General features: G+C 37.9%; 5 protein-coding genes and 2 long non-coding RNA genes across 13 annotated transcripts in view; 2 read left to right on the forward strand and 5 right to left on the reverse strand.

Annotated features, from left to right (window-relative positions):
- Positions 1-8,784: 8,784 nt before the first annotated feature.
- LOC113678952 (uncharacterized) lies at positions 8,785-11,884 on the reverse strand. Its single transcript, XM_027195873.2, has 2 exons — positions 10,727-11,884; positions 8,785-9,773 (listed from the first exon to the last, which is right to left on the reverse strand). The coding sequence occupies exons 1-2, from the start codon at positions 11,396-11,398 to the stop codon at positions 9,573-9,575; spliced, it is 873 nt and encodes a 290-aa protein (XP_027051674.2). The 5' UTR covers positions 11,399-11,884; the 3' UTR covers positions 8,785-9,572.
- LOC113678954 (uncharacterized) lies at positions 11,438-30,543 on the reverse strand. The gene is made up of 6 exons (XM_089201692.1): positions 28,080-30,543; positions 27,891-27,962; positions 26,015-26,107; positions 25,190-25,327; positions 24,107-24,212; positions 11,438-11,997 (listed from the first exon to the last, which is right to left on the reverse strand). The coding sequence occupies exons 1-6, from the start codon at positions 28,116-28,118 to the stop codon at positions 11,438-11,440; spliced, it is 1,008 nt and encodes a 335-aa protein (XP_089057818.1). The 5' UTR covers positions 28,119-30,543.
- Positions 13,898-16,991, forward strand: LOC149048198 (uncharacterized). The gene is made up of 2 exons (XR_016185257.1): positions 13,898-14,418; positions 14,644-16,991. It is a non-coding gene; the product is annotated as an uncharacterized LOC149048198 (long non-coding RNA).
- On the reverse strand, positions 21,724-23,304 carry LOC149048199 (uncharacterized). Its single transcript, XR_016185253.1, has 2 exons — positions 22,785-23,304; positions 21,724-22,559 (listed from the first exon to the last, which is right to left on the reverse strand). It is a non-coding gene; the product is annotated as an uncharacterized LOC149048199 (long non-coding RNA).
- A 2,599-nt stretch (positions 30,544-33,142) lies between the features above and the next one.
- Positions 33,143-34,624, forward strand: LOC149048200 (uncharacterized). Its single transcript, XM_089201688.1, has 2 exons — positions 33,143-33,241; positions 33,594-34,624. The coding sequence occupies exons 1-2, from the start codon at positions 33,143-33,145 to the stop codon at positions 34,620-34,622; spliced, it is 1,128 nt and encodes a 375-aa protein (XP_089057814.1). The 3' UTR covers positions 34,623-34,624.
- A 19,235-nt stretch (positions 34,625-53,859) lies between these two features.
- LOC113666520 (uncharacterized) lies at positions 53,860-62,887 on the reverse strand. 3 transcript variants are annotated; one of them, XM_089201666.1, is made up of 6 exons: positions 62,646-62,887; positions 62,280-62,401; positions 60,466-60,502; positions 56,852-57,035; positions 54,714-56,566; positions 53,860-54,472 (listed from the first exon to the last, which is right to left on the reverse strand). In XM_089201666.1, the coding sequence occupies exons 2-6, from the start codon at positions 62,330-62,332 to the stop codon at positions 54,266-54,268; spliced, it is 2,334 nt and encodes a 777-aa protein (XP_089057792.1). In that variant the 5' UTR covers positions 62,333-62,401; positions 62,646-62,887; the 3' UTR covers positions 53,860-54,265. The 3 variants fall into 3 exon arrangements, with proteins under 3 accessions (XP_089057792.1, XP_089057791.1, XP_089057793.1); XM_089201665.1 differs by having other exon boundaries at positions 60,466-60,540; XM_089201667.1 differs by lacking the exons at positions 60,466-60,502; positions 62,280-62,401; positions 62,646-62,887 and adding an exon at positions 58,055-58,959.
- Positions 62,888-66,906: 4,019 nt separating this feature from the next.
- The window catches only part of LOC149048201 (uncharacterized), a 14,477-nt gene continuing 9,774 nt past the window's right edge, over positions 66,907-71,609 (reverse strand). For 4 of the 5 annotated variants that reach the window (XM_089201669.1, XM_089201668.1, XM_089201672.1 and 1 more), the window contains 3 exons: positions 71,242-71,356; positions 68,905-70,568; positions 66,907-68,315 (listed from right to left, as the gene is read on the reverse strand). In XM_089201669.1, coding sequence (XP_089057795.1) covers positions 68,109-68,315; positions 68,905-70,568; positions 71,242-71,356 — 1,986 coding nt within the window. In that variant the 3' untranslated portion in view covers positions 66,907-68,108. The remainder of the gene's footprint in view (positions 68,316-68,904; positions 70,569-71,241; positions 71,357-71,609) is intronic. The other variant, XM_089201671.1, reaches the window with a different exon arrangement.

Here is a 71,609-nt window from a genome sequence, read left to right on the forward strand (position 1 = left end):
AAGAGTCCCTCAATATTCACGGGGGGGGGGGGGGGAATGAGAGATAAAACTGCCAATCGTCACAAATAAATCTACATAGTTGTAAGGCGAAGTATTTTCTGCGCAAAATATACTTTGCATCATATCGCCACGTTTAAGCATTCGGAAATTTAGTAATTGCTAACGCAGCGAAGGAGCCTGAGGCGCCTAAGCGAAGTCAGCAGATTCTACTTGGCGAAGCAGAGGGGAGGAGGGGAGGGGCATTTTGTTACGCATGTTTTGTAAAGTTTGATACGAGAGACCGCTGGTATGCACCTGCGTCGGTTTACCGCTCAAGAATCGCAAAAGAAAAGAAGCAGGAAAATACGTCGGAAAAAACAATGGTTCGAGTATTTGAGACAACCTTTCGTCTCATTTTTTCTTCTGTAACTTAGATGGAAGCGGCAAAGTCTTGAACTTATTGTGTGATGTGTAGAAGGAAGTTATTTTCAAAATGCAAAAGATTGTACAAACGACTTTGGGTCTTGCCTTGTGATTGTTTGGGCGATCGATGCAGATGATGTTATTTTTGAAGGATGCAAGTGGCCTTTCGAAGAGCACAAACGAATTGGATAGTACACTTTTATCGCGTCGTTGCTATCTCAAGTTATCGGTGATCATTTGAAGTACTCACCTTCCTGTAAGCGTTTTTTAGAGCTTCAACTGTACCGTTAGTGCAGTGTACTTCCAATTTTGGCAAAGATTTAAAGTTTACAGAAGTTTATGTTTTGTTTCCAAAGTCTTTTTTTAAATGAATCACAACCGGCAGGGCCGATTACCAAAATGAAAAAAGGTCAATGTCGAGTAAAGAAAAGTAAGACAACGTTAGTGCTAGAGAGATGGTAGCTCCATCTGTTTAGAAATGGAGGAATAATTATGGATTTCATCAGAATAAGGTAAAGTCTTTTCAATCATTAGATTTACGCCGACTGATCTGTGATTTGTACATGTACAGGTACATTACATTCACGGGAAACTCGCCTAGGATACTTGAGATGAATCATTGTCTGTTTTTAGCCGATGCTTTCAATCATACAAGTTTCAGTACCAGTGGTTTGATAAAACAGAACAAAATGAAAGTTAAATGCAATGTATCTTATCAGAGACGGGCCCGATATTGCTTCCTCGTTTTCCTCTAAAGATTACTCTTTTCTCTGCGGCAGTTTAGTTTCTCTGGCTGGAACGTCCACGACAAGAGTCACAATGTTTTGACCAGTCTGCACTGATGCTTTGTCAGCTCTCTTTTGGGGTATATGAAGTGGATCATGCCTCCTTGTAACAGACTGTAGGTGTGTTTTATAAGCTTGGAATTCCCTTGGTTCTGGATAGTCAGGTTCTTCTGCATCTAAGTGCGAAGGTTCTAGCCTGTCCAGTCCGACAAAAATACCTGTTGGTGATGCCCGAGAGAAAGACGGTTTTGCTGAGTGACTGCTGACGGAACTTCCTCTTGCATTGTTTTTTCTGGACAAGGGTCAAAAAGCAAATGGTGGCAGTTACAAAACTGGAATTGTTTGCGTAGTTGATACGATAAGCGTTTTATTCTCTCCTTGGTAGACAGGGACAAATGTTTCCACTTTAAAATCGTATGAGCTTGATAAAGCTTGCAATAACTCTCCCTACATCAGCTTCTGAAATTGATCAAAGCGGACGATGTAGTACTCAGAGTGTTTATCTCGGGGTTTCTCCTTCTGAAAATTGTCGATTTACATTGTGTACCTTGCGGAGAGAACTTTTGATTAGTCTGGTCGTACGATGTGAAAGCGAAAGCTTTTAATCCTGTGACTCCCATAAGAGACCAAGATAGAATTTCTCCTTACAATATGGATACAATTTCAACCAGATTAGTGATGAGAATAAAGAAAAATATCAATCTGGGGATTATCAGTTGAGCTAGGAACAAATTTTCTAAACTAACATCACAAGAATTGTATTGCAGACAGTAAGTAGAATTACTATTGAGATCTTTGTAGTAAAAGGGTTAATCACAGCCCCATAACTTGGGCTATGCAAGTCCGCTGTTGCTACAAGGTTCTTTATACCATTGAGACACTCAGGCAATAATTTTCTGGACCTTGACTCGTGAGATATTTATGACCCTTGGTTTACCCTAAGCACGAAACAGAAAACCCTTTTAGGTGAAGCACCCCATTCCACGAGGAAAGCAGATTTTTTTTCCAGTCCCATTCTCGTGACAAAATGAGTACCATCTTTCTTCATCAGACAATCTCAGGAGTTCTGTTCCTCCTCTCTGACAATGGAGTTCAGAAATTCATATGTAAAAGTTTACTAATCTGTGTACTCAGTTTTTTTGCAACCCACGAAAAACTCGTTTGCATAAGAACCTTGGGAAAACGCATCCAAGAAAGACCAAGAGTAATGCACGAGCAGATGGTACAAAAAGAAAAAACTTTGCAGGTGGGTAAATTAAGATCTATTGGATATCTTTTTAATTACCAGAACATATACAGATATATGACAATGTTATCAATGAATACTGACTCTCAATTCTCCTAATGACTCTTGACTAATGATTCACTTGCACCACCCTGTATCAGTTGATGATAGTCGACCGATAGTCGACCGATAGTCGACCGATATATCGACCGATAGTCGACCAATGCATCACCCGATATGTACACATTTATCGGTCGACTATGGTTCGACTATCGGTCGACAATCGACCGACTTGACCGTCGATAGTCGACCGATAGTCGACCGATATATCGGTCCACTGTCGGCCGATCTATCGACTGTCGACCGATAGTCGACCAATAGTCGGTCGATAGTCGACCTATAGTCGGTCGACAGTCGACCAATATATCGGCCGATGTATCGGCCGATATGTCGACCGAGGCCACCTATAGTACACATGATCCGACAAAAACAGTGTTCCGCGGTAGCGGTACCGGCTTTCAAACCACCAAAAATTGCAGGTAGCTTAAATAAGAATCAACGACCAGGATCTTAATATTAATATGAGGGAGGGAACAAATCCAAGACTGGGACGAACCATTCTGAATCTTGTTATTGGTACTATTTTGAAATCAATCCAACAAAAAGACACGTAGAGTATTGCTTTGGGTCCAAATATGCTTACACAAAATTCCTGAATAAGTTCTTTCCCCTAGGTTTTCTATTGTTTTCACTCGTCGTATTTTGCGGATTGAGACTCTGGGATTGCATGTTACAGCCTGATATAACTGCTCTGTAGCTGGATAGTTATCGCCTACATTTATGTACAAGGAGAAATTAGTTTACTCGGTGACAATCAAATGTTCTATGCTTATGAGAAAAATTTATGCATTTCTTCATAAAGCCAACGTGTACACTGCTCCTAACTGAGTATGAATGGACTCTTGGATAATTCGAAGAGTCGAGGACAACATCATTTGATGTTGACACTGCAAGATTTGTTTATATACTTTTCTAACAAAATACTTAACACAGCTGTATTTGCGAATAAATGTTGTTGAATTTCGAAGTTTTTTCTTAAGTCTTGCTTTATCTTCATCCATACATACAAGTTATTTTAAAATTCCTTTTTTTGTGTGTGGAACAGTCTTGTTACAGTAGTTATAATCATTCAACAAAATCAGTGGTTCTGCAGTCAGTACCATTTGATGAATTTCTGGTGACCTGCTCCTTTGCTGATCCAGCCCTTTGTCTAAGAGTTACTGATACTTCAAAAAGTTCAATAACGGCATCAGTTATGACTTTTGCCTGAAAGAAAAAATAACACATGCTTAGAATAATTAATAATTGCAAGTGCTTAATGAGCAATATTTAAGATTAAATGTTATGAAACTTTTTATTTGCATGAATGAATTGGAAACTAAAATTTTGCAGCCGAGAAATCTTGCAAGCCTTCAAATCAAAGCGCACCATTGTAAAGTAGATTTAAAGTATTTTTCCTCTTCAACAAGATACAATTTGTATAGTTCCCTGACAAAAATTTTCCTCCTCAATGATTTCTTTTCAACAGGAAATGCTACTCTCAGAGAGGCACAAAAACATATGCAATAAATTAACTGAAACAGGAAGTTTTGGGCAACTCAATATTTGAAACTTTTTTTTGCTAACTCAGAAATTCCTTTGAATTACTAAAAAAATTGAATTCAAATGTCACACATAAAAGAGAATGTAGGAAAAAGAGATCAGTTCATTTTTAGATGACTCAGAATTAATTTGTATCTCCATTTGTATTGTCGTGATTTGATATGAAATACATTCCCCTGTGTATCTCTTTGAACAGTAAAAGACTTGGATGCATTTTCCATATAAAGGGTGATGACATATGTATAAGTGAAATCAACTTTTAGTTACTGGTTATAAGGTAAGTATACTGTCAAGCCCATTGTGCTTGCTGCTGGAGCTTGATCCAGATGCCCATTCCACTTTCATGAGCATACATAACCAGGGGCACTGCATGCATCCTTACCCTAGTTGAATCCTGGGCCATAATAGTTGTCCCAGTGCAGCAATTTGACAGCTAAGTTAATTCTTTGGCAGTTTTCTAATACCTCCATATGTTCCTCAGCAAAGAGAGGCAATGGAAGAGTGAGACATCATATCCCATTGGTAACAAAACACGGTGAACAAGACATGTCTCAAACCAAGACCATGCATCATGTCCCCTACAATTTGCCCTTGCATTTCCTGTAATTCAGTTAACAAAGTAAATAATTTCTTTAATTAATCTTCTATCCTGATACCTTCTAAACTAAAAGTCAGTGTCACCCTCTCTTTGTGCTGCCCCTTTTTCTCTGCCTGAGCCTAGTATAAATAACAATAATAATAATGTGATTAGCTAGCATTCCAGGACTGAGAGGATCATTATAATACCAGAAGGGTAAGTGACAAGATATTGCTGTGCATTGGGGTAAGGCAATAGAGAAGGTGCCAGGTACCAGGTAGGAATGAATGGCAGTTTATGAAAAGCTTTTGTGATCAAATATAGGCAGTATCAATTTGTCACATTGGTAGACTTGCCTGTGGTAAGTACACTGAGAAGTTTTTATTACTCACTGGTAGGCTAAAATAATGCAATTCAGGCAGTTTTATGGTGGCATGTTCAAGGAATAACACGGCCTATAATTGTCATGTTTTAGAAATATAACACAACTCATAATTGCCATTGTGGCAAAAAATAAATTTGACCTTTGATTCAAGTTCATGAATTAACATGTCTCATGAACAGGTACACTGCACCTTTAATTTCCTTAAAGCCTCAGCACACATATCCCCACCCTCTGGGCTAGCGATATCTGTTATCCCTACAAGCTTTGCTTTGTATCGCAGAGGTCATGGGTTCAAATCCCGTACAGGCCTGAATTTTTTTCAGGCCTTATTTTCACTACTGCCTAGGTAGTGCACATTACTGCGAGGATCACTTTCATTCACGTCTTCATCCGCAGTTCAAATATATGACTTTCATATATTCTTAACCGTTTATTACAATGATCATCGTTTATTGAGAGGTGAGGTTGTAATGCGCAACATATACACGTCATATTATGTCACAATTCACTCCCTTAGCAAACGGAGTCTTTTAAACACTCATTTAGTTCCTTCACACGCCAGCTGAATAAATCGTTTGAATTTGACGCCAAATTTTCTATCAACGGATACTACATTCAAATCACCTCCTGCAGCCATTGAGTGGAACTCGAAGGCTCTCCAGTATATTTGCTTGACAAGTGGAGTTTCTACCACTACAAAAAGAGCAAGGTTAAGCCATCCAAAACGATCCAATGGCGGAAATATAAACCCTTTGTGTTCTTCCAAGCTGTTCCGAGCTGCTTTCGATATATGGTAGTCATTAAGTTCAGCTTTTCATTTAAACAGTTCGGTGTGTTAATTTCGCAGCTGAAAACCATTTAGTTCGAAAACATTCAATGCATGACTAAAACATCCTATCAAAATGAAACGCAGCAAAGTGCTAAGGTGATCTGTTGGATGAATGTGAAGTCATTTGTGACGGCCGGCCGCTACCTGTTCATTCTAGACTATCCAAGTCACTCATTATTCAACGGAGAGAATGGGAGATAAAACTGCCAATTGTCACAAATAAATCTACATTACGTTGCAAGGCCAAGTATTTTCTACGCAAAATATACTTTGAATTATATCGCCAGGTTCAGGCATTCGGAACTTTAGTAGTCTATTAACCCAGTGTAAGCTCTTGTCACGCAATACCATTTGTCTCAAGGGGTAGGAAGTGTAATTAAGGCGACTTTAGGTTGAGAGTTCTGAATGTACACAGGAAGTTGATATCCCTTTTGTTTTTTTTGTTATGTTTTTCGGATCAATCAACGACATCTTGTCGGAGCGAACGTATTTACGAACAAAGGTTATTCGTAGCGCTTCTATGAAAGTTCACGGCTCTTAACTGAGGCTTTCATAGGGATGTTGGCTTTCACCGCGAACAGTTACAATTATGAATATTTTACGGCTAACAGTTCATTTTTTTCCGTTTGAGTTTACGAGGAAAATTTTTAAAGTTCACTGTTTTTACGTCTAACCGTTAAATTTTGTCAAGTTTACTTCTAAAGACTTAACAAACTAATGCCGTTTTACGGCTAATGGTTGACCCCATTGAGAGCCTCTTACCTCAAGATTGTAGTCATGTTAGTCTTAGACAGATAGAAGGGGCGTGGGATCGCAGATTATTTTTTCTAGGGCTACCCTCAGTATTCCAAATATACATGGTCTCGTCTAAACACGTGACAAAAAGCTAGGGGCTACTTCGCTGAGGATTTGATGAAAAGTTGGGCCAGAACTGACATGCATCTTCCATGGTGTTTCACCAAAATATAATTTACGACAACTACAAGGTTAAATTAGGTGTTAACAGCAGATTCGACCTTGGGAACAGCATCTTCCCCAATATGCTATGTCTTAAGTAACTTCGACTCTATATTTAAACAGAATTTTCTCTTGGCATGTTGGTCAGTCACAAGGCAAATGAAACAAATAATGTTTTATTACTTAATTTTATTATTGAGTCACACAGCTTATACAAACATATTATCAGTGAGTGGTTGGAGACAAGGTGAAACATTTGGTCGTGTAGTCTGATCGTCCGGGTGAGAGTAGTCCTGAAAATGGTGTAAGTTTTTCAAACTGTGGTGCTGCGTCGCTGAGGGATATCACAAGATAATTTGGTTTGATCAACTACGTTGATAATGTAAATTGGCCACCGTAAAGTGTTCCTAAAGCTCACTTTTCGAGCGTCAGTCCTTCGTCCGATAAAATCAAATATTCTGATATTGCCTCCACCAACGCAACACCTCAGTTCTTTTTTTCAGAAACTTACCCCTTCTAGTCCTGAAAAGGACTGTTGTCGGTACAAGTGACTGCTGTTTCGACAACCTGGGCGCAAGTCATCAAAGGAGTTTTCTACTAAGGTTGCTGTATTCACTGTCACAACGAGCAATCCTTTTCAGTACTACTCACACCCAGACGATCAGACGGCACGATCAACAAACACATCTCTAAAATATTTATAACAGATAAAGCCTGTCTCAGCTGATAAATTAATTTCTAATTTTAAACTAATTATATAAAATGAGAGTAGGACCACCTTCTATCATGTGAACTGCTATGTTATGCAAGGATTTTCAGCCCTGAGAAAAGCCGTAACAACACACGTGAAAAAATACCATATTGTTTCTGTGTTTGATATAGCCAATCAGCTGCTGACAATTCACTCGCCTTTTGCACCACTCGGTCAGGTTGATGAATGAACGGTGAAGCCTTCGCCATTCTCAATCCAAGGTCGTTTGTCGGAATGATTTTTTCGGATTATGGCTGCTAAAACACTGAAAAGTCCGTATTGCTTACAGACAGTGACGTTCAAACTTTTCTAGAAGACAATGTCCGGAAAGAAAAACCGATGGTTACGTATTCAGTGGCTTTAATAATGGCATTTCTCACTGCTGCCAACGAAAATCGACAACTGAAAGATTTGTAACAGGCCGATTTTGGCCGTGTACCTGAAAGATTTCTTCTGTCGGTAAGGACTAAGTCGAAAACTGAGAATTTTGTAAGTTGAAAATTACGCCCATGGTTTGGTTTTTCAACGCATTTTTTCATCTTGAGCCTTAACGCCAATGCACTTCATAATTTTTATTCGGCGATTGTCGATCCCTTTATTTTCATTTATCAATAAAGTCGACTTTTGTTGTCAGTAAAGGGCTGTTGTGTTTGTATGATAAACAAAATAATACATGGTTGCTTGGAGATGTGAAATTCCTCTTCTTGTGTTCAACTCGACATCTCACTCGGTCGCTGCCCTCACTCGTGAGCTATCGAGTCGAACACCCGAAGAGAAATTCCATATCTATGCGCGCCCATGTATTATTCTCTATGTATCACTTATGAGAAAAAGATAAGAACCCTCAGGAAGGAAGCCTTACGACAGCGCAGAGCTGAAAGAAAGATAATCGAAATTCGTAATTTACAATGTTGAAAAACTACGTAATCATATCCGTACTCATCACTTGAGGAAGACTGGCAGCATGCAGTCGAAATTCCGCGATCCACACCAGAAGTTACTACTTTGTGACACAAACCGTAAAAACTCGTTATCATTAGATAAACATATATAGGCATGCTATGCATGCAAGAGCATACCAAAGAGCGCAACAAAAACGACGCTGTTTGGTGCGAAATAAGTACCCTTATGCGGCGATCTGATTGGTGCGAAATACATACGCTAAATTATCTGATTGGTGCGAGCAACATACCACTCTCTGTACGCTAACATAGATGTTAATTTTTTTGAATAAAAAAAATAAAAAACCGCTATCATTAAATAAAAACCCGTTTTAAATGTTATTTTAATGTTATTTTAAATGTTAGTTTAAAGTTGAAAACAGGTCCATACGTATAAAAGGAGGTAAAAATGAACATCTTAGCCTAACTGATAGATTCTTTTACGCGGGTTCTTACTGCAAACCAACGTTTAGGAAACATAATTCAAAGTGAACCATATCTGCTAAATGACGGCAGTCACTACACTCTTACGCAACTCTATGATGTCTTAAAACATTAACCTCCGTGATAACAAAACGATATCCTCTCTTTTCTTGATTATTTGATGGCTTTTCTTTTTACTATTTCTACATCCAAAACTTTGATCCAAGAGTTGGCAAAGCGCAAACGTATTTTCGCATGGAATACGCATAAAGTTTGCGATCCAAATTCAAACAACAGAGAACCCGTTTGCACCATAAACCGCTTTACAATTTACATTTGTACGCTTTTATATGCTTCCTCAAAGCAGCATCTATTAAGTAATGACATGTTGACAATAAGGTTTCTTTTCTATATCTATCAAAGAACATTTATAATTGTTATCATATTTGCTCAATATCGTTACCAAATAATTCCACATAGACATAGCCCGAAAATAGTCTTCCTGCAAAATTATGAACCATTCTAGATAAGACTAAATAAACGCAAGTCTCACGGCAACAAGATACGAGAGAACTTGCAAAGCCAGGCATATTTCGGACAGATCGAATAAAAAGGCTATGACCTAACTGTCGGTTTCAACGCAACCTCTCCAGTTCACTTATGATCTCTGTCATGTCTGGTCTTTCCCTGGGATTTGTCTTCAGACATCGACGCACGAGTTCTCGCAGGCCATGGTCTCTTACCATATTTACTTGCGCTAGGCGCTTTTGTGGGTCTGGAAACTGCTTAAAGGAGCACATTTCACACAGGAGAACACCGAAACTGTAGACATCAATCTTAAAAAAAAAACAGCAACAAAAAAATTAAACCAAAATTAATTATCATTCGGGTCTCGGGAATAATTTAAATATTATTGAATCTGGAATACTTTCCCTCCCCTTGAGACGAATACCAGGCACGATCAAGAGAGTTCGTGGAAGCGACTTGCTGTCGTTCACGGTACAATGCTGTGCGTTTGTGTTTTATAATCGCCCTTCAAAGTTGTTCAAATTATTGATCTTTGTTCTAGATGCTCGGCTAGGTCTTTGATTAGTGTAACGAGATTTTTAGTACCTATTTCTTGTACTTAGCGAAGTTCTTACGACTGAACTGATGTAAAGGGTTTGACTATAATTGGCTATCTTTAAGGCCTTGTTATTATCGCTTGTCAAAGGGAACTGCATGCTTATTCTGCCGAGTAATAGTATTATACTCGGCAGTATTATAGAGTGATTAACTATGCAAAAATAGACAGATGGACGAAATTAAAAAAGGTCTGCGAATATTTCTTCCCTTGGTTTTAACAAAAAGGTAACTTGTTTTTTTCTAAATAATTGAAATTAACCTTTTTGTCACGTTTACAAAATGTAAATGCGAGCTAAAAGAGCTAATTATCATTCCATCTGTATGATAAACAATCCATCATATCATTCCATTTAAATTACCACTCCAATGTACTTTAACTACTTCATTTGAGAGCCTGAGACAACAAGACATCTTTTCCTTTCCAATTAAACAGGAAATATTTGTTGGTAAGCTGTTCAAGGAAATGTGTTCCCGCGTTAACGACTCTACGAATTATTTTATTCAAGTGTCTCATCAACTTTCTCTTTTATCACTCTTTTACCGCTTTAAATAGTATGGAAAACTATTGCTATGTAACTCAGTAACTTATCCATACGACAAGGGCAGTGGTGGTTGCATGTAAGTTACGCAGTAAGGCAAATAGGTGCATTATATATCTCCTAACCTTCGCCGTCTGATTCGAAGATTTATTTACTTCGGGAGCGCTGTAGGCAAAACAGCCAGGACCAATTGACATCTTCTGTTCCTTGGATTTGGCGGCGCCGTAATCAGAAACTTTCCCTCGCCATCGATTTCCTTGTCGCCATAGCAACACATTGCCACTGCTGATGTCACGGTGGATAATCGGAGAAGGTTTCTTTTGGTGAAGGTAATTTAAAGCTTGAGCCACATCCAGAGCAATAACAGATATTTCGGCCCTGGAAAGAGGTCGCTGCTCTAACAGTTGCCTCAAACTTGTTTCCATGAGCTCCGTGACATAGAGGGGAATTCCCTCGTCATTAGTTGCTCCGATAAACTGCAGTAAGCAAGGATGGCGGCATCTTGAGGCGATGTCAATCTCTCGCCAGAACAAACTCTGGTTATGAGGAGAAACGATGGTTTCGTGCATTTGTTTGACAGCGACGGAGCACCCACAATACCTGCCTTCAAACACCTCTGCCCAGCCTCCAGCTCCAAGAGTGATATCCGATATTTGAATCTCATCTCGAGGGATAATCCAGTCGCAGAACTGTGACTCCAATTTATCCTCCAGAATCGCAACTTGTTGCCTTAAATTAGCACTTTCCACTTCTCTCTCTGCAAGTTGTCGTTGAGCATTCCTCCATCGGTCCTCCATCTCCGTGACCTGTCTCTGCAAATTTTCCCTTTCCCGTAACTACTGCTGTAACTCGCCAAGATGTGTTCGTAAATTTTCTTCTCGTTCTTCTTTCTCTCTGCACTCCAGCTCCTTTTCACTCAACTTTCTTTGAAAGTTTGATACTCGTTGGGTTCTTTCAATAAGCTGATCACGAAACCATGTTTCTCTCGTTTCAGTTTTCTTTATTTTTCTTTTCCACCTTTGCTCCCGTTCTTCTTTCTCAGTCAACTGTTTCTGCAAGTTTTCTATTTGCTGGTCTTTATCTTTGAGCCGTATATTAAACGTAGTTTCTTCCTCTTTCAGTCGTCGTTCCATCTCTTTAAGCTGAGTCTGGAAAATTTCCTCTCGTTCTTCTTCCTGTCTCAACTGTTGTCCCATCTCCCTCGGTTTTTCTTGAATGTCTTCTATATACTGATCTCTTCCTTGCAGCTGTTTATGCAAGTACCTTTCTTTGGACTCTTTCTGTCTAGGCTCCTTTTCTTGGTTCGTTTTCTCTTTTCTTCTTTTGGATGTGTTCGGCTGATTTTCTACTAGTCCTATTTCCGCCGACTGCACAACTGAATAGATTCCTTGATGCTCTAAAAGAGAGTCGGTTTTATTCAAAATTTATAGCAAGTTTTAAACACTATAGGCGATGATTAAAGGATTCAAGTCAGTAATAACAGAAGAGGTTCTTCAAAAAAATAATTTATTATCATTTATTATCTATTACCATGGGAGGAGGGGAGGATTTGGGGGGGGGGACACTTAGCATTGACTGCCTATTAACTGCTGGCAATGAAGGAGGATCATAAGAATATTACAGAGCCAGTTATGGGGTACATTTTATCGTGACACAATAAAACTCTTTTTCCCCCCTCCCCCATCCCCCCCACCGGCGATAGATAATGACTAATACCTTGGTGGCCTGGCTATTTTGGTATTCCATGATCTCAAGCAAGTTCAACCTCTCCATACCGTTAATACTGGGAGGGATCGTATTAGCAAAAAATCATGGAGGATTGATAAGTTGAATCATCTGATGGTTCCTTGGTCCATTACGTAATTATGGAAGTGCCTCCCACGTTTGATAACAATACTCTCAGCAATTTTATAAGACTTTTAGTGTTTCGAGGGTGGCCTTTTCTTCAAACTGATCAGATTTCTTTAGTGAATGACTTTGGTAAATTTCTGTAAACAACATCTGTCATAAGTTCCCTTCACTTGCATTTTTTGATTGAGTAGATTACTGGGTTGAAACCCCCTTGATATTTTGTTTTCTTATAGTTTTGAAAAATAAACTTGAAATTAACTCCTCGTTTGTCTGATTGATTAGACGTGGCATTTATTCGAGGGCGGTGTTCATTGGTGAATTTGCTTCCAATCTTGGGAAAGTTTAAATCAAGTAAATAAGGTACGTAAAAAATAGTTGGAAATTAAGTTACTTGAAGTGCACATTAAATAGGTCTTTGCATTTAATCCAGGAAAGATTCTCGTGGGAAAAAGAAAACATAGGCATGTGTAACATGCAAGAATTATTTTTTTCAGTTGAGTAGGTCGAAATGGTACACTTTGTGTTTCTAATATTTTCATAACTTTCAGAAGAACGAAAATATCGCATTACTTCGCTTTAAGAGAAAGATAAAAAACATGATTTATGCAAATTCACAAAGGTATTTTGTGGTCTATTGTCTCTACTCTCTAACTAGTTCTGAGCAAAAATAAAATGCATCAGTGCCACGCTTACTATAACCGCCTTCACAGCCGTCGCTCGGTCTTGTCATTCAACGCCCTCTATTCCCCATTGAAGGGAGAGCCACTGCGTGACGAGACCAAATAACGGTGGCGAAAGAGACTTCGCTCACGAGTTAAATCAAAAATTTAAATGCGAACCTTTCATATCCCGATTAATCTCGACCTTAATCGACGAGGCTCTCGCGAAGGCCACAAACCATTACACTTAACAAATGAGCCCAAAATTTCTGGTTTATGTCATTTTTTGTGCACAGCTCCCTGATCCATGACATCATTTATAACAAAGCAATACCAAACGCTGTGATTAGTGCAGGATATTCAAATGCTGTCATATGATTATGCGAGGAACATACCCTAATGAAGCAATCTGATTGGTGCGAGATAATACCCTAATGCGGCAATCTGAGTGGTGCGAGATACAAATCCTAACGCGGCGATCTGATTGGTGCGAGCAACATAACACTTTATACGCAAACATAGAATTACTCTTTTTTTTAATTAAAAAAAAAGACAAAAAATAAACAGTAGCACGCAGCCAAAAAAAAATGTTGGCTCACTAAACGTACTGCGTATTTACATAAGAAAGGGCTCAGCGGAAGAAGATCCTCGGCTGCATGCAAATGACCTCTATCTAAGTAAAAGTGCGTGCCAACCAGTTACTACTAACCGCGATTAGAGATTCAAAAGACTGACCGAACTAATCTCGTACCCAGATTCTACCGTTTAACCGTAACTGAAATGTGGCAACATGATCTCGAGACCGAAATTACGATTATCGTTATTTCTAAATTGGCACCAAATTTATGGATATAGTAATTTCGTGGCACTCTTTACCAATGCTCTTTACACGTGTTAAATAAAGAGAAGGACTCGGTTCCACTGTCTTACAACATTCAAGATGGCGGAGGAAAGGGGTAAATGTGCGTTCAGTTGTGATCAGCATGATCTCGACACCAAAATAACGATTACCGTTATTTCTAAATTGGCCCTGAAATAACGAATATCATAATTTCAGTGCATGTCTGAGACCTTCGGGCTCGAAGCTTGGGAACTAGTATTCAGGGAAAGATAAAATGGCGGCTTACGGCGGCGAAGGAAATCTCAGTAGTTTAATATTTTAGCGTGAAAAGGCTTGGGTGTTGTGATCTGGTTCTCAAGTAAAAAAACAATCACGGTCTGCAATGGCCCTACCACCTTTTGAACAACAAGAAAACATTGAAACGGTGGTAAAAAGCAGCAAGTTTCGAAGTCTAAACGAAAGATGGGTAAGCTGAGTTTCAGTCAAATATCATGACATTTGGGATGTAATTTCGATACCGAATAAATAGTTCTACATGGTTATACACGCATAGGATTCTGTTGTGTTCACGTGAAGGCCATTTCAGCCATTCCTGCCACTTGTAAGTGGTAGGAAATAAAAGATATGTATAGTTGTTTCGTATTGAAGCCCTGTGAAATCACAAATTTGATTTATTTCTTCTTTGTTTTAGGTGGTCATTATCCATTACTTTTGGAAGTCGATGCTGATGAGAGAGGAAAAATGTTTATGATTATTTCTTCTCTCGAACATTTTACTATTTAGGTACCAAATAATCTTGATACTGAAGACCATTGCATCCTATTATGAAAAATGTACCCCTGATTGCTTTGTCAACATGTATGATGTAATATACCTTGAGATTTGTGGGATTTTCACATGTAAACTAGAAATACCTGTAGAGGGTAATGATGTACTTAATGCAAAGTGTTTTGGTACAAAGTCTGCTTTGCTGCAATCTACCTGAAGGTGCTTTTTATATGCTAGTAACACTTGCACAGCCTAGTCAAAATGTTCTTTAGTAGTAGTCAAGCTGGCTGTTGTAATTATAGGCAGCAGAGGCCAAACCTTATCCTGAAAAGCAGTCTGAAAGGTGTGAAGTCAGTGGAAGATACTTCATTGTAGGTGGCCAAATTGCAGGCTGTCAGCCCATTTTGAGTGAGTAGTTAAACTCAAGATCGGCTATTTTAACTAATTTTATTGAGAGCCAAATCCTGCAAGGCTTATATTCTGTATTAATTTGAAGTGTTACTTTTATGTTTCTTATTTTGCAGTAAATGGGCTTGTTGTGGCCATTTTTCTCTCAAACATTTTTTTCAGCTTAGTCAAAACGTTTTTTAGAAGTAGGCAAGCTGGCTATAGTAACAGAAGGTAGAGACCAAACCTTGTCCAGACTAGACGCCTAACAAATGTTCTGTGTGGGAAGCCAAATCCCTGGTTACCGGCACATTTTGACTAGGCTATTTGTTATTTAGCTACTCTTATTATTAAAGATTACTGCATTCCTTTTTAATAATTTGCTGCCAATTGTATGCTGTATACAGCTTATGATTTGTGTGATTTTCAAGAGTAAATTAGAAATACCTGAAGATGGTAATGATGTACTAGATAACGTACTTGATGCAAAGCAATTTTGGCACAAAGTGTATGCCTTGTCCTCAGGTGATTTTAACATGCTAATAAGATTCGTTATTCAAATAATATACATCAGCTGGAATGGGAATATTGAAAGAAAAATAATAATATTTAACCATAACAAGTTTTGGTTTTATGTCCAAATTAAGCACTTAGTTGAAGATCACTGCACTGATCAGGCCCCGAAGGCCAAAAAAGTGCTGTCTGCTGTTAGTTTAATTTTTGTCATTTCTATTGATTTATTTTATTTATCAATGTTTCTTTGAGTTATAATTCATTGACCTCTTTCAATAGTGCAGGTTCGCTCGTGTAACCTAATCCCACATGTATGTATGTACAATCTCAGTTGAAATTTTGAGTGGCAGGCAAGCTGGCAATAGTAATAGGCAGCAGAGGCCAAATCTTGTCCTGAATAGAAGTCTGACATGTGTGAAATTGGCAGCTATTTCATTGTAGGTGACCAAATTGTTGGCTGCAGCACATTTTGACCTGGCTGATTGTGTGTGTGTTATGTATGTGTTCTTCTTTTTAGGTGTTAAACAGGTCAAAGTACTGAAAAAAACCTCTGTGATAACTTAGTAGTCTAAGATGTAAAAATTTTTAATAATAAGGTAAAGCTTGATCATTCTTAAGAGTTTGCATCTGTTCTAAAAGTTTTGGGGAGAGTTAGGGGAGCATTATTTATACAAATGTATTTAAAAAGTAACAAAAAAATAAAAAGAACTAGGGCAAAATCCCAATTTGCTTTAAAAGTTTATTTTATTAAGAGCATAATTCTGGATATAGCTTGGGATTTGTGTGATTTTCACAAATTGTTAGGTTGTTATGTAAACTTAATTTACAGGAACCTTGTTAGTTTTCAGCTTCAAGAACAAGTACATAATTGCAGGAAAATCTTGAAGCTTAAAAAATTGACTAATGAAACTGGAACAGATGTCATGAGATTTGTACAATAGGTTGGCCTGGGAGGGACCAAGAATTAAAGAATTCATTGATTCTCTTACACCTTTTGTCTGCATAGTGTGCTTCTGTAGAGCTTAGTTATTGCTGTAGAAAACGTTTTTGGAGGGCCCTTGAGATCACTCACTTTTGAGCTAGTTGCCCCTAGGGAAGAGGATATCTGTACTTATTATCTCCCTTGGGGGGGGGGGGTGAAGGGTTAAAGACTGATTCTTCTCCAGTAGCCACAAGTACCCCTGCATATGGAAATTTTGAACACTATTAAAGGGCTAGTACCCTCATTTCATACTTGAATTTCTAATTTAGTGTAAGTTATGACAAATAATGAATGTAAATTCATCTTGGTTGTACAGGTTATATCCAGCAGTCCTTAAAAAAAAATAAAAAGGTATTTTTCTGAATTAAAAAAAAAGTGTTCTTGCTTCAAAGTAAGTGCATGATATGTCATTCAATTAATGCTCTAGCAGAGTTTTTGTTTGAAATGCCAAAATCAACTTCATGAGTAAGGACAAAAAAAAAAGGCAATAAGCAAATGTTCCTCAGTATCCTTTATGTCAATTTGGGCTGAAAAACGTCAGGTTTTTTTCCTTTTGCAAAAATTAGCTTATTTCACGACCAAAAACGATGCAAACAAGCTGAAACGTTATGTTTTCAGCAAAACAGCGATAGAATCTGCGAAAAAACAATGGAGACAAGCTAACACACAGTGTTCTCAGTAAAATTTGGGCAAACAAAACCTTAAAAACCAAAAAAAAAAACAATTGCGCTGACTTACCCATTATTTGCCAAGATAACTGCCAAAACACTGAAAACTAGCTTGAAACTACATGTTTTTCACAAGATCGCGACGAAATCTGTCTAAAAACTCCAAAATACGGCAGAAATGTACGATTTTTGCAAAATTTTTCGCTAAAGTTGACAAAAACACTAAATTCGACTGAAAAACACGTTTATTTTTTTTGCAAAAATAAGCTTATTTCAGTTTTAAAAACGCTGCAAAAAATGTTCTCAGCAAAATAGTTTAAGAGTCTGTGGGAAAACACAAAAACCAAGCTTAAACCAAGTGTAAATTGATAAAAAGGCCCGAATTGCGCATTTTGGCAGTTATTTTGGCAAAAAATGGTATATTTTGATTTCAAGCAAACTTTCAAGTAGTTGTTAAAGTTTAGAGCCAAACACAATACCAAAAAAAAATTGGATGTTTTCAGAAAAAATTGTGACCCTCAGCCTAATCATAATCCCACCCTACCCAAGCCCTAACTCTAGCTGCGAGCTATCCTAACCCTAACCCTAACCCCGGGTTAGGGTTAGGGCTCGGGTTAAGAACGGAACTTTTCACTCCAGTCAAAATGATGCAACTGGTTAACATGGTCCAACCAGCCAAAACAAGATAAAATGGTTTAAACGGTGAAAAGATTTTAATTACGCGACATGGTCCAATCGGAAGAAACGATCTCACTTAGTAAAATGGTGCGACTGGTTAACATGATCCAACTTGATAAAATGATGCCAATATCTAAAATGGACAAACTGGTTTAAATAATCCAACCAGTTGAAATGGTCTAACTGGATAATGCATGTGTAACCAGTGAAATTGGTTCAAATAATTCAGGTAAGGATGGTAACATTAGTTAAAAAGATCCAGCATATTACAGTGGTTCAACTGGTAAAAATAATCATCCAACTACTAAAAGTTATTAAACCCCAATCAAAATCAATCCAACCGCTTCAAATAATCTAACTGGTCAAAATTCTTCAGGTGGTTATTTAAGTGAAAAAGGTGACAAAATATTCTTAAAAATATTTTTGAAGAGGCTTACACCCTTACCCTAAACACTAACCCTACCCCCAAACCCTAACCCCAAACCTTCACCCTAGCCCTAACCTCAACCGCAGACCCTCTAACCCAAACACTAAGCCTAAACCCTAACCCTAACCCTAGCCCCACACCATAACCCTAAAACCTAACCCTAAACCCTAACCTATAGCCCTAACCCTAACCCTAACCCCAACCTTCTCTATCTATCCTGTAAGTGTACCAGTCGGCCTATCGTTTGTTTTTCAGTAAACTTTCAAGTAGTTACTGAAATTTACAAACACAATACCAAAAACCCTGCAATTGAATGCTTGTAGAAAAATATTAACGCCAACCCTAAGCATAGCCTCATCCTAGCCTTAACCCTAATTCTAACACTAAACCCCGCTAACTCTAAGCATAATTTTACCCTAGCCCTAACCCTGATTGTAACACTAAACCCCTCTGACCCGAAGCAACCCAAACTCTAACCCTAACCAGGTAATGGGCTCCTGCCCTAACCCTATCCTCAACCCTGACTTAAACCCTTTACCATAGCTTAGGATTGGTTTGGGGTTTGGGTTAGGTTTAGGATAGCACAGAGTTAGAGTGAGCACAGGACGAAATAGCATGATTCCGTAATTCGGAAAAATGAAACTCTATGTTTCCACATCATTCACTTCTTCCTTGGACCTGTTATGTTTCCGTTATGATTCCTGAACGGAAATATGACGACACGTTTCCGTTGCATTTCTGTCAACGGAATATTATCATCGCCTGTTTCCGTTACGTTTCCTTGTACGGATTCAAACTTTTACCGTCAAGTAAAACATATATTTATAAAGTGCTGTACAGTTCTTACACCACGTTACCATGAAGACGTGATCGTTCGAGGACAACAAAGGCAAATTGACGTGCATTAGGTGTGTACGTTCGTAGGAATCATAAGAAGTCCTAGAAGCTTCGATGTTTTACACTGAGCTATGTGCATGTTAATTTTGGAACTGTTTCGAAACCTTACAAAATTGAATCTTTTAAACTTACGCTGTGCTTAGATTTTTAAGCAGCTGGATCATTTGAGCCAGTTTAGTCACTCAAACCAGCAATACAATACTAGGCTAACTGGATAGTTTTAGGGTTAGGGTTAGGATTTTCAAGTAGGCACACGCAGTTGTGTGGATATTGTGGTACATGGAGTTTAGTAGAGTGTAGATTTTAGCAGTATTTGCCAGTGTTGACATATTTATAAAATTATGGTTCCAAAGTGCGTGTCACTGTTGAGAACCCAAGAAAATCATGAGAAAGTCGCCGATGGATTAGCCATAAAAATAAGCCCAACTCTGAGTCAATGCCAAACCACAAGAAAGTTGTGAAATTCGCGCCAATGTAAAAAAAAAAAAAAAAACAACTGAGGTTCGAAGTATGGGTCGCTAACATCCTATGAAAATCATGGGAAAGTCGAGGAGATTGGTCATGGTACCAACCAATGCCACTTTCCCATGCAAATCAAGAAACCTGTGGTAACTAGCCAACATATGCTAGAATGACAATCTTTAATAAAATTCATATCTAATAAGGATGTGTGAAATGGTCAATATCGCTCTTGGCCGAGATACTGGTTTGCCGTGTTTCGGCAGTTATTTTGGCGAATATGGTTAAAATCAAATCTGTGTAAAAACAGTAAAATCAACGAGTTATTGAGGTTCGTCAACATAGCGAGGGTCCTCTTAGTCTAGAGAAAAACTTCTGCCCACGGCTAAAGGCGTTAAATTAATAAATTGATATATCTGGGCGGCATATCAAACAGCAACACTAAACTTCTCCTTTCTCACAGCTTTTTCCCCTTTAACATCTTTGTTCATTCCATTTTTTTTAAAGTAAAAACTCGTTTTGGAGGCATAAAGGTCCCTAAAGCAACGTTTCAAGATTTTATGGCGATCTTGTGAAAAACATGTAGTTCCAGCTAGTTTAGAGGGTTTTGGCAGCTATTTACACAAAAAGTGGGTAAAATCAGCCCAATTTGTCGTGTTTCTGACGGTTTTTACGCGTTTTTCCCCCAAATTTTACTGAGAACAATGCGTTTTAGCTGGAATAAGTGTTTTCACATGGATTGTATCCCTATTTTGTTAAAGACATCGTGCTTTTGAATGTAAAATAGGCTGATTTTTGCAAAAAAAAAAAAGTGTTTTTCAGGTCAAATTGAGCGCTTTTGTCAACTTTTGCGTAAAATTTGGCAAAAACTCGTGCGTTCTGCCGGATTTTGGTGTTTTTAGATAGATTTCATTGCAATTTTACGAAATACATGTAGTTTCAGCTAGTTTGCAGCGTTTTGGGCTTGAGACCGGCAAGAGTGATGGTAGACACTCTTAGCAGAGATAATTGTGCTAGCAGATATTAAAATTTCACCTGTAAAGACAATAAATTAATTGAACACAAGAAAAAGGAAACTTGATAAAAAAATTAGAATAATGGCGGGGAGAAAAGAGGGCTGCACTAAAGATTATGTACTTGTGTTCTTGAAGCTGAAAATTAACAAGGTTCCTAACAATTTTTGAAAATCACACAAATCCCAAGCTATATCCAGGGTTTTCTCTTAATAAAATTAACTCTTAAATCAAATTGGGATTTTACCTTGGTCCTTTTTTTTTACTTTTTATGTACATTATTTATGTATAAATAATGCTCCCCTGACCCTCCCCCAAATTTCCAGAACAAATGGAAACTCTTAAGAATGATCAAGCTTTACCTTATTATTTAAAATTTTTACATCTTGAATTATCAAGTTATCACAGAGGATTTCTTGGTACTTTAACCTGTTTAACACCCTAAAAGAAGTGCACATATATACTACACACAATCAGCCCAGTCAAAATGTGCCACAGCTGACAATTTGGCTGCCTGCCACAATATAGCTGCCGCTAACTTCACACTTTTCACACTTCCATTCAAGACAAGGTTCAGCCTCTGCTGCCTATTACTATCACCAGCTTGCCTTCCATACATACATACATAAGTGGGAGATTAGGTTACATGAGCGAACTGCACTGTTGAAAGAGATCAATGAATTACAATTCAAAGAAACATTGATAAATAAAATAAATCAATAGAAATGACAAAAATCAAACTAACAGCAGACAGTACTCTTTCAGCCTTCTGGACCTGAGCAGTGCAGTGATCTTCAACTAAGTGCTTAATTTGGACATAAAACCAGAACTTGGTATAGCTAAATATTATTATTATTTTTTTAATATTCCCACTCCAGCTGATGTGTATTATTTGAATTACAAGTCTTATTAGCATGCAAAATCACCTATGGACAAGGCACACACTTTGGACATAAAACCAGAACTTGGTATAGCTAAATATTATTATTTTTCTTTTAATATTCCCACTCCAGCTGATGTGTATTATTTGAATTACAAGTCTTATTAGCATGCAAAATCACCTACAGACAAGGCACACACTTTGCACCAAAATAGCTTTGCATCAAGTACATTATCTAGTACATCATTACCATCTTCAAGTATTTCTAATTTACTTGTGAAAATCACACAAATCATAAGCTATATACAGAATACAATCAGCAGCAAATTATTAGAAAGGAATGCAGTAAATTTTAATAAGAATATTACTAAGTAGTTAAATAACAAATAGCCCAGTAAAATTGTGCCCGTTGCTGGGAATTTGGTTCTCAATAAAATTAGCTAAAATAGCCAATCTTGAGTTTTACTGCTCACTCAAAATGGGCTGGCAGCTTACAATTTGGCCGCCTACAATGAAGTACCTTCCGCTAACTTCACATTTTTCAGACTGCTTTTCAGGAAGAGGTTTGGCCAGCTTTTCTACTACTCAAAAACATTTTGACTGGGCTGTGCAAGTCTTACTAGCATATAAAAAGCACCTTCAGGTAGATTACAGCAAAGCAGACTTTGTACCAAATGCTCTGCATTAAGTACATCATTACCCTCTTCAAGTATTTCTAGTTTACTTGTGAAAATCCCACAAATCACAAGGTATATTACATTATACATTCCAGTTGACAAAGCAATCAAGGGTAATTTTTTCATAATGGATGCAATGATCTTCAGTATCAAGATTATTTGGTACCTAAATAGTAAAATGTTCGAGAGAAGAAATAATCATAAACATTTTTTCTTTCTCATCAGCGTCGACTTCCAAAAGTAATGGATAATGACCACCTAAAACAAAGAAGAAATAAATCAAATTTGTGATTTCACAGGGCTTCAATACGAAACAACTATACATATCTTTTATTTCCTACCACTTACAAGTGGCAGGAATGGCTGAAATGGCCTTCACGTGAACACAACAGAATCCTATGCGTGTGTAACCATGTAGAACTATTTATTCGGTATCGAAATTACATCCCAAATGTCATGATATTTGACTGAAACTCAGCTTACCCATCTTTCGTTTAGACTTCGAAACTTGCTGCTTTTTACCACCGTTTCAATGTTTTCTTGTTGTTCAAAAGGTGGTAGGGCCATTGCAGACCGTGATTGTTTTTTTACTTGAGAACCAGATCACAACACCCAAGCCTTTTCACGCTAAATATTAAACTACTGAGATTTCCTTCGCCGCCGTAAGCCGCCATTTTATCTTTCCCTGAATACTAGTTCCCAAGCTTCGAACCCGAAGGTCTCAGACATGCACTGAAATTATGATATTCGTTATTTCAGGGCCAATTTAGAAATAACGGTAATCGTTATTTTGGTGTCGAGATCATGCTGATCACAACTGAACGCACATTTACCCCTTTCCTCCGCCATCTTGAATGTTGTAAGACAGTGGAACCGAGTCCTTCTCTTTATTTAACACGTGTAAAGAGCATTGGTAAAGAGTGCCACGAAATTACTATATCCATAAATTTGGTGCCAATTTAGAAATAACGATAATCGTAATTTCGGTCTCGAGATCATGTTGAATGTGGGGACCTTTCAACTGCTTGGCCGTGAAAGGTCTGGATACAAGACTATGAGCGAACCAAACGGAAGTTGTCTTCAAAATGAGCTAATGCTATTAATAATAATGTTATGTATGAAAAAATTAAGCGCGTCTGATTGACGGAAAACGAGTGCATTTTTCATGTAACACGAGTACTAATTACAGGAAGAACCAAGTTATTCCTATTTTAGCTCGTGCAGTGCTGCTCACTATAGCTCACCATTTTTTAAAAAAGTTCCACATAGTAGAGACATGTGTTGTTTATCAGGCGTACTTTCCTCTACGAAAAGGTAGTTTACGACAGTAAGATAACAGGAATCTCTCGCACGTTTAGTTCGTGTTACAAGCTAAAGAGAGCAGACTGGAAAAGTAGAAAAGAGTGGACTTCTTCATTGGAAAAAAATTACCCTGAACTGCTAGTGATTATGATACGGATGACGTCACTCAGATGCAAAATGAGGCAGGACTCTACTCAAGTCGAGTAGAGTACTTGCCTAAGAATCACCTCATTCTTCAAAAGAGAAGGTAATGATTAGTAGGATCGTTGAAAGAGTGAAATTCCCTTAACTTATCAGTCATTTTCAGTCAATAACAAACTTACTTTCTTATGAACACACTATTATAACATCATACAATATAGCATATATCATGGTAGCTTTAAAATAAAATATAAAGATGGGACCAGTACATACGAGTTATTTCTAAACGCTTATTTTTGTGGAACAGCCTTCTTACAGTTGTTATAATCATTCAACAAAATCAATGATTCTGCATTCAATACCATTTGATGAATTTCTGGGGACCTGCTCCTTTGCTAATCCAGCCCTTTGTCTAAGATTAACTGATTCCACAATAAGTTCAATAATGGCATCAACTATGACCTTTGCCTGAAAGAAATAATAACACATGCTTAGAATAATTAATACTTGTGAGTACTTATGGGCAATATTTGAGATTAAATGTTATGAAAATGTTTATTCGCATATATGAATTGGAGACTAAGAATTTGCAGAGAAGTCTTACAAGCCTTCAAATCAAAGTGCACTATTGTAAAGTAGATTTAAAGTATTTTTCCTCTTCAACAAGATACAATTTTCATTGTTCCCTGACAAAAATTTTTCTCCTCAATTATTTCTTTTCAACAGGAAATGCTACTCTCAGAAAGACACAAAAACACATGCAATAAATTAACTGAAACTGGAAATTTTTGGGTAGCTCAATTTTTGAAACTTTTTTTTGCTGACTTAGAAATTCCCTTCAATTATTAAAAAATTGAATCCAAATGTCATACAGAAAAGAGAATGTAGGAAAAGGACATCAGTTTTATTTTTAGATGACTCAGAATTAATTTGTATCTCCATTTGTATTGTCATAATTTGATATGAAATACATTCCCTTGTTTATCTCTTTGAACAGTAGACAGTAGACTTGTATACCTTTTCCTTATAAAGTGTGATGACATATGTATAACTGAAACCAACTATTAGTTACTGGTTATAAGATTAGTCTGCTGTCAAGCCCATAGCCCTTGCTTCTGGAGCTTGATCCAGATGCTCATTCCACTTTCGTGAGCATATGACATAACCAGGGGCACTGTATGCATCCTTACCTTGGTTAAATGTTAATTCAGCCAGGGTGAGGATTAATGGTAAGTTAATTCTTTAGCAGTTGTGATATACCTCCATATGTTCCTCAGCAGAGAGAGACATTGCAAGTGTGAGACATCAGATCCCAATAGTAACACAACACAGTGAAGAAGACATGTCTCAAACTAAGACCATGCATCACATCTCCTACAACTAGCCAATGCATTTTTTGTATTTCATTTAACATTAAGCAAACAATTTTTTTTAGTCCCTCTTACATTTTCTGACTTCAGGGCATAAAATTTATGTCCAGTGGAACAATCAGGTTGACTGAAAACATAACCAAATATTTTCCTATCATCTGGGTCAGGAATGACAAATGTTATTCTCTTGACAGGATGCATATGCTTCACTTTCTAAAACAAAAAAAAAATCAGTAAAACCTATAAAAAACTCAAAAAGCACTGAGATGGAAAGGGCACCTGGAGATTTCATTAAATCTTTCCCTTCTTTTGTTTAGCCCTTCCTTTGTTCAGTACTCTCAAGCTATTTTTGACTTGAGTGAATAAATGAAAAAATAAGTAAATAAATAGATATTTCAACGGGTAAATTGATAAAGAAAATGTACTGTAACATGTAACAAAACATTTGAACCATATACTGCCCCTTGAAAATTCTCTTTAGCGATTAGATGGGAAAAGTGAAAGCAGTATTTTGATGAGATTTAAGAGTTAACTTATTCCTTTTTTTTTTTTGATAAAAAAAAATGGATCAATATCAGTATCTAGGCAACTGCCCACCTACCCCTCCCCTAACTCAACAACAGTCAATTGATAACAAGTTCAGGTTAATGTTGGGTTAGGGGAGGGGTAGGTGGGCAGTTGCCCAGATACTGATATTAATCAAAAAAAATATATTGGATAAGATGTAGAGATAGAAATATACTGCATAGTTTTACTTGGCATTTTAATATCCCAATTTTGAAAAAAAAAACTCCCTTTACCAAAATTTAAGTTGCACAACCATGGGTGCAGCTTATATGTCACTGTGTCTATGGTGATCACAAGGTGGTTAAATAATATTTGACTTCTTTGCACACTTACTTGAGAAGTCTCATCTTCTATCCTGATACCTTCCAAATTAATAACAGTCAGTGTCACCCTCTCTTTGTGCAGCCACTTTTTCTTCGCCTGAGCCTAGTTTAAGTAACAATCATAATATTAATAATAGTAATAATAATAAAACACAGACATCATTACCAGTCAGCATTCCAGGACTAAGGGTAACCAGTCAACTCGCCGACGGACCAACTCGCCGACGCATAAAATCGAGTAGAGACGTCGGCGAGTTGGTCGTCAGTCCAATACAACTTATTAGAAGTTAAACATACAGAGAAGTCAGGGTCGGCCAGGGGGGGTAGTGGAATACCAATATACCCGAAAAAAAATCGACAAAATACCCCAAAATACCCCAAATTCCTCCAAATATACCCAAAAATAATCGAAGCTTTGAATACTTTATACCTGAAATTCAAAGAAAGTGATATACTGAATACCCATATTTAAGCTGCAATATACCGTATACCCGATTTAAAACGCCCCTGAATACCGAATACCCAAAAACCCTGGCCGACCCTGAGAAGTAAACGATATTTAGTAAAAAAACACTGGCGAACATTGGTGAACATCAAACAGAAGCTTAAACATCGGTGAACATTGGTGAACATCACCAATGACTATAACAGCTTAAGACGCGAACGAGTTATTGTGCGACAACAACACCGTAAAGACTCATCATGTCAATCGCTCAGATTTTTTTAACGAAAACTTGGCTTTCTAGACGAGATCTTTAGTAAAATGCAATTATTTTTATTTGCAACAAAGTTTATAAGGATCTTAAGGCGAATAAAGCGAAGTAAACCTCACCAACGACTCTAACAGCTTTAAGACGCGAACGAGTTATTGTGTGACAACAACACCGTTAAGACTCAGCATGTCAATCGCTCAGTTTTTTTAACGAAAACTTGGCTTTCTAGACAAGATCTTTAGTAAAAAGCAATTCTTTTTATTTGCAACCAAGTTTATAAGGATCTTAAGGCGAATAAAGCGAAGTAAACATCACCAACGACTCTAACAGCTTCAGACGCGAACGAGTTATTGTGTGACAACAACACCGTAAAGACTCATCATGTCAATCGCTCAGATTTTTTAACGAAAACTTGGCTTTCTAGACAAGATCTTTAGTAAAATGCAATTCTTTTTATTTGCAACAAAGTTTATAAGGATCTCAAGGCGAATAAAGCGAAGTAAACCTCACCAACGACTCTAACAGCTTCAGACGCGAACGAGTTATTGTGTGACAACAAAACCGTAAAGACTCATCATGTCAATCGGTCTTATTTATTTAAGTCAAGACGCTTGGTAAAAAGTCAACGCACAAATATATTTTTTTGTCTTACTACTGGTGTTAAATGCAATCGAAAGTGACGGTTTTCTGTGGAGAGCCTCGAGGCGATTAAAGGCCTTGTTTTCTGGCGCACAGCTGTTTTCAAACGAGGCGCTCATTTTTTAAAACCAACATGTTTACCTAAGAGGATTACTATGTTACCAGAGGGAAAAGCAAAAGATATTGCTGTGAATTGGGGTAAGGCGGTAGAGAAGGGGCCAAGTACCAAATTGGGCTGAATGAACGGCAGTTTATGACAAGCTTTCATGATCAATTAGGCAGTATCAATTTGCCATATTGGCAGACTTGCTTGTGGTTAGTATACTGAGAAGTTTTAGCACTTACTGGTAGGTTATAATATGCAATTCAGGCAGTATTATGGTGGCATGTTCAAGGAATAACAATAATAATAGCATATTATAAGTTGTGTTTTAGAAATATTACAACTTATAATTGCCATTATGGTAAAAAATAAAATTTGAGCTTTGATTCAAGTTCATGAATCAACATGACTCATGAACAGATACACTGCACCTTTAATTTCCCAAAAGCCTCTGCACACATATCCATACCCTCTGGGCTAGCGACATCTGTTATCCCTACAAGCTTTGAATTAAAAGTAAACAAAACATTGTTAAAACTATTTCCAGAAACTTAGGAAAAGGGGGAATTTGACCCATAAATTGGCAATATCAGTAAAAATTGCAAGAACATTGGTCAGACCTTGCACTGAAATTTGGTCCCTTCTCCACTGGTTCCCATTTCTTTAAAAATAATTCAGATTTATTACCAGAAGCATCAATACATGAAGACTTCAATTGTATTCCAATGCACAAAAGAAAAATGAGAACACTTAAGGATTAATTCCATTAAGCACAAAGTAAATTCACCTTTAATTTGTCTGCAAATTGTCTCACACCTAACCATGAACCATTATGGCCTTTAGACTTAAGACTGCCCAAACACAAAACCATACATGGGAATTAAACAATCATGATTTTACAGAAAATGGGCATATATGTAGTTTTACAAGGTACTATAATTGAGTTTCAGTTTTATTTAATCAGTAATATTGAATCCCTATCCCTTAAGCAACAGTTTTACCTTCCTGGATTGATCCCTTTAACTAAGTCAACAAGTGAAATACCCAACTATGTCTCAGGTTTCCCCTCTAGATTTCCAAGGACTTGTTTCCAGTTTCCACTATCATAGCATCAATGATAGCCATGATACTATTTCCTGTGTGTGTTAAACGTTTAATCAAAGCATGGCTTCAAAATAAGGGCACCAACTTGGAAGAGATATTTTTACTATTATTGCCCCATAAAATGAACTGGACCATTTATTTTTGTTTTGAGGGCCATCAGATTTAAAGAAAGACTTAAAAAATTATGGTAGAAGCTTAGCTGCCTCATCAATTTCAAGAAACTGGTGAAATAACGGTTTCCTTTACAATTATTTAAAGGTTGATTTTCTTTTTACAAGAATTTTCTGATCTTTGTACTTAATAGGGATCTTTCCTTATCATACAGCTTTAGTTCTAAGTATTTTTATTGTAATGCATAACATAGATATAACCCTTGCGAACTGAATTCCCAGTTTTCTGGGAATTCCTAGGAATTCCTAGGAATTTTCAAAAATTCCCAATTATGCAAATGACCCTTGCAAACTGAATTCCCAGTTTTCTGGGAATTTCTGGGAATTCCTAGGAATTATCAAAAATTCCCAACTATGCAGATTAACTCTGATTTAAAAAGCTTGGAATTACTGGGAATTTCTGGGAAAGTGGAATTCCCAGCTTCCTCAGCTTTACAAACTACCTATAATTTAAGAAGTGTGGAACTCTTGGGAATTTCTGGGAATTTAATTTGAGGCAATTTTAATACCCTGAGGTCCACATAAATTCTAAGAAATTCTCAATACCTTGTGAAGGTTTTAAGAAAAAGAGTAATGTCAGAGGCTTAAAACTTTGGCTTAATAAAAGGTATGCTATACAAAACTTACCAAGAGATATACATACATGTACATGTTTATAACTTAAAGATCATGAAATTTATTATTCAAACTAAGTTTTAGTAAATCTTTACATTAATATGGATTTTCTCATGAACCAGCTGTCAGTTATGTTAAATGGAAATTGTCAACTTCCACAATAATTAACGATAATTACATTGTTATCTTACTTCCCTAACCTACATTACTGGTTGCCTTTGTTAGAAAACCTTGGAACAGTCAAACTCAGTTGCCTCAAACGCTGTCAGAGACTTTTTGTTGACAATATTTTTAGTAGAAATTTCATGCCTTAGACAAACAAATTCAACACCTAATTAATCTTTCTTTTTTCATGATTGTTGTTGCTGCTTTTTTTTTTCAGTTTTTTGCTCTATTTTCATAACTAATTGCTGTAACTTGTTTTGCTGTTTTTATTCTTACAAAACATTTTTGTAAGAGTTCCAATACTTGTGGATGATCCACACACTTTGCAAACATTTGGCATGCAGACAAGACAGAGGTAGTCAATGTTCGCTTTGAGAAAAAACAACTTTTATATGTCTTCAATTTACTTTATTTGAAACTCTGATCTGAAAGTATTTGTCAACAAGACTTGTTAGTAGTGAGAAGTACCAACCAAGTTTTCTTTCATTACTTAATTTCTTAAATGCCCCAATCACTGGATCTCCCAAAAAATATTACATCTTTTTATTTTTGGTGCAAATTACTAGTCCTTCTTTATATAAAAATGAAAAGTGCTAGTCACACTTCAATAATAACAGCTCTTAAGTTTACTTGTTGTTCTTCTCTGTCTGTCAGCCATCAACAAAATTGTTTTATACTTCGGGCAGTGCATAACTATTTGTGGACCAGAGTTCCAACGCACCTCTGTAATCGCATATAGCTACTTCTGTCTCTTGTAAAAATGTTTCTCCTTTGTAAGACGCACTCTACTCTGTTGTCAATACTGCTTTAATTTCAGTGGAAACGACTGACTGAGGAATCGAGATGGCGTTGTTGGAACGTGTTGCTGAACGCTTGCTACGGTCAAGCTTTGTAGATTTAGGTACTGGTACTGACTGGGATCATCTATGTATCTCTTATACTTCCGAATGTGGTATCCTTCTTTAGTAAATATGAGGGTAAAAGACGATTTGTAGTCGCATTCAAAGCTGTGATTGGCTTGTGTTATTTCTCACCTTTGTCATAAACACAACTCAAGCGAGTTTCGAGTCTTTGTTTCCTCGACAACTTTCGGCCACAAATCGTGCATTTGTAATACGATCGATTCTTGTCGATTATTTATACATAGAGTGAGCTCACATCTTTATTTATATCACCAAGCTATCCATCTTCTAGAAGCAGAGAACCGGTAGGAGAAGTCAGAATAAAGTTGGGCGCTTCTCTTAACACTGCAATCGGCAAGCCAGCGGATTCACTTTGCTAGCCAATGACAAGTCCTAAAAGATCCACGTGGTCATGCCCGTGATCGGAAACAAAGAAGACTCCATTTGGCGCTCATCTTTGAATGTACTTTTCATCGGTTGATCGCTTTTCTCAACTGTTTTGCTTAATATAACATTTCTAAAGATAGCTTTTATTGTGGTTCAATGGGAAAACGAGAATAGCGTGAGTGTTCTAAAAGAAAAGAAAGTCGTTGGCGCCGTGGAGTTAAAAGAAGGGACAACAGTTGACATATTGACTGGTACAAACAAGGGCCGAGTGGCCATCTGTAAAGCTACGATTTTGAAAGTTTGTGGTGAGTAAAAATTGCGATATTCGTTACGTGATCAAAATCTTATAAAAGAATAGATGTAGCGGGTTGAATTAAGCTTACATAACGCTCGGCGCAACTGAAACTAGAATAATTCTGAGAATCGAATCGGTCACTTGCATGCCGCAGTTTCTTAAGCGTATGCTTTACAATGAAATAAACCTATCAGTAAGGTTTCAAGATTCCTCTAGTCACGTTTGGGAACATTCAAGATTCATAATAGGAACTGTTATTAAACAAACCTTATTACATAAAGAAGCCCTCCTTGGTAAAAACAAAATAATGTATTCAGCCCTTTTTTAGTAAAATCCATGAGAGAGATGTACTAACTCCAATATAAAAGTCACTCAATATAACAGAGATTTCTCAATTTGAGAATCCAATGAATGCCCTTTTCCTCATAGCAATGTTAAAAGCTTGGTCTGAGCTTTAAATATGCATATTTTAATATATTTTTTTCAAATTCAGATGTCAAGGAATCCAGATACAAAATGGTTAAGGTTCTTGTAGACAACCTCATTCAAGGCCAACTCATTGTGAGCCCAGGAAAAAAAATACAAACAGTACAAACAGCAGCTAAGTTTGCAGTTTAGGATAACTTCATTCTAATTTATTGTTACAGTTACAACAAGATTTTAATCAAAAAATCAATAAAATTATTTTATTTGTCTGTAATTAGCCCCTTCACTCCCAAGAGTGCTTGGTTTTCAAATATAACTTAAGATATTGTATCAACAGATTTTATTCACAATTTGTGTCAAACCAAATTTAATGATTGATTAGAACCATTTTATATGAATAGCTGTAATTGAGGATTAATCCGTATGAAATTTTCAAGAAAAGAAAAATAAATCAAATTCCATCCTAATATTACCACACATTGATGTTAATAATTAATCAAAAATATTTTATATGTAAGCCTTAATTAAGCTTCTAAATAAATTTCATAGAATACTTGAATTTTAGCTGGGTTTTTTAATTTAAAGTATTTATTTTATATCATTAGCCTCAAATTTTTTGCTTAAAATTCCCAGTAATTCTTAAACATTCCTAAAAATTCCCAAAAATTCCCAGAAATTCCTAGGAATTTTTTAGATTTACAGCTTTTCAGGGAAAGCCATTGGTTCTCTGAGTTGGAATTCCTCGGAATTCCTAGGAATTCCAAGTCCTGTTGGCTATAAACTTGGAATTTCTGGGAATTTCTGGGAATTTCTAGGAATTTCTAGGTTTTTAGAACCAGAGTTGTTATGGTTGGGAATTCCTAGGAATTCCTAGGAATTCCCAGTCCGAATTTACCGTGAAAATTCACACCTTTATTCCTAGGAATTCCTAGGAATTCCAAAAGCCATTTCGCAAGGGAACTTATCGAACCACCATGTGCCCTCAGATCCCAAGTATTGTGCTATCCATGCAAACATTACCACAGGCGGCCCAAGCTCACGTCTCGAGAAAAAGCCAACGATTAATTCATGAAAGCGTCACGCGTTGTGTGACTCGGTGTTAAGTTACGAGAGGAACCGTTGAAAATTTGTGGAGTTACTACGTCACAGGCGACGAGCGGGGAAAGAAAAAAAGACCGAAATACGAGTGGTTAGCGGGGAAACAACTTTAATACTTCATATAGAGACATATCAGTTGTAGTTAAAGAAAACAGTAGTGTTGTAAAGCCGACATGTTACAGTATACTTCGCTAAATAAAATGTTAAGCGATTTTTCAAAAGTGTTGATTGTACATACATTTTTTACTGCTGTATTAAACAATAGAGGCATTTATTTATTATTTCTTGTAACTTGACAGTTCATTTTGTAAAGTTCTTTAAGTCTTTTACTATTGAGGGAATACAAAATATAATTAGCATACTCTCGCTTTTCATTTCGTGAGATGGTTGATTATACCATAGTTAGAAGAGGGGGGACTGGTTAGGAAACTCGGTAAACTTCAAAGGCTAAAACAATAGCGGCCTCTCAGATGTTGAACCGACCCGTCACGTGACACTGACCCTGCACACGGCAAAACAAGATGGCGGGCCGAAGGAGCGATCTTTATGTCTTTGGAGAAGATGATATCCTGGAAGAAGACGAAGACTTAGATGGACAGTTTGAAAGCTTAGTAAGCGATGTGAGTATGGGATTACAAAAATATCTGCTTTTTCAGCTGCATCATAGTAAAATCTTATCCTATAAGTTGCTTGTGAGGACGCCGTGAGTTTGTGTCTTGTTTATCCGTATTAATAATTCTATAGACATGGATTCTTTCGAAATAAATGTTCTAGCAATGGAAGAGACTAAAAGAACTCATGCTAGCCTATGTCTATGAACAGCTGTTGCGAAGCTTAGTTATTACAGCGTTGTTTGTAATGAATGTCTTAATATCCAAACGAACTCGTGATATTTCACATCAGGCAATGCTGTTTTATCTAAACACTTTACAGTAGCCTATCCTTATTTATTGTTTTCCCGTGCCATTGTAGGTTCAATCGACGGAAATTATATGTAGTGACTGTGGTAAAAAATACAAGTCCAGTGGAGGATACCGAAGACACAGAAATGCCAAACACAGTGATCAGCCCCAACCAGTGTCTCTGACACCGAGCATTCTTGCTGAAATTGTGAATGATGCCTTGCAAAAAGTTAAAGAAAACAAAGTATTCAGTGCTGACTTGCGGAAGGAATTTAAGCGCTATGAATATAAACAGCCCAATGAAACTGAGGGATTTTGTGTGTTTAAAACACTGTATGATGGATACTTGAAAAATGGAGACACTGAAAAGTTTTATGGCAAATATTATTCTCAGGTTCCATTGAAATCTACAACCTTTTTCAGAGGGTTATCCAGAAATGCAGCTACATTGCTAGCAATTAAAGTGGCCGACAACATGGTAGCACATGGCAAGCATGCAAAGTCATCTCCTGACAACAGCGTCCTTCCATCTAAAACAGTCTTATCAGACAAAGAGACAGCCGGGTTGCAGTATTTGGGAGGATACGTATTGCACAATCTTTACAAAAAGTGTGCAAAAATGTCTTCAAGTGAAAGTCAGCGGGCAATGGCTATACTCAAGGCTGGAAAATTGGTGGAGGGCTCTGATTCCCAAAAGCTGGTTTCCACACTGAGCCGCGGTGGTCTCTGGTCCATAACAGAGCCTGCGCAAAAGATCTTTACCAGGTCTGAACATTATTTCAGACAGTCAACTTTAAAATCTGCTAGTAGTATGCAAATTGTGGACATAACTGGGATAGCTCAGAAGTCATTAACAGATAATGATGTGGTTGCAAACTACCAAACCATGGTCTCAAATGCTGAACTAGTTCCCACTAAAAATGTCAGTAAAGATGTCCTGTGCAGCATTGTAAATTTGTACATCAGGGTTCGCTCATTCTCTTTAGCCAAGGATATTATACAAGACTTCCAAATTAAAGCAAAGCAAGCTAAAAGCAAGGCTCTTTGGAAAGAAATCCAAAGAAGTTGTGACCAGCAAACTCAAGAGAGGCAAAACTAGAATAATTCATGAGGAATGTTTACTGTTATTTTCATGATGATATATCAGCATGACGGGACGGAAAACGCGTGCACTGTAAGTACCTCCCGTTGTCCCATACAAAAGCCTTAGAAAAGTTTTCTAAGGCTTTGTATGGGACAACGGGAGGTACTTACAGTGCACGCATTTTCCGACCTGTCATGTTGTACATATCAGTTGATAATTTAAGCAATATTAATAACTTCATTGTAATTTTCAACCCAAACTGCTGTTTCATTTTGCTGGATGTTTCACAGGTTGGTTTTGCCCTTCTTTGCTTAAGAAAAAAAATGTAAAATTTTCTATGCCTGCGATGATCATAAAACTTCACAAGAAATGCTATTTATGGTCCACATTCATTGCTAATTGAAATATTTAATATAGGTCTGTCAATTGCCCCTTTTTGTATGAAGGAGTTTGTTTTGCAATCAAATGCCAATACTACAACTAAAGTAACTCAAAGGTTGAAGCACAGTCAAAGTTTTTACTTTGAGATCACTGGCATGTGAATAGTCCATGCAAGCATCGCTACTAACTATAGTGGCGCTAACAACAGCGAATTGGATAAGGATACTGACAGAAGAAACTTGAACAGTAAGGTTGAATATCTAAGCTTAGCTCTTCCGTTAAATATCCTGTTTCTGTTATTGGTTTTTATTGGGTTCAATAATTGTAAAGTACGATTTGGTATTTCTTACATAATCACTATTATTATTGTACAAGCGATTGTGAATGTTGGTTTGCTCTCCGCATGGAGTTGTATGTTCTTTGTGGAACACATGATGAATACCCTTGATGACTGTGATCTACAAGAAAAAGTGCCAATATGATTAATGCACATGAACATAATGATTTTACACAAATGGTGAAACAGAGAATTAACTCTGAAGTGTAAATTAAAGTGCTATTTAAACCCATGAATAACCCACAGGGCAGTAGATCTAATCCGGAGGTCGTGGGTTCGATTCCCACCGAGGTCAAAAGATTTTTTCTTTGCCTCGTGTGGTTCCCTGTTTCCCTTTATTAGGGCTAACGCCCTGTGGGTTATTCATGGGTTTAAATAGCACTTTAATTTACACTTCAGAGTTAATTCTCTGTTTCACCATTTATAGAATATGATACACAATTTCTTTGCTGTTCATGTAAAATTACTGAAATTGAAAGGAAACACATCATGAGGAAAACACAGAAAAAAACATATGTATGACAGCATGGAACCTGTTGCCAATTGGTGTATTCAGTATTGCTTTCTGTATTGCCAGCTATTCAATCTGTTTTAGCCCAGTTGCTTGGCAAAGCAGTGGTCCTAACAATGATCATTGGAGATTTTTTCTTAACTTGAGCATTCCATAAACAAAATAATAGAGAAACATGTTTCATACATTTGTACAAGGCCATACAGGTCATGAGTGGGATAACATCATGATTATTAATAATTGAAAAAAGTAAACAAGTTTCTGGTTGAAACAAATTTTGGCAGTTGTGTTAATGTGTATGTAGTGATGCCTTCTGTTAATTTTTTTGCAAATAACGCAAGTTACCTAAAGTATCAAACTTAAACAAAGTATTCTTTTGGTAGAGAGGCCTGTGGTTCTGGACAGAGGTTTCCTGTAAGTATTTACTCTTTGTGGATAATCTAGTAGAGGAAACTAATAATATTCAAAATAAACAGGAATGTCAGACTATGGAATATGATATACTATTTATCCGTGCAGTTCATGTAAAATTACTGAAATTGAAGGGAAACATCATGAGAGAACCCAGAAAAAAAACATATGTATGACAGCATGGAAACTGTTGCCAAAACAAGGTTTCTAGTAGACATTAAAGAAAATATTTAACTATGGATGCTAGATAAAAGAAACCCAATGAGAAATTAGTGAAAGCCAGAGCGGTTAAATTGTGTATTAACCAGTTTAAGAGGGAAATAAGAGAAGGCCCTTATTTTATATGTACTGTCTGTAATCGAATACTTTATAAGAAATCAGTAATAACCAGCATAAACGAGAAGTACCCTTGCCAAACATATTTCAATATTCAACAGTCATTTGATGGAAAACAGTGTATATGCAGCACGTCATTCCAGTCAAAGGTCATAAAGGGAAAATTACCATGTCAGGCTGTAGTGAATAATATGCATGTGGATGAAATACCCACAAAACTATCCTCATTAGAAAAACTAGAACAAATACGAATAGCTCAACAAATAGTATTTGAGAAGATTGTGGTCACGCATAAAGGACAACAGGGAAAAATTAAGGGTGCAATATGCAATGTACCAGTAGAATGTGATCAGACATGTAATCAACTCCCTCATCTACCTGATAGATCTTGTATAATAATACTTAGGCTTAAAAGAAAGTTATAATCTATAGGACATGTCTATTTTCAAGCATCACCACTAGAGTTAATACAGCAAGTTCTTAACTGTCTCAACTGGCTCAAAGTACATAATCCATTTTACAAAGATATACTAGTTGATATTAACAATATTGATAGCAACCTCACAACTTTGCAAAATGATGCAGACGATAATGATACACATCAACAAGCTACATCAAACAATGTAGCAACAGATAGTGATCCTGCTTTGGAGTTTGATGGAAGAGAAAAAGATAAATTAAATAGTAATGAAGAAGAAAATGAAGACCCCTTAAATGAATATAGAGCCCCAGTATGCGAGACATACTTAGAGTCAATTATACCAAACTATCCAGTGGTGAATGCTCAAGTAAAACCGCGCTCGATACGAAGCCCGAGTGAACGCTCCTCTAGCGTCTAGTTAACGTGAAACTTGGAAAAAAAACTGCTCAAGAGGTGTGTTTCAAGATTGGTCGGGTCGGAAGCACCCCTAAAACTCGGCTGTTATGGCATCATCACTACGATGTCTAGAGATCGCCATGATGAGCTAGGATCGCAGTTTCTCTGACACCCTGATTGGTATAAATTCTTAACAGTTATGCAGATTGGTTTGTTTTTTCATCATTCTTATTTCGCTCTGTTTTATTTCTGGACACGAAACTACATATACTATAAGAGTGTTCGCTGCGTGCAAGCTTTATTACTGCATGTACTAAAGCAACAATCTAACTGAGACTAACTGAAAATCCTTAAAAATCGGAAAATCCATTCAGTTTTCTCTTTGGTGATATTCGTCTTTGCTCACGTTACAATTTCATCAGTTACGGCACTTGGCATGTTTTTAAACCTTTGTTTGGTTCTTCTGTTGCTACTTTCCGGTCCACTTGTTCATTAATTTGTCTTATAATTAACGAAAAAAGGCTAACGAGAAGTCCGGAAAATGGTCGGACATTGTACGAACTGGCAGATGGCGTGACAACTTATAGTTCCGCTCTGTGCTTTGTAAGTCTGATAGAAGATGCTCTTTCAACTAATGACTGCGCACGTTATATCCGAAGTTTACCAAAAATCAGACTGAATAAGGTTAAATTTGAACATATAGTTAAGTGTAAATATTTTTGTTTTCAAAACTTTACTAGCTGTAACAGCAAACATCAATCTTCGAAAGAAAGCATTACTTATTGCGCATTGATACTCCCATAACAAATATCCATATGCAAATTTGTAGAAAAAATTTACAGTATATGCAAATTTATAGCATAATGTTTTAAAATAGAATGAGAGATGGTAAGTTTTGAGCTCGGTAAAGAAATAGAGAAAGACGTTTTTCGTCTTGTCACGAGCGTGGGACAAAGAAAAAGTTCTGATTCCCCACGAGGAAACGAACCTCAGAGCTCCGATGCTCCACCACTGAGCCGCATAGACTTTACGGTGAGCAATGTTCATTACGAAGTTCGTGTGACACACATCCTGCATACTGCTAGGATTAGCAATGTCGATAGCTTCATATTTGTAATTAGAATAAGAGAGATGGTAAGTTTTGAGCTCAGTAAAGAAATAGAGAAATATGTTTTCCGTCTTTTCACGAGCGTGACAATACAACTCCACCAAAAGTTTGAATGTTGTTTAACTTTGTCAACTGAAATGATATCGATCGCAAGTTAAGTAGAGAATAATACATGGGCGCGCGTGGATAATTCACCAGTGAGCTATCGATAGCTTGAATGAGAGGGCTGAGATTAGCGTCTCTATTGAGCTATTGATAGTTCGAATGAGTAGACTAACCTCGGTGTCTCTTTCGGAGTGAATGTGCTGGTTCCTGAGTTTACTTTGGGTCTGTATACGTATCCTCTAAATCTTACTAAGAACCAAAAAACATTGAAATCAAACACTCCCGCAATTATAGGTGATACCTCTCAAGTTTCGAGGGCTGGATGTCCAAATTAGTGAAAAATTGAACTTAAGAACTTCCGCCCCCCAATTCTTTGTTTGCAATCACGTGACCAAAAATCCTTACGTCATACGCGGTCGCCATGTTAAGGGTTAACCAAGCTTTTCACATGGCTGCTGCTGAGAGCGTGCTCTATATACTCTTTGCATGCGATCTGTTGATACTGATAAAGTTGTTGTGTTTGCAAGGGTAAGTAATGTAATTTTGTCTCATGATTTCTAAGAGAAAATAATAAAGGACTCAACTTTTCATCAACTTCAGTTTATGCTCTTGCTTTAGTACTTGGTCTTGACAAGACAGTGGCAATTTCAGAAGACATGTCACTGATAGTGGTTATGTTAGCAAATGATGTTGTATATATATCATATAATCATACTTTAAATAATATTGGCTACCCTCAACTAGGTGAATCATTCACAGAGAGCCCGGGACACCCCACTTAGAGTGTGGCTTTTAGCAGAAAAATGTGGAACTGTTATTGCTGCTCCTATGGCTTCTAGGTCAAACCCTGGTATCCACACTACCAGGAAACCTGCACCAACCCCCAGAGGAGTAAGGAAATTTTATATCATAAGTATTTCTGGCTCTACAGTGAAACCAGCAGTCCTGTCTCTTGTCACACTATTTCATGAGCAATATACTTGTAAAGCAATTTAAAATGTACCCAAGCCCCTACCTGATAGCTTGTTTAAAGAAGAGTGTATTGAGTTAGGGTAAAGAGTTGCTGCCGCAGTGTCAACAAATATCACTTAAGGTTACACCCAATGATTGTCGAGCAATAGAAGCCTCAACTAGAAATCAGTTACAAAGTAAGGTTCGGTATTAGCAACGGGCAGGTTGAATTACGGCTTCTAATCTGAAATCTTCTTGCAAAAACAAATACAGCTAAGCCTGCTAAGAGTCTTTATAAGTCAATATGCTACTCAGAAGCCCATAAGTTTTCAACTGCTGCCACAAGTTGAGGTTGTGAACATAGGGTAGGGCACGTGAAGCTTATCAGAGAGAAATCAGTCAATTCCACAAGTCTTTGACCATTTCTGACAGTGCTCTCAATATTGATCTGAGATGGTCGTAATTGAGAGCTTCCCCTGATGGGATTATTGACTGCAAATGCTGTGGGATGGGTGCATGTGAAATTAAATGTCCACATGCGTACAAGGATTCCACAATATCTGAGGCTGCTGGCCAGAAGAAGATTTGTTTAAAGAAAGATGAGTGCAGTGGAATTTATATTGACAAAAGCCATGCCTACTACTACCAAATTCAGGCCAAGATATTTATCTGTGGGGTTTAATATTGTGATTTTTTTGTTGTGGACTACAAAAGATCTCTTTCTGCAACGAATTCTTCCCAACCTGTGCTACCACTGCGTTCTTCAGCAAGTGTATTTTGCCTGAAATTGTAGGGAAGTGATACACACGCCCAGGGTGTGGAGCTCAAGCCATTCCTCCTTCGCCAAAATAATTTGGTGAGGAAGATGAGGAAGGGCCATGGTGCTATTGTCAGAAAGATTTCAATGAATGACTTGACATTTGAATGAATCATCATTCAAATGTCAAGTTTATTCAAGTGCACCACTAACACAAAAATACTGCTTGCTTGGGTGCTTCATTCCCTGCAGAAGTGCAAAATGGATTGTCAAATAATAAACTTTGCAGGGAAATTTGCATTAGTTGTTTTTTAAAAATCTTGTGATCATTCGACCGGCTTTTCCCACAAAAACTAAGAAATCTTTTCTTGTCCATGGTGCACCTCAAAACTGTGTTTTAACAACATCCTTGAACATAAGAATTAATGAAGATTTAGAATAACAAATTGTGGCTCGCCTTAACTTCATCTTTGGAGCCCACATACAAAGACATTACACAGAATTGTACATAAAATTACTGGAACCAGACATAAGTTCACCTCAATCAAACGGTACAATTGACTCTGATAAATTGGTAGGTGCACAGTACACACAGGCAATCTTGTCAATAGGAGCCAGAGACTCACCTGTTTTTGTCTTTATCAACTCCGTGGGTGATATGCTTTGCAGGATTACTTATTTTCTGCGAACTAGACCAATTACACACTCCACGCGAATCCTTACATTTGCAATATTTCTTGTTTCTTCCACCTCCTGTGCAGACAATTGCTTTTCACCCTTAGTGAAAGCTGGTATATGACGTTGTGCGTGGTAAAATCAGGGGCGGGCCAAGAATTTCTCAAAGGGGTGGTTGTACAATATTGTAGTAACCTTTAACGCCAATGGTGTGGAAGGCGAGTGACGGCCCCGTGCCTCTGGGTACTAGATAAAGCAAGTGACGGGCGTGGCGATCTTCGTCAGAAAATCGGTCTTGCATTTGAATAATCAGAGAATCAAGAAGGCGAATAGCCACAGATTTTTTTGTAATGATCAATTGGGCTACAACTGGGAATGTTTGAGCGATTCTTCTGTATACTTGTCTTTCTGGGACTAGCTTCAACAATTCCCAATTTCTCAGCAAGGTCTAATATTTGTGTGTACCAAACTTGAAAGTCGCTGTCAATGTTTTTTCTAACGGACTTGATGTTTCCAATTACTTCGTCAACCATCATGTAAGCTTTAAAAAATATCTTGGTCCCGTTTCTGCAGCTTTGATGCAATGCAAGAGCTTTGACTTCATCAAGAATATTCTTAGTCGCAATAAAAAACCACTACAGTCCTTGGGCTTTTGTGATAGTATCTTTGTCCCAATTCCGGCTTCAGTAGACGATTTCAAGTTTGGGTACTCGTAGGGGGAAATAACAGCATCTAGAAAGGTGACTAGGAGCTCATAAATTTCCACGAAAAGATTTAGGCACGTGTGTCTTTCCACCCAGCGTGTCTTGCATAGACCTGGAAGCTTATTGTGGGAATTCTCAGGCAGGTATTCTTTCAAAGTCAAACAGCTGCTGTCGCTTTGGGCTGTTATTTAAAAATAGATATGCCTTGTTAATCAGACCTATCAAATTTCGCACTTCTGACAGTTTGCATGATGCTGCGATGGAGAGGTTAAGGCAGTGAGCATAGCAATGTGTGAAAAGTGCTAACGGACTGACCTCTTTTATCTTGACCTGCACTCCATCCTTTCCACTTGACATAAAGGAAGCTCCATCATAAGCCTGACCACGGTGAGTGTGCAGAATTTTGGCGTGTTAAAGCTAAACCACTTCATACTATTTAAAAAACGACGAGAATTCTATCGTAAAGAACTAATAGCATTAATGATCACAAATAATAATAATGCTAATAATAATAATATAAGTGCTATAATGAAAATGATAATGAATTTGAATGATAGCTATTGTTAAGTTTACAATCTGCATATGCCATGTGACAAAGCTTTTCTACGCAGAGGAGAGTTGATCGAAAAAATTATTTCTGCTCTTGTGGTGGAATGGTTTCCGTCAGAAGCTATGAACAAGAAACCAAAATATACCGCTTTCTTTGAGCCATGTAATGAAACAGCTCATTTCAAGCGCCAGCTCCTGAAATAAACCTCGTTTTTTAAGTCTTTAAGCGAAACGGCGCTCCACACAGACAGTGAAGTGTACGGGAAATGTGCCCCGTTCCCTGAGCCGCGAGGCGAAACAACTCTCCGCGGTCAGAAGCAAGTGCAGTTAACTTAAAATTTTCTTGTCCTTTACTAAACTATGATGACAGTCCGCTACAAGCACGCAACCTAACCAAGCGAGATGCACAATTATTGTATCAGGTTCTGAAAGTTATTAAGCGAAACTGCTCACTTCGAGTGAGTCGACATAGCATCGAAGAACAAGCGGACATCTATCTTTCCGTTTTCTTTAATGAATTGTGATGTAGATATGTGTTCTACACATGCCCATGTAAATTAATCTACTCGTGTCCATCGGACTGTGATAGAAGTAGAACAGGGAATACAAATCATCAAATATATTTACTTCCAGTGTATTTAACCATTAACACTTGCGGTAGTATCTTTCCAATTTTGTTAACAGACTTTCCGATTTTCCGAAGGAACGCATATTTTCTTGGATGGAATCTATTTATTTGTATTGGAAAACCCTAAAATAATAAAGAAAATAAAACATGTGATCCTGAAAATTTGAAGTTATCTGTTCTTGCAAAAATGAAAATAATTATTTCAGAACAAAAGATGTTCTTCTCCGCGGACTCGATATTGGAAAGGCATCGCAATTTCTAATTTTAACGATCTACTTCGGATTAGTTGAGTATTTGCAATACCAAATTCAAATGGAAACGTCGTAAAAGTGGCTGACAGGACTTCTCTTGCTGCCTCAGAGCAATGGCTTGGCAACCAGAAGTCCGGTTGTTTTCCCATAAGTGAAGTGACACAAGCAGATCATCCGATGATAGATTAAAATCGCTTTCCGTCGAAGGTTATCGACGCCTCTTTATCGAGTGTACAGAAAAATGATGCATCTTTCAAAACCTTTCCCGCCTAATGGCAGGTTTGCCTGTCTTTGTTCCTTTTGACGATGTATCGTCAGCATCTGAAACAAGAAGGAATCTAATCGCTGGCGGCATTCGATCTCGATCGCTACGATCACGACCGAAAGAACTTGAGGTGACCACTAAGAGATCACAAGTTCTGAATTTATCGTTATTTAACCAGTTGTCGTTTTCGAATCTCAACTTTGTGAAAACTGTAGTAAAGGATTGTTTTTACAGTAGTAAAGGATTGTTACGAATGATGAGTCAAATTGAATTCGAAGTCAAAACGGGTGTTAATGCTTTTGACTTGACTGCTGACACTCGTGTCTCTGACTCGCGACTCTATGGTCTCGAAAAAGTATAGCCACAATATTATAAAGTAAAAAAATTAAAGCCTTCAGACAGGCCGAAGTGGCCCATGGGGCCGGCACTTAATTGCGGTTTCCTTTAGCCTGAAGCGGCTGGGAGAATTGCTACTCCCCCCCACCCCGATTTCTGACTTAACGAGGAACGAAGAAATAGGGCGCGGAATATTCAGCTCGGGCATTTCCTTTGGAGTAAGACTGTGTTGAAGCGTTTGCCTCAGCGGGTGATTATCTTGAATAACTTGCCTTAACGGGCGATTGTCTTAAATTGTTTGCCTTAAAGAGCGACTGTGTTGAGTTGTTTGCTACGGTAGGCGATTTTGTGACTTCAGTGGGCGGTTGAACTTTCCAGCGCGTTTGATTTGGCAGATAAATTAGGGACAACGTCTCTGCATCTGGAATATTTCGACTTTCAAGTGCATTCAACTACATCCTGTCTCCTTCGATTAAAATTTGGTCAAGTGTAGCAGTATCCCAGTGCCGCACTGAACATAATTGTGCACACAGCAGTGCTGAGAAACTCATAAAAGAGCATTGTCTTCTCCTGGAAATGTCACTAGATCGTTCGTGACCTTGATGAATAGTTCCAGCGATTAGTAGAATTGCATTTAACATGATAGATCGGTTCAAAAAGTTACGTTAAGTGAGAGATTCTTTCCCATTCCTTCCGACTTTCGTTTAACCCTTTAACTCCTAAGATCTGATTGTTGATTCTCCCCTCTTGCTACTACACATTACCTTGTTGATTTCTGTATTGTGTATTACTGTATTGTGTATTCTTATTTTCTGTTTGTTGAATAATGTACGGATATTTTAGGGAGAAGTTACATGTTAATCGCATTTGGGAGTTAAAGGGTTAATTCCATTTTTCCGAAATTTCTGATGAAATAAAGTAATATTAGGCAAGAGAGTTCTGCTAGCGTGGCTAGACACAGCGTAGAATTTGGTTTATCTTTCTGCTCGAGGAGTTTTTTGATATTGTGCAGAACTGAACCTGCAGCCTTAAAAGAGAACAAAAAATTATTCTTTGAGGGGTGAGATAAAGAGCTCCCAGGTGTTGGTGCTTCCTGTCTTCACGACTATCCTCAACAAGAAAATCACACACGCAAAGGCCAAGTACCATGCTTTATCTGTTAGATCCCTAGCCTGATCTAAGGTCATGTGCATTCCGAGAGCTCAATCCACTAAACATTAGCTGGAAAACGGGTATTTCTAGCGCGCTGTGCTTTGCCTGACGTTTGATCCATGTTGTCTTAATTTTATGAAATCACTACGTTCTTAGAGCATTGCATAAGTATCAAAGAGGTTATTGGTTAGAATCCTGCTGAATAGTTACTTAATTTTTGTAAGCAAAGTGTTGACAAAATGTTTTGTCCAATCAGCATTTTGTTATACACTCTAAATTCAATTACACACTAAAGGCGATGATTAAAGTATTCCAAATAGTAATCATGTAATAATTCCAGATGGTAAAAGCGTTTTTATCCCTTAATGAAACTATAATAGTACCATACCTTTTTTCTCAGTAAGTGTATTGGGATCATCTTTTATCTATTACCATGAGAAGAGGGGAGGATTTTGGGGGGGTGTTACATGAGGGTGTTACATGGTTTTCAGGGTGAACAGAGGGAAGATCAGCCGTTGCCAAAAGAGCATAAAGGGGGGGGGGGGGACTACTTAGCATTGACTGCCCATTAACTGCTGGCCATTAAGGGGGATCATAAGAATATTACAGAGCCAGTTATCGTGACACAATTAAAATCTGTGATGAGAGTATGTAGAATATGCACACTAATGTTAGGGTGTAAAGGGTTAATAAAACAGAACAAACAAAGCGAAATGCGATGTACCTTACCAGAGGCAGGCCTGCCATTGTTTCCTCGTTTTTCTCTATAGATTTCTCTTTACTCTTCTGCAGTTTAGTTTCTGTGGCTGGAACATCCACGACAAGAGTCCGATGTTTTGACCAGTCTGTACTGATGCTTTATCAGCTCTTTTTTGGGGTATAGAAGTGGATCGTGCCTCCTTGTAACAGACTGTAGGTGTGTTTTATAAGGTTGGAATTCCCTTGGTTCTAGATAGTCAGGTTCTTCTCCATCTAAGTACAAAGGCTTTAGCCTATCCAGTCCGACAAAAATACCAATTGGTGATGCCCAAGAGAAAGACGGTTTTGCTGAATGACTGCCGACAGAACTCCCTCTTGCATGGTTGTTCTGGACAAGGGTCAAAAAGCAGATTGTGATAGTTGCAAAACTGGAATTGTTTTCGCAGTTAATACGAACAAGGAGATAGGTGAATCATTTAAGCATTCTGATGGAAAACGTCATGGGAATACGGGATATGGCCGATTATATTGATGAATATTTAAAAATCAGCATGCAGTTTCCTATTGGCAGATCTTAACTGATTAATGAGGCACTCATCAATTAAAATTTGTCATGAAGAAATTGAGTATTCTGGATTGTTTCGGAAGAAAATTGTTAAAAAAAACTAAACCAACAATAATTAATAACCGTGATTTTAATATCAGTGATCAAAATGGGTGGATTTGCGGCATGGCGGTAAATTTCGATCTTCCAGAACAACTTCCGGTTCCTGTAATTGTGCACTCTGAGTTTTTGCGAACATGAAATGGAAGATGTTGAAAATGACCAAAAAGGTACCGTGAAACTAGGAACATATGAGAGTGACATCGCCGGTACAGGGACAAGAGACTGCACGGTTTTTTGGAGATGCGATGTTAAAGCAAAAATTTAAAGGGACGATTGTTACACACACTCTCCGGTCTAATCTCTTTGATGCGGCCTCGCCCTCACGGGTCCAATCAAATATATGATACTAACTGTATTTTGCTTTGATGTTCAAATTGCTTTGGATTAACCTGACTTATCACTAAAACGAGACACAGACCCCTGAAGTTCTGTTTCTTTAAGAAACTGAGGAAATACGGTTCAGTGCGTAAAATTGCTCAAATTCTAATACTGATCTCATACTGAGACTGATATAAATGGGATATTGACAAATTCGCCAGTAAGCGAAGATGGCGCAGGAATCTTTTTTGTTCAGGAATCTTTTTTGACATCTGATACTTAAGTATTTTTCCCTCGCATGGATGGGCTTGTCATAACACAGACTTTCCTTATTAGGAGTTGTCATAGGAATTCAAACACAGTACTGTGCAAAAGTAATGCAAACTATTATCGCCGATATATCGTTCATTTTCTTGACACCTTAAGAACGATAAATCGATGAGATACCGGAGCTTTCCTGCCATATCTCGTTCCGACGATAAATCGTTCCAACGATACATCGTTCCGGCGATATATCGCTAAAACGATATATCGTAGAGTGAGCGGAACATCATCACGATATATCGCTTCAGTGAAATATCGTTCCAGCGATGAATCAGGAATCATTGCGATATATCGTTCTAGCGATATATAGTCTCAGCGAGTTTTCTTATGGCGAGAAATGCTTGTCTACTATATCTCGTTCAAGCGAAATAATTATAAGTTATTTCAGATTCCTTCCCCATTATGTTTTGGTATATGTAGTTTGTTAGTGTTATTTTAGTGCGTCAGAGCAAAGCTAACATTCAATGACAGCGTAGTCAATAGATACATGTAATTATACTAAATGCAGCCAGTTTAAAATGGGGTTTTATTGGAAGCTCGTTGCAGCATTGTGAAAGGAGACAGGGCCACAAGGGAAATATTTAGATTTAATATTCGAAAAAAGACGTTATTTTATAAAACAAATTATTTTATTAAAGTATTGTTCATGACGCCTTAGGATGAAATTGGTAAATCAAGATCAGTTTAGTTTGGGTGCTTTTCCTTTTCATTTTTAGCAAATGCTAGCAGCGTTTTCCGATGCTAACTTTGCACGCATCCCACATGCAGCTCGTTTCGTCAGTGTTGCGGCACCGGTAAGAATAGGCCTTGATCACCTCAGCTAAAAAAAAGGGAAAAGAAAAACAGAAAAACCTCAGAAAAACAGAAAAAACCTAAGAAAAACAAAGTATTAATTGTTGCAGCGCAAGGGAGGGAAGGGTGTTTCTTACTAGTACAACATACAAATCTTAAAAGCAAAACAAAACAAAACAATATAAAAACAATTTGGTTGGAGAACATTATACATTTCATCGAAGTAAAATAATAAACTTTCATTAGCATACCTTTTATAGCTGAAATCTTCGTTTGATCAAGGCCATCAAGGAGAATTCTTTCGTTTCATAGAAAGTTGAGCGAAGTAGCACCTCTCTAGAAAAAGCTTTTCTAAAAGCCTCAAGGTCATTGCTGAAGGCTTTGATGCCGCAACTGCATAGTCGTAATCTTCACGAGACAACCGCACGCCCTCAAATCCACCAACCGTGACGGTTTCTAAAAAGTTAAAAAGTGTGGTATTTAGCCTATAAACACCTCAATTCTTACATTGCTACTAACCATGAAAGTTGTTGCAAGTATAAGACAAAACACTCACCTGTTAAGTCGGAATCACTCAGTAGCCTCTCTAAGTCTGATATTGGCGTCATCTGACATGTCTCTGTCGGATACTGAGGGGAACTATTCGCAGGCCGGCTGGTCGGTACTAAAGTGGAAAATTTTCTCGATCTGATTGTGTAAAGGAAGACAAGGAGTAAACTGCAATGACGGTCTGGAAGCGGTCCTTTCCTTGATCGGTGTTGCCTTCATCTCTAAAAGCCGGTCAAGCTTCGCCTCTTGACGTGCGAAAAAACATTCTAAACGTTCCAGAATTGTTCTTGCCAATCGAAGCTCCATGACTGATTCTGACTTTTCATGATTATTCTCCTTCTGGTACACCTTAATGAGAGAGAGATGCAGTTAGTGTTACATCCAACACTCGAAAATTTATCAATCCTGAGTACCTCTTGGTAAATGAAACAAGAAATATAAAAACTTGGGTTCGATTAAGAGTTTAAATTGAACTTGCAAACTATCCGAAATTGCCTATTAAGTAATACCTCTATTCTCAATTCAAATTTAGTAAATTGGACAGGAATCTTACATCATTCGTCTTTTTCACTGTGATGATTGCCTTCTTTATCATCTCTCGAGGACTTGACAGCTCAACTACATCTTCTTCTGGGTCCAATAAAAAGTCACTATGGCTGTCTGGTAACGATTGACAAGATTTCATCTGAACGGGACGGGGAGAGGAAACGGCGGCTGACAGAGGTTCTAAGTTGTCTGAATATTCGTCGCTGTCCCTCACGTAGTTGTCATTTGCGGAAGGCTGTAGGTCAAGGATCTGTGGATAGGTAATTGTTTAACCAATTATCGTTTAAATTTAAATTATTGGACTCAGAAGTTATGTGAAGGGTCTTAATTATGGAACGTTAGCGCTATAACTAGATCATGATCGGTTTGCGTACAGCCAAACTTAATGATTTTCGGCGAGTGATTTTCGTCAAGTTTTTTCGCCGATTTTTATGAATCGTATGAAACTGACATAAAATGACGGCTAAGAAGAAGTAGTATATTGTGACATCACAAGTGCGTACAAATGCAGCAAAGTTTACAGAAACGGACTTAGCGTTCTATTCCGTGTTAAGCACAAACAATTTCGACGTGATCTAAAACACGAGTTTCGTACTTATGAATACAATTCGTAATCAAATCTAATGAAATTTATATCACATGAAAGCCCACATCTTGATGTTTGTTCATGTTTTAGTTTTGTCGATGTGGAATTAAGAGTGCGGGCAAAGGTTTAGTCGATTGGCCGTCTTGCGAAATTGTGTTTTTCGTAGTCCAGAAATGGAGAATTAATACTGTTGGTGCTTCCAATTTCACAATATATAACTACAACTTAGCTTTCATTTGATGTAAGTTTCGTACGAGAGGCTGCACATGAAACCTGAGTCAAATTGAATCGAATCAAGTGACCTACTAAATGAAAATAACATTATTGAATATAATATGGCAAATCGAAAGAGGATAGAAACTTAAGCGAACTACCTTTCCTTTAGGTTTATCCTTCTTCTTCCCTTTTCCTTTAGTAAACTTCTTTCTAAGCTTTTCATTCACAGTTGCAGAGTCAGGGATGTAAGAAATAAAATAAACCGATTTAATTCGTTGACCAACCACCAGCACACGTTGCCGACACTCATATAACTAGATTAACAACTTAACATTTCGAAATATAGCCTGCACTCCAACTCCAAAAGAAAGTTTAGTAAGGATTTTCGCAACAAACTTCCAACTATCTTAACTCGATCTTTTAGTAACTAACTAAAGGGCATTCTTTAATGGAGACAATCACTTCCGTTCCCGGCTGCAGACGTCGGCCAAAAACATCCATTCCTTGCCGACTAAGTACTTGATACCTTAATTCAGGTGAAGTGTAAGGCAAAAGTAAATTAGCATCTTCGTTTGAGAGTCTGATAAATGCTTCGTTCCTGGTGGAACGTACTATTATCCCCGTTTTATACTCTCCTTGGTAGACAGGAACAAATGTTTCCCCTTTAAAATCGTATGAGCTTGATAAAGCTTTCAATAACTCTCCCTGCATCAGCTTCTGAAATGGATCAAAGCGGACGATGTAGTACTCAGAGTGTTTATCTCGGGGTTTCTCCTTCTGAGCATTGTCGATTTCCATTCTGTACTTTGCGGAGAAAAATTTTTGATTGATCTGGTCGTATGATGTGAAAGCAAAGTTAGTTCCTCTGAGAAACGGAAATAAGGTTCTTCTTCTTTACTTGCTATGTCGTTGTTTCACTTGGTTGGCTATACCGGGATGAGGAAGATAAGAAACTCATGAAAAGTGTCAGATACGACTTTTCTCAGAAAAACGACGGAGATTCTTCTATAACTTCGTAAATAACTGCTATGCCCAAAATAAGCGTGACAAATCGAAAGAGCTACGTCAAACAACTTTGACTTTTACGACACAATTATTTTTATTTACCGAAGAGTTTTAACAGATATAAATTTACCTGTGATTAAACATGTTGAAACTGTGCTTGATGTCAAATTGACCTCAGCTGTGACTCTTGCTAGGACTGTTATTATTGTCAACCATCCCAGTGAACGAGTACAGTTATCTCAGCGACAAAGAAAGTTAACACCAATTTATGTTCGTGCTGTGTCCGCACAGACTTCGTGAATCATTGTTGTAAGAGATTTTTCGCCCAAGGACCGTAACATAAAGTATATAAAAAGTGACGCAGTCATAAAAAAATGCTGCCCTTACGATGAACTAATAATTGCGTGAATCCAAGAGACTTTATGGACTTACAATGCTAGTGTTGTTGTCGGGAGATGCACATGTCTTTTGGCAAGCACAATTTTAAATAAATTTATTTGCTCCCGAAATAAAACTAGTTGTCTCCTACCTAATCTTCTTGGTTAACTTTTGTGTATTACTTATTTTCAACGAAGATGTTAAGCCAAGGCAACGAGTCAGTGAAGGATCAAACTAAATGGGCTTTGGGCATAGTATCAAAAATTGATTGATAAAAGATCACATTCACAAGACTAACTGGTGACTTTAATGACAGTCAGCAGAGGGTTCTCTGCGCATTCGTCATAAGTTTTAATGGAGAAAAAAGTCTTTAGTGATCAGTTTAAGACGTGGTATGTTTCTCGAGTTCTTCATATTTGTCTCTAGACCTGACACACTCAGCAAGTTTAACCCTCCTACAACTCTTTCATTTTATGTTTACTCATGGTATGAGCACTTTATTCCTTTTTCTATCGTGCCGTCACCTTTGCCAGAGCTTTAAAATCAAAATTCGTCGATAATGAATAATATTGGATACACGTTTTAGACAACTTTGAATCGGCTACCTAGCGTGACCAAAATTTATCCCGACCCCGAGGTTGATGACTTCCTAAACTGCTGAAGTATGAATTTCAACGCGGGGCTTTTAATCCTGTAACTCCCATGAGTGGCCAAGACAGAATTTCTCCTTACAATATCGATACAGTATCATGCAGACAAGTGATGAGAATAAACACAAATGTCAATCTGGGGATTATCAGTTGATCTAAGACCAAATTCTCCAAACTAACATCACAAGAAATGTATGGCAGACAGTAAGTAGAATTACTATTGAGATCTTTGAAGTAAGAGGGTTAATCACAGCCCCAAAACTTGGGCTATAAAAGTCCGCTTTTGCTAAAGGTTCTTTATACCATTGAGACACTCAAGGAATAATTTTCTGGGCCTTGACTCGTGAGATATTTTTGACCCTTGGTTTACTCTAAGGACGAAACAAAAATCCCTTTCAGGTGAAGCACCCCATTCCACGAGGAAAGCGGATTGTTTTTCTAGTCCCATTCTCGTAACAAAAAGAGTAACGTCTTTCTTCGTCACACAATTTAGTTAAACATATGCCCTTCGCTTTCTTATTCTTTTCACTCACATAATGTTTGCGGCATTGCGTATCATCCTAGAGGGAAGCAAAACGCTTGTCGCATCCTAACCTATACCAGTGGTTTTTCTATCTCACTGCTGAACTCTCATTGGTGGAGCATTGAAACGCAAATTGCGAAGCTCAGAAATTCTGTTCCTCCTCCCTGAAAATAGAGTTCAGTAATTTATATATAAAAGTTTACTCATCTGAGTATATAGTTTTCTTTGCACCCCGCAAAAAAATCGTTTACATGAGAACCTTGGACAAACGCATCCAAGTAAGACCAAGAGTAATGAACAAGCAGATGGTACAAAAAGAAAAAAATTTGTTGGTGGGCAAATTAAGATCTACTGGATATTTTCTTTTAATTACCATAACATACACAGATATATTACAATGTTTTCACAAACTCATTAATAATTCATAAGCCCATTAACGTATCAAATGGTAGATAATACATCACGTGCAGTGACTTTATATCGATAAACCTCATCCTTATTAGTATGCGGTGTTTTATCAGATATAAAGACACTGCACGTGACTTATGAATATTAATTAATTATCAACACAGAAACTGACACAACAAATGGTGGGAACATATTTAATGTTTTTTCAACAAATTTCACACAGTAAATTTACTTTTGCACCAAATTAATAGTACAGTTGTGAAATACACATCTGGAAAAATTCTCTATTCCATTAGTACAGTAATCTGGTAAAGGCATATTGACAATACATCATCTGAAACTTCGAATTCCAGATCAGTTGGCAGAAGTGACTCCAACTCGTTTTCGCTAACCTCTGCGTTTGACCTTTTTTCGTATGCTAATTTCTAACGTTCACAAAAGCATAATTGTTATGAACTCTCTTGACACACGCTTTTCCAAGAATGTTTTTTAAGCCGTTCAAAAAACTCGCAGCACGTTTTTTAGCGGGTCAAAAACCACTCGGCTACGCCTCGTGGTTTTAAACCCGATAAAACACTCCTGCTCGTTTTTTAAACATTACATAAATGAATGCCGACTCTTAATTATCCTAATGACTCTTAACTTATGATTCACTTGCACCACCCTGTATCAGTTGATGATGAGCATATGTGATTGAACAGAAGTACCTAGACAAAAACAGGGTTCCGCGGTAGCGGTACCAGCTTTCAAACCACCAAAAATTGCCGATAGCTCAAATACAAATCAATGACCAAGTGTCAGCAAATTTTATCTCAATATTATGTGAGAAGGAACAAACCCAGGACTAGGACGAACCATTCTCAACGCGTTTATTGGTACTGTTTTGAAATCAAATCCAACAAAAAGACACGTACAGTAGAGTATTGCTTTGGGTCCAATAAAGAACTTAGAAGTTTCTGCACTGAATGAGCCACAAACAGTTCAGGCTTTAAGGTACAAGGAATTTTCTTTTTAAAATTCTGCCTGTAACTAAAAGGATACTCCGATCATCAGTGCGCAACTAATTTCCAGTTGGTCTATCGGGTTTTTAATTAAAAATTAATGGTTTAATTAACAAAATCATACGGAAAAAAAATTCCTCAATAGGTTTTTCCCCCTAAGATTTTTTTGTTTTCACTCGTCGTGTTTTGCAGAATAAGATTCTGGGATTGCATGTAACAGCCCAATATAACCGCTCTGTAGCTGGATAGTCGTCACCTACATTTATGCACATGGAGAAACAAGATTACTCGGTGACAATCAAATGTTCTACGCTTATGATGAAAATTTATGCTTTTATTTGTAAAGCCAACGCGTACACTGCACCTAACTGAGTATGAATGGACTCTTGGATAATTCAAGGAGTCGAGGACAACATCATTGATGCGAACACTGTAAGATTTGTTTACATACTTTTCTAACAAAATACTTAACTCGTACGTGCAAGTAAATGTTGTTGAATTTCGAAGTTTTTTCATAAGTCTTCCTCTATGTTCATCCATAAACTTGACAATTGTCTCTTAGTGCATATAAAGCCTTTTTTTTTTGTGCAATTCGTGACCCTCCATAGGCATTGCAAGTGACTCGTAGCTAATAATTTTTTTCTTCTTTTTCTTCTTTATCTTTAGTATTCTTAAAAAGAAAGCACCCCGATAATGGTTGAAAAAAACATGCCCCGACAAATTTACAACGTTTTATTGAACTCTTCCAGTGTACTGATAATCTCTGTCATGTCTGGTCTTTCAGTGGGATCTGACCGCAGACATCGGCGGACAAGGTCTTGCAATACCTGGTCTGTCATCTGAGCGATTTGACGTTCACGGTTTTCATAATCCGGGAATGACTGAATGCACATTTCACAGAGGAGAACACCGAAACTGTAGACATCAATCTAAAAAGCAGGACAAGAAAAGTCAATGAAATAAAATTGCTGTTTTCACAAGCTCTTTACCTTTTGCGTAGACCGAGCACTTTCTGCCGTTTGTATAGACTGAGCACACTATGCTATTTTGCGTTGAGCGAGCACACGACTCAAGACCAAGTTACACAAGTACCATGTGATGCTTAATTGTAAAGGGTTTATGTTTTTAAAAAAATATCTCCAAGGAAATTCTGTTAGCTTATTTTCTCACCTTTGCTGTCTGCTTTGCTGGTCTCTGCACTTCAGGTGCACTGTAGGCGAAACATCCTGGGCCAATTGACATAAACTGTTCCTCGAACTTAGCAGAACCATAATCTGACACTTTGCCTCGCCATTGATCACCCTGTCGCCATAGCAACACATTGCCGCTACTAACATCGCGGTGAAAAATAGGAAAAGGTTTCTTTTGGTGGAGGTAGTTCAATGCTCGAGCCACATCGAGCGAAATTACGGTGATTTCCTTACGGGAAAGACGTCGTTGTCTCAGTAGCTCGCGCAAATTCGATTCCATCAACTCAGTAACAAACAATGGAATTTCCTCATCATTAGTCGCTCCAATAAACTGCAGTAAGCAAGGGTGTCGGCATCGCGAAGCAATATCAATTTCCCTCTGGAACAAACTCTGGTTGTAAGGCGAGTTAATTGCCTCATGGATTCGCTTCACGGCAACAGAACAACCACAGTACCTGCCCTCGAAAACCTCGCCCCACCCTCCAACTCCAAGGCTTTTATCAGTCAACTGAATATCAACCCGGGAAATTACCCAATCATTGGACTGTGATCCGGCTTGATTCTCGAGGTTTACAACCTGTTGTCTTAGATTTGCATTTTCTGCTACCATTTCTCTAAATCGCTCCTCCAGCTGCGTTCGAACGTTTGCTAAATGCTGATCCTTTTCTCTGAGTTGTTCACGCAACTCTTGCAACTGCATCTGAAAGTTTTCTATTTGTTGATCCCTTTCTCTAAGCTGCTCACCAAGCCTAGTAGCTTCTTCTATCATTTCTTCTCTCAGCCGTTGTTCCATTAAGTGCACCCTTATTTGCTTGCGTAAGTTCTCCTCTTTTTGCTCCTTCTCAGTCAACTGATGTGCCATCTCCCTCAGTTCTTGCTCTCTCTCTCTGAGTTGTTCACGAAACTCATTTTCTCTCATTTCATTCTCCGCTGTAACCTCTCTCGATCGCTGTTCCATCTCCCTAATTTGTCCCAGCAAAGTTTCCTTTTGATCATTTTTTTCTGACAATTGCTGTTCCATCCCGCTCAAATGTCTCTGCTGTTTGCGCAACTCAGTTTCTCTCGTTTCCTTTTGTGTTAATTCTTCTCTCATCCTTTGTTCTATCTGCTCCAGGTCTGATCGTAAATTTTCTTCTTGTGCCTCTTTCTGCGTTAATCGTTGCTCAACATCTTTCAGGTTCGTTCGTAAATTCTCAACTCGATCCTCATTCTCTCTTAGCTGTTCTTCTACATTCGTTAGCTGCGTCTTAAGATCTTCTTCTCGCTCCTCTGTCACTTTCAATTGTTGTATCATCTCCGTTAACTGCTGGTCCTTTTCTGTGATCTGTTCACACAAAACTACTTGTCTCTTAGCTTTCTCCTCCAGTTGTCGCTTTTGCATTCCCAGTTGCCGCCGGAGGCTTGCTTCTTGACAATTCTTTCCTCTGAGCTGTTTTCGTAGCAGAATTTCTGTCGTTTCTTTTTCGTTTAATTCCGCTCGCAATCTTTGCTCCTTATCCAGTTGTGTTCGAAAATTCTCTTTTCGATCTCCTCTCATCGTCAACTGTTGCTTCATCTTCTGAATTTGTCTCTGAAAGTTTTCCGCTTCCTGATGCTTTCTTGAGAGCTCATTGCTCAACAAAACTACTCTAAGTTCGGTTCTTGTAAGTTCCTCTCTTAACCTCTGTTCAGTGTCACTTAAACCTGAAGAAAAGTTCTCTTCTTGTCGCTCTTCCTCTTTCTCTCCGTCGTGGAATCTAACAGCTGTAATGGAAAAGTCTTCCTGGTGGTCCTCTTCGGCAACTTGCGTTTGTTGAAGTGCAGTCTCTTGCTGTTTTTCACTATCTTGAAGTGCTTTAAAAGGGTAACATGACAGGTAATTAGCCATAAGCATCTTCAGTAGAAGAACAAATGAACTCCCAGGGCAGCGAAGTAGTGGTATATGTATTTGACGTGGGAAAAACAAAAAAACAAAATGTCTTTCGGTAGAACAGTGATTTTTGCCTTGATAATGAGAGCTTTTATCTATTGTTGCTCAATCGTTGATGATTAAGTTTTGTGCCTGTGTCTCATACATAGATAACTCTACGGCTCACCCAGCACAATTGGCTTTATGTTTAAAAGACTAGTATTCCTTACCTGATGAATCGAATTCCTCAGAATTCTCGTCCTCTTCCGGCGTTTCAGGCTCTTCAGGTTCAGCGTCAGACTCTCTCTCTTGCATAACAGATTCCACAGGAATAACCACGGTAAAATCATCTTCACAAGAAAATAGCTGTCTTTCATTTCTATTTCCACATCCACCTCGGCTGAATCTTTCGTCCTATCCGGAGTTCAAAAAGGAATTTTATAGCCGTAATTATTTTTACCAGAATATCACAAAGTCACCAGAAAACCTACTCAGTTATACAGGAGACAATTTCAGGATAGATATGAAAATCAGAGAAGCATATGAGATACTCAGTCAGTCTTACATTTTTAACTTCAAGAACAATTGGACCAGTTTAAACACTTCATACGTAGGTAAATGACAAAATACAATAAGACCTGTTTTAATTGTAGGAAATAACAAGACAATTAAATTGTAAGGCTGATATCAGAACGGTATCCGCTCAATTCGCCACCACAACAAACCCGCCACCGAAAATTAAGCTCGCCAATACTGAGTAAAGGGCCTTATATTCCTGGTGTTCGACAGCAGTCGGTTGTGAGGTCTGACCGTCCAATTGGGGGTAGCCCTCGAAGGAACTGGTGTTTTTGACTGAAGTTTTGACAACCTGGGCAGATTTTATCATCATTTTCACGTAAGGAGATGTTTGCCGGTCAAGGGATATCAGTTTGGTTAATAGATACTGACTGATTTATCAGTAGTTATTTCGTACTGGTTGTAAAACTGACGCGGCGCAAGTCAGTTATGGTTTGTCATCTTCGACGGTCTGTTGATAAAATTCGATTGTTTTGCTTGGTTCGTTGGATATGTCAATGACCTGCATAAGTTGTTTTCTTTATGTCCGACACATGGAGTTTATTATACCTGTTGCGAAGAATCTATTTCATGTGAGTGCACCAGCTTTTAAGTCTTTGAAACTGACCAAACGTTCCACGATTTTACTCTTATTTTTTCTAAAATTCCTCATAGGACATACATACACCGACCGCGGAATTGTGAAGTGAACTGTAACAGTTTCAATTGGACAACAAAATTGAACGTAGTCAAAAGTGATCCGCCGAAAGTGCCTGGCGGCTTAGCTATGCCTCACACTTTTAGTAAACACAAACAACTTTCTCCCCTCTACGTTATTGATCCCTCAGGATACCGTCGTCAACTGAGCTGCCACTCACGCAATGAATTGGAGTCCGCCTTTTGGTGGAGCGTCGAGGGTCGAGGGTGAGGGTAATATGTCGAGGGTCCAAAAAAACTAAAAATAATAAATCAATAATTAAATAAGAAATATTAAAATGAAAAATGTTAAAATAAAAAATATAGTGAAAATAAAAACGAAAAATAAAAATATAAATGTAAACAAAAAATAAATATTAATAAATATTAAAGTAAAAATGAAGTATAAATAATAAATTTATAATTAAATATTGCTAGTATTCTACGCAGCATTTTTTGGGCATGTCTTTGGGGGAGCGTTGAGTGACATCCTAGTTAACTGCGTGATAGATCGAAAGAAAGAACAGATTACTGCACCATTTCGGAGGGCGAAAAATGAAATTATTCTGTAAAATTACGCAAATCACCCGATCGCTGTAAAAATATTGACTGCACAATAATTGCCTTTATCGCGTGGCCTTAAGCGCTAACCGGCGTGTGACCTATTCTGGAATTTGAACTACATACCTACGTTTCCGAATCGTTTCGGATTCAAAGACTAGATGCTTTAAACAAGAATACTGTACCTTCACCCAACCATTGTTGCTAGATTGAGAATATAATTTCAAACATTACAACTTTCGTAAGCAGACTACCAAGTTCGTGCGGGAGAAACATCTCTGGAAAAGAAAACTCTGGTGTCGATCTGGCATGCGGTTTTCCGGTAAAAGCCTTTGTTGTCAGGGTTATTGGACATACCTGGAAAACCGACCACATTGTGCCTTGACAAGTGTTGATAAATCTCAAACAAAGCACCTATTTCTGTAGAATTTTCGGAGGGCGAAAAACGAAATTATTCTGTAAAATTGGGTAAAACACTCGACCGCTGTAAAATATTGACTGCACAATTTAATGGCCTTTATTGCGTAGCCTCAAGCGTCAAAATCAGACGAAAAACATATTTTCTTCCTGGCACCGCATGGCCCACCGCGGTGTCATGGTACTCTTTCCATTCTGTCAATCACACATGGAAATCATATGAAAGGTTTAGGATTACTTACCTTCATACAGATCCTGTTTTCGAAGTGTGCCTGCTTCCTGATTTCAGGTTATTTTCGAAATGTCTTCGTCGGAAAACTCACCTGAGCCCAGCACCAGTAGTGGTGCACGTGCTCTCGCGTATTCAGAAGTCGTGCAAGGAATATCTGCGCCTTTGGACGATGACTTTTGGTATCGTTACCAAAAGCAAGACTTCGAGGAGGCCACGCGGATTGCCTTGGAGGCGTCGCTTAATGACGTTCCGCTGGTGAGTAGATTTATGTTCATTGCCGTACATTATACTTTTTGCTGACGATTAGAGTAAAACCTGGAGACAAAAACTTAGTCGCCCTTATCAGTTTTAATTTTAGTGACGCAAGAGTGACTCTGAAGACAGTCTAGATAAGGCAACCCCTGGATTGAACTATGCACGTGGCCGTTTTCTATTTTAATACACTTTTATTTTAATATTTCTTATTTAATTATTGATTTAGTATTTTTACTGTTTTTAGACCCTCGACATATTACCCTCACCCTCGACATGTAACCCTCAGCCCTCGACGCTCGACCAAAAGGCAGACTCACGAGGGTGTTGAGCAGCTTGTTTTGTTTGGCATGCCTGCAGTGCCTCTATGGGTTTAATTTAAACATGGCTCTTGATAACTGTTATAAAGTGAAATCAAAAGGGTGTGACTGCAATTGCACACTATGTCTTGATTCGTCCGTCTACCCTATTTTTGGACCTCGAAACTCGAAACTCATTGTACCGTGTCATAGCCTTAATAGCTGGAGGTTTAGTGAGTGTTCAGTTCAGTAAGTAATAAAAGCAGCAGAGCTTCAAATTGATAATCCAAATTTCCGACAACAACATAACCAAGAATGGTTAACGTACACTTGTCCCTGCAATGCTCCCTTTTCCATTAATTGCTAAGATTGCTTTTCAAAGAAAGTGTGACAACTAGTCAAGCATCTATAAGAGGGATCCAAAATTGATCTAAATCGATAAACAACTTGCGTTCGGAAAGTACCGGAGCCAAACTGAAGGGTTTATATCCTAATTAAAGGAAAAACCGTAGCCAAATTAAAATAGACTTGTTTGAATTTAAGAATTTATGTCTCCTTTCACGTACTCCGGACGTACATCATGGGCATAAGACATAGTTCAGCAACATGAACTTACATTCTTTACCTCAGTATGATGCCTCGATGTCTTTCGACGGGATAGCTGATTCTCAAACATTCGATATGATAAAAATTCCTCGCTATAGTTTTGTTCAGCTGTTCTAAACACGTTTCAGTCTATATCTTGGATAACTACGATACTACACTTATGTTTGAAAGACTTTAGATGGAATTGTTTTCATTTAAAGCGTTTCAAATCTTACTTTTAGCTTACCTTTCTTTCTGGTTGTTTCAACTGTGGTGCTCTCTCGCTCCAAGTAGAAGCCATACGTTTCAGTGTAGTTAAGAACTGTTTATTTGTAAATAAACTCAATTAGAAACAGCTCGGTGTGACATCCTGACAAATAGCTAATCAGCAAAATTTTTCACTTGCATATCATATTGACTCCGCTTGTTGTGTAACCTCATGCATGAAGGAAAAGGCACCAAACAAGAGAAGGCAAGATATAAGAAAGTGAGATATGTGATAAAAGATTTATCATTAAAATCAATGCAATTAAGAAAACTCAGCTGAGTCTCAATCACCACTTGTAATTACAATGTGAAATTTCTTTAAACCAAAGACACTCTATTACTTCATTGTCAGATGATTTGGCGCAACATCCACAATAACATGAGTAGGAATGTTACATAATCTCAAGACATCATATACAATTCGTAATTCCCAGTAGTGGTAACAAAAGTAATAAGAAACACCCCCATGACAAATTAGAAGTGTCTGCCTATTATTTACTGCTGAACAACACAAAATAATAATCTTGATGAGGACACAACTGAATTTCAGGGTTGTACCTGTGAAATCATCATAACAAAAATAACATCTGCGATTTAAATATTGCTATGGAATGTTCTGTTCAAATTAAAATTTTAGCTCCCTTTGTTTTTTTTTTCTGTCACAGATTCTTTTGTTTTAAAAGGTTTAGCAACGAAAGTCTGTGTTTTGTAGCAAAGCCGAAATAGAGCACATTTTATGAGGCCACTTGATAAACATTTATTTCATGTAAAATGATAACAAAGTAAATTGTTTTGGTGTGATAATTTCATAGCTTTGACCTTTGGTAAACGCTTCGAAAGGAAAGATGAGGTAAAAACTTAATCATCCATAAAAATTCTCACGTCTAGCAGATTTCTTTGTGTTTACCCATGCGTATAACACGAATTGTACTTCTCGAAGTTTCAAACATTACATATCTAATGTTACTATTTCGTAGACTAGTTTCTTGCAAAAAGTTACGTGGGGACAGTACAAGTTTCTATTAAATTTAAATCTCGAAATTCCAAAAATGGCATCAGCATCATTATTGCCTTTAAATTGCTTGTTGTTCTTGCCATCATTATGATACGCCTGTATGTTTTCTCACGATCAAAATGAACTCATACGTTTTATCCAGAAGTAATATTGACTCACCAAAAAAGGAAATGTAATGTTCTCCCAAACCACAGCTCAAGAAAAAGCTTAGAATATGGACACAAAGGGATAATTTCAACTCTTGAACAAAGCCAATATATTCATAAACGCGTATTTACCATCAAGATTCGTGGTTGAAATGTTTATGGTAATATAAACCTCAAAGGGACTGGTATTTTTGTCTGACGTTTTGACAACCTGGACAGATTTTATCATCATTTTCACGTAAGGAGATGTTTGCCGGTCAAGGGATATCAGTTTGGTTAATAGATACTGACTGATTTATCAGTAGTTATTTCGTAATGGTTGTAAAACTGACGCGGCGCAAGTCAGTTATGGTTTGTCAGCTTCGACGACTCGGTTGTTTTGCTTGGTTCGTTGGATATGTCAATGACCTGCATAAGTTGTTTTCTTTGTTTCCGACACATAGAGTTTATTATGTCTGTTGCGAAGAATCTATTTCATGTGAGTCCACCAGGTTGAAATGTTTATGGTTCTATTTCATTAAAATACTAAACAATTTACGGAAATAAGGGCAATAAATAGATATATCTGTAGTAAAGGTAAACTGAAAGAATATAACTGCATGCTAATAATAAATCTTCGAATTTTTCGATTACCGTTTCGAACTTGTGATTGTAGATAGCGAGAGGCCCCCTGAAGCAGGGTCCATGTTTAATAACCTCGAGTGCTTGCTTCATCCATATCTTCTTCAATGATTACCCCGGTATCCCTGATCCACCTGAAAATGCCAGAAACAACAGAATCACTTCTCTCCCAAAACACGCTGTGCTTCGCTTGCACAATGTTGAGTTGTCTAAAACAATGAAATGCACACGTAGTTGACAATCGATTCGCAGCAAGTGAAAGTGCATACTCTGTTGCCATACGTGAAACCACAATACTTCTGACATTGAAAGTTTCTGTAATGGAAAAAAATCAGTCATGGGACTAAACCAAAACATTTAGCTAAAAATGTGCGTTACCTTGCTAAGATATCTCATAGTCAGGAACTGACGTCCATTCAGTGAGGAAGGCGATAATAAATAAACAACGGCACATATGTCGCTTGAACCGAAAAATCGACCAATCTCAGACGGCAACACCGTGAACAACAATAGCTTTGCATTATGAGTAAGAGGCCCGTTTTTAGAAAACTCTAGAGAGGCATAAAATATGCCTCAGGTTAAGGTGAAACTAAACACCACAACAGGCAGAGGCTTGTTTTGGGACCAGACAGTTAATTAAATGTATATATCCTAAGTAAATAACACACTCAGTAGACTATTACATAGAAAGATATTGGACGAATACACTAAACCAACGGTCCAGTAATCAAGAATAAATTACAAACACGAATAAGATTAAGATACAAGCAAAACTCTCTATAGTGTGGGTTGGAGGGAAACTAAAACTTTCTTAAAGCTACAAATAAACTTGTTCCTTGCTTGCTTGCTTGCTAGATTATTAATAACAGTTGCACAGATACCTAAGCGGTAATACTAAAGTAATTTCGCAATTAAAACGCATTAGCGTGGTGAATAGCCATTGGCTCTACCCAAGTCTTATGACTTACATGCTGAACAAATTGCTCAATCTTAAAGAAAAAGAAAAATATTAACATGCACCCTGCCTGTACCCAGTCCAGGCCTCTCAGTTATCGATGTCCAGATTCATATTAATAGAGATAAATATTCAGTGAAAAGGTCACCGAATCGAGTACTGCTCTACAGGGGTAGAGCGAGCAAGGTCACTTTTTAAGCGGGGGTGGGGTAGGGTAATGCCTTGAAAACAAAAGCTCAATCAAGTTACAATCGATAAGCCGCTAAATCTGACTGAATTTCAAACCATCCTCCATATTCTATATATTAATGAAATCTGGAGGAAACGACTACATAGATTGAAAATAATGATATTATCATACAATTTTAACCACCATAGCTAAATAGGGTTGGTGCTTGAACAATCTCTAATTATTCAATTCTAAAGAGTTAGGTAGTGAGAACTTTCTTTACCCCTACACGCCATATCCTTCCACTAGTTCGTGGTGTACCCCAATTAGACCATATACATAATAACACTAACAAAAGATAGGGTTTCAAGTTTTATTTAAGAGGGTTATAAATTGGCGATCAAACAGTAAAACGTACTGGAGTATAATGACCAAATTCAATTCAATCTGCTGAAAGAAATCAGAAATTAATAAGATTTAATGCCTCTATCCATTTGAAGCGTCAACACCCCTCCTTCCCAGGTAAGCCCTGGGGCATTTGAACTTTGATAATTGGTTTGTTAAAATTTGTTGTGGCCAGTTTAATGGAGAATGTATCGCAGCCGGTGAGGAGAATTAATAATCAAATCTTGAGGGTTTAAGGGTTAAGCTAATGAGAGCCCTCGCCTATGCCAAATCCTTAAAATGCATTAACAGGTAGCTTTCTATTACCTGTCCACTGTAAACACAGAAGAGTCCACATTGACGAACCAACAAAATATACATGGTCATGGTTGGGTCTTATGAGGCTGACTTAACATTTTAACAACCGCCGCTTTCACTTTCCTTAGCGACATAACGGGAAGCTCATAAAAACGTTAAGTACAACTGGTGATATATCAAAATACAGTCTGTCCATGAATGGATGAGTTAATTTGTTCGGAAACAGGACATCAGCATTTATAAAACAAAACATTCCAAAGAAGAGGGATTGTAGTCTCGTACCCAGACCTTTCATGGCCAAGGGGTTACAATAATAGGTACACAGTAAGATCTGGGTATGAGATTAGGGGGGAATTGTGCATTTTGAAAGTTACGTACATGTACAGTAGTCACGTACCCAGATCTTCCACACATGCCACATGCACAGTTCACATGCCATTCCTTGCCGACTAAGTACTTGATTCCTTGATTCAGGTGAAGTGCAAGACAAAAGTAAACTAGCATCTTAATTTGAGAATCTGATAAATGCTTCGTTGGTGGTGGAACACTCTATTATCCGCGTTTTATGCTCTCCTTGGTAGACTTGGTAGACAGGGACAAATGTTTCCACTGTAAAATCGTATGAGCTTGATAAAGCTTTCAATAACTCTCCCTGCATCAGCTTCTAAATTGGATCAAAGCGGACGATGTAGTACTCAGAGTGTTTATGTCGGGGTTTCTCCTTCTGAAAATTGTCGATTTCCATCCTGTACCTTGCGGAGAAATTTTTTATTGGTCTGGTCGTGCGATGTGAAAGCGAAATTAGCTCCTCTGAGAAACGGAAATAAGGTTCTTCTTCTTTACTTGCTACGTCGTTGTTTCACTTAGTTGGCTGAATCGGGATGAGGAAGATAAGAAACTCATGAAAAGTGTCAGATGCGACTTTTCTCAGAAAAACGATGGAGACTCTTATATAACTTCGTAAATAACTGCTGTGCCCAAAATAAGCGTGACAGTTCGAAAGAGCTACGTCAAACAACTTTGACCTTTACGACACAATTATTGTTATTTACTGAAGTGTTTTAACGGTATAAATTTACCTTTGATGAAACACGTAGAAACTGTGCTTGGTGTCAAATTGACCTCAGCTTTGACTCTTGCTATGACTGCTATTATTTTCAACCTTCCAAGTGAACGAGTACAGCTATCTCAGCGACAAAGAAAGTTAACACTAATTTATGTTCGTGCTGTGTCCGCACAGACTTCGTGACTCATTGTTGTAAGGGATTTTCCGCCCATGGACCGTAACATAAAGTATATACAAAGTAACCCAGCCATTAAAAAATGCTGCACTTATGATGAACTAATAGTTGCGTGAATCCAAGAGCCTTTATGGACTTAAAGTGCTAATGTTGTTGTCGGGAGGTGCACATTTTTGGCAAGCACTATTCCAAATAAATTTATTTGCTCCCGAAATAAAACAAGTTGTCTCCTACCTAATCTTCTGGGTTAACTTTTGTATATTACTTATTTTCAACGAAGATATTAAGCCAAGGCAAGGAGTCAGTGAAGGATCAAACTAAATGGGCTTTGGGCAGGGTATCAAAAATTGATTGATAAAAGATCACATTCACAAGACTAACTGGTGACTTTCATGACAGTCAGTAGAGGGTTCTCTGCGAATTCGTCATAAGTTTTGATGAAGAAAAAAGTCTTTAGTGATTAGTTTAAGACGTGGTATGTTTCTCGAGTTCTTCATATTTGTCTCCAGACCTGACACACTCAGCAAGTTCAACCCTCCTACAACTCTTCCATTTTCTGTTTACGTATAGTATGAGCACTTTATTCCTTTTTCTATCGTGTCGTCACCTTTGCTAGAGCTTCAAAATCAAAATTCGTCAATAATGAATAATATTGGATATACGTTTTAGAAAATAAATCGGCTACCTAGCGTGACCAAAATTTATCCCGACACTGAGGCTGATAAATTCCTAAACTGCTGAAGGACGAATTTCAACGCGGGGCTTTTGATCCTGTAACTCCCATGAGTGACCAAGACAGAATTGCTCCTTACAATATCGATACAATATCATGCAGAAAATTGATGAGAATAAACACAAATATCAATCTGGGGATTATTAGTTGATCCAAGACCAAATTCTCCAAACTAACGTCATAAGAATTGTACGGCAGATAGTAAGGAGAATTATTATTGAGATCTTGGGTGTAAAAGAGTCAATCACAGCCCCAAAACTTGGGCTATGCACGTCCGCTGTTGCTACAAGGTTCTTTATACTAATGAGACACTCAATAAACTCTGAACCTTAACTCGTGAGATGTTTTTGACCCTTGGCTTACCCTAAACAGAAAACTCTTTCGAGTGAAGCACCCCATTTTTCCAGTCCCATTCTCGTCACAAAACGAGTAACATCTTTCTTCATTAGACAATTTAGCTAAACATATGCCCTTCGCTTTCTTATTCTTTTCACTCACATAATGTTTGCGGCATTGCGCATCAACCTCGAGGGAAGCAAAACGCTTGTCGCATCCTAACCTGTATTAGTGGTTTTTCTCTCTCACCGCTGAACTCTCATTGGTGGAGCATTGAAACGCAAATTGCGAAGCTCAGGAGTTCTATTCCTCCTCCCTGATAATGGAGTTCAGAAATTTATATGTAAAAGTTTACTCATTTGAGTACACAATTTTCTTTGCACCCCGCAGGCAACTCGTTTACATGAGAACCTTGGAAAAACGCATCCAAGTAAGACCAAGAGTATTGAACGAACAGATGGTACAAAAAGAAAAACAATTGTTGGTGGGCAAATTAAGATCTATTGGACATTTTTTTATCACCATAACATGTACAGGTATATTACAATGTTATAAATGAATCCTGACTCTTAATTCTCTTAATGACTCTTAACTAATGATTCAGTTGCACCACCCTGCATCAGTTGATGATGAGCATATGTAATTGAACTGAAGTACCTAGACAAAAACAGGGTTCCGCGGTAACGTTACCAGCTTTCAAACCACCAAAAAATGTAGATAGTTCAAATTCAAATCAACGACAAAGTGTCAACAAATTTTGTCTTAATATTTATATGGGAGGGAACAAATCCAAGATTGGGACGAAACATTCTCGACCTGGTTATTGGTACTATTTTGAAATCAATTCAACAAAAAGACACGTATAGGATTGTTTTGGGTCCAAATGTGCTTACACTTGGACAAATACCGATTTGTACCCAATTAACAACTTAGACGTTTCTGCACTGAATGAGCCATAAACAGTTCAGGCTTTAAGATACAAATAATTTTCTTTTTAAAATTCTGCCTGTAACTAAAAGGCTACTCCAACCATCAGCGCGCAACTGATTTCCTGTTATCTATCGGGATTTTTAAATTAAAAATTAATGGATTGGTTAACACAATTATACGGAAAAAATTTCCTTAATAAGTTTTTTCCCCTAAGGATTTTTTGTTTTCACTCGTCTTGTTTTGCAGATTGAGACTCTGGGATTGCATGTTACAGCCTAATATAACAGCTCTGTAGCTGGATAGTTATCGCCTACATTTATGTACATGGAGAAATTAGTTTACTCGGTGACAATAAAATATTTTATGCTTATGATAAAAATTTATGCATTTCGTTACAAAGCCAACGCGTACACTGTACTAACTGAGTATGAATGGACTCTTGAATAATTCAAAGAGTCTAGGACAACATCATTTGATGTTAACACTGTAAGATTTGTTTATATACTTTTCTAACAAAATACTTAACACAACTGTATGTGCGAATAAATGTTGTTGAATTTGGAAGTTTTTTCTTAAGTCTTGCTTTATCTTCATCCATAAACTTGAAAATTGTTTCTAAGTGTATATAAGCCTATTTTTTGTGCAACTCGCGACCCTCCCTAGGCATTGCAAGCGACTCGTAGCTAATTTTTCTCAAATTAACTCTTCGTCTTTAATATTCTTTAAAAAAAAAAGAACCCCGATAATGGTTTAAAAAATACATGCCCTGATAAATTTACAACGTTTTACTGAACTCTTCCAGTGTACTGATAATATCTGTCATGTCTGGTCTTTCAGTGGGATCTGACCGCAGGCATCGGTGGACGAGGTCTTGCAATACATGGTCTGTCATCTGAGCGATTTGACGTTCACGGTTTTCATAATCCGGGAATGTCTGAATGCACATTTCACATAGGAGAACACCGAAACTGTAGACATCAATCTAAAAAGCAGGACAAGAAAAGACAATGAAATAAGATCGCTGTTTTCACAAGCTCTTTGCCGTTTGCGTAGACCGAGCACTCTTTGTCGTTTGTGTAGACCGAGCACTCTTTGCCGTTTGCGTAGACTGAGCACACTTCGCCGTTTTTGTAGACTAAGCACACTTTGCCGTTTGTGTAGACCCAGCACACTCTGCCGTTTGTGTAGACTGAACATACTTTGCCGTTTGTGTAGACTGAGCACACTTTGCCGTTTGTATAGACAGAGCACACTTTGCCGTTTGTGCAGACCGAGCACACTTTGCCGTTTGTGTAGACCGAGCACACTTTGCCGTTTGTGTAGACTGAGCACACTTTGCCGTTTGTGTAGACTGAGCACACTTTGCCGTTTGTGTAGACTAAGCACACTGCCGTTTGTGTAGACCGTGCACTCTTTGCCGTTTTTGTAGACTAAGCACACTTTGCCGTTTTGCGTTGACCGAGCACACGACTCAAGACTGAGTTACACAAGTACCGTTTAATCCTTAATTGTAAAGGGTTCATGTTTTAAAGAAATATCTCCAAGGAAATTCTGTAAGCTTATTTTCTCACCTTTGCTGTCTGCTCTGCTAGTATCTGCACTTCAGGTGCACTGTAGGCGAAACATCCTGGGCCAATTGACATAAACTGTTCCTCAAACTTAGCAGAACCATAATCTGACACTTTGCCTCGCCACTGGTTAGCCTGTCGCCATAGCAACACATTGCCGCTACTAACATCGCGGTGAAAAATAGGAGGTTTCTTTTGGTGGAGGTAGTTCAACGCTCGAGCCACATCGAGCGAAATTACGGTGATTTCCTCACGGGAAAGAGGTCGTTGTTCCAGTAGCTCGCGCAAATTTGATTCCATCAGCTCAGTAACAAACAATGGAATTTCCTCGTCATTAGTCGCTCCGATAAACTGCAGCAAGCAAGGGTGTCGGCATCGCGAAGCAATATCAATTTCCCTCTGGAACAAACTCTGGTTGTGAGGCGAATTGATTGCCTCATGGATTCGCTTAACGGCAACAGAACAACCACAGTACCTGCCCTCGAAAACCTTGCCCCACCCTCCAACTCCAAGGCTTTTATCAGTCAACTGAATATTATCCCGGGAAATTACCCAATCATCGGGCTGTGATCCGGTGTGATTCTCGAAATTAACTACCTGTTGTCGGAGATTTGCATTTTCTGTTCTGAGTAGTTCTTGCTCCTTCACCTGCGTTCGAGCGTTTGCTAAATGCTGATCCTTTTCTCTGAGTTGTTCACGTAGCCCTTGCAACTGCATCTGAAAGTTTTCTATTTGTTGATCCCTTTCTCTAAGCTGTTTGCCTAGCCTCGTAGTTTCTTCTATCATTTCTTCTCTCATCCGTTGTTCCGTTTGCGTGCGTAAGTCCTTCTGTTGTTGCTCCTTCTCAATCAACTGATGCGCCATCTCCCTCAGTTCTTGCTCTCTCTCTCTGATTTGTTCACGAAACTCATTTTCTCTCATCTCATTCTCCGCTGTAACCTCTCTCGATCGTTGTTCCATCTCCCTAAGTTGTTTCAGTAAAGTTTCCTTTTGATCATTTTTTTCTGACAATTGCTGTTCCATCCCGCTCAAATGTCTCTGATAGTCAACAACCTGTTCCTCCCTTTCTCTAAGCTTTTTGCGCAACTCAGTTTCTCTCGTTTCCTTTTGTGTTAATTCTTCTCTCATCCTTTGCTCCATCTGCTCCAGGCTTAATCGCAAATTTTCTTCTTGTGCCTCTTTCTGTGTTAATCGTTGCTCAACATCTCTCAGGTTCGTTCGTAAATTCTCATTCTCTCTCAGCTGTTCTTCTACATTCTTTATCTGCGTCTTAAGATCTTCTTCTCGCTTCTCTGTCACTGTCAATTGTTGTATCATCTCCGTCAACTTCTGGTCCTTTTCTGTGATCTGTTCACACAAAACTACAGTTATTTCTTCTCTCGACCCTCGTTCCATTTCCTCAAAGTGTTCTCGTAAAGTTTCATCTCCCTCAGCTTTCTCCCCCAGTTGTTGCTTTTGTGCTTCTTGACAATCCATTTCTAGTGATCTTTGAGCCTGATTGTCACGTAATATCTGCTGAGCTGTTGAAAGGCTCCTTTCTAGTTCATTCGTTTCCTGGTCTCTTCTTGTCAGCTGTTCTTCTAGCTCGCCAACCTCGCTATTCATTCCTTCCTTCTCTTGCAACTGGTCAACTTCTTCCCTGAGCTGTTCCTGCTCGGTCTGGTTCTCTAACGAAAAAAAATCGGCAGAGTTTCTTTTACTTCTGCAATACGAATGCAAAGTTGTAACACGAGTGAGAACTACAACAAGAAGCAAGTTATTCCTAGTTTAGCTCGCACAGTGCTGCTCACTATAGTTTACCATTTTTGCAAAAAGTTCCACATAGTAGAGACATGAGTTGTTTATCAGGCGTACTTTCCTCTAAAGAAAAGGTATAGTTTACGACAATAAGATAACGGAAATCTCTCGCACGTTTAGTTCGTGTTACAAGCTAAAGAGAGCAGACTGGAAAAGTAGAAAAGAGTGGACTTCTTCATTTAAAAAAAAATTACACTTAACCGCTAGTGATTATGATACGGATGACGTCACTCAGATGCAAATGAGGCAGGACTTTCTGAGCTAAGTCGAGTGGAGTACTTGCCTAATAACCACTTCATTCTTCAAAAGAGAAAGTAATGATCAGTAAGATCGTTGGAAGAGTGGAATTCCCTTAACTTATCAGTCATTGTCAGTCAATAACAAATTTACTTTCTCATGAACACACCATAGTAGTAGCTTTAAAATAAAAATATAAAGTTGGGACCAGTACATACGAGTTATTTCAAAACGTTTACTTTTGTGGAACAGTCTTCTTACAGTAATTGTAATCATTCAACAAAATCAATGGTCTGCAGTCAGTACCATTTGATGAATTGCTGAGAACCTGCTTCTTTGCTGATCCAGTCCTTCGTCTAAGATTTACTGATTCCACCAAAAGTACAGTAATGGCATCGATTATGGTCTTTGCCTGAAAGAACTAATAACACATGCTTAGAATAATTAATACTTGCAAGTGCTTATGAGAAATAATTGAGATTAAATATTTTGAAAATTTTTATTTGCATATATGAATTGGAGACTAAAAATTTGCAGCTGAGTCTTGCAAGCCTTCAAATCAAAGTGCACTATTGTAAAGTAGATTTAAGGTATTTTTCCTCTTGAACAAGATACAATTTGCATAGCTCCCTGACAAAAATGTTCCTCCTCAATGATTTCTTTCAACAGGAAAT

This window comes from Pocillopora damicornis, chromosome 3 (assembly GCF_964200805.1).
Source record: "Pocillopora damicornis chromosome 3, jaPocDami1.2, whole genome shotgun sequence".
Lineage (NCBI taxonomy): Eukaryota > Metazoa > Cnidaria > Anthozoa > Scleractinia > Pocilloporidae > Pocillopora > Pocillopora damicornis.

Bases quoted from the DNA above. Each gene is read 5' to 3' on its own strand.
- LOC113678952 (XM_027195873.2), bottom strand. From the start codon at position 11,398: ATGGAGGACCGATGGAGGAATGCTCAACGACAACTTGCAGAGAGAGAA. The intron at 9,774-10,726 runs GTTAGGAGATAT...TTTTTTTTTAAG, and splicing joins CTTCGAATCAGACGGCGAAG to ATTGATGTCTACAGTTTCGG.
- LOC113678954 (XM_089201692.1), bottom strand. From the start codon at position 28,118: ATGGGAACCAGTGGAGAAGGGACCAAATTTCAGTGCAAG. The intron at 25,328-26,014 runs GTAAGTGTGCAA...TTTTTGTTTTAG, and splicing joins TAGAAGATGAGACTTCTCAA to AAAGTGAAGCATATGCATCC. The intron at 24,213-25,189 runs GTAAGAGGGACT...TATTTCTTTCAG, and splicing joins ATGCCCTGAAGTCAGAAAAT to GCAAAGGTCATAGTTGATGC.
- LOC149048200 (XM_089201688.1), top strand. From the start codon at position 33,143: ATGGCGGGCCGAAGGAGCGATCTTTATGTCTTTGGAGAAGATGATATC. The intron at 33,242-33,593 runs GTGAGTATGGGA...GTGCCATTGTAG, and splicing joins TTGAAAGCTTAGTAAGCGAT to GTTCAATCGACGGAAATTAT.
- LOC113666520 (XM_089201665.1), bottom strand. From the start codon at position 62,360: ATGAAGCAAGCACTCGAGGTTATTAAACATGGACCCTGCTTCAGGGGG. The intron at 57,036-60,465 runs GTAAGCTAAAAG...AACTCCGGATAG, and splicing joins TGAAACAACCAGAAAGAAAG to GACGAAAGATTCAGCCGAGG. The intron at 54,473-54,713 runs GTGAGAAAATAA...CCTGCTTTTTAG, and splicing joins CAGCAAAGCAGACAGCAAAG to ATTGATGTCTACAGTTTCGG.